General features: G+C 38.3%; 2 protein-coding genes across 2 annotated transcripts in view; both read right to left on the bottom strand.

Annotated features, from left to right (window-relative positions):
• The window catches only part of MPP4 (membrane palmitoylated protein 4), a 21,049-nt gene extending 2,226 nt beyond the window's left edge, over positions 1–18,823 (bottom strand). Inside the window, 21 exon segments of the mRNA XM_018071587.2 lie at positions 959–1,067; positions 1,875–1,968; positions 2,933–3,013; positions 3,821–3,991; positions 4,780–4,821; positions 6,245–6,259; positions 7,462–7,482; positions 8,207–8,245; positions 9,268–9,285; positions 10,045–10,109; positions 11,220–11,416; positions 11,866–11,937; positions 12,927–13,012; positions 14,166–14,247; positions 14,889–15,020; positions 15,582–15,662; positions 16,380–16,457; positions 17,380–17,501; positions 18,063–18,137; positions 18,140–18,206; positions 18,806–18,823. Of these exon segments, the coding sequence (XP_017927076.2) occupies positions 959–1,067; positions 1,875–1,968; positions 2,933–3,013; positions 3,821–3,991; positions 4,780–4,821; positions 6,245–6,259; positions 7,462–7,482; positions 8,207–8,245; positions 9,268–9,285; positions 10,045–10,109; positions 11,220–11,416; positions 11,866–11,937; positions 12,927–13,012; positions 14,166–14,247; positions 14,889–15,020; positions 15,582–15,662; positions 16,380–16,457; positions 17,380–17,501; positions 18,063–18,137; positions 18,140–18,206; positions 18,806–18,823 (1,665 nt within the window).
• A 6,044-nt stretch (positions 18,824–24,867) lies between these two features.
• Positions 24,868–58,189, bottom strand: ALS2 (alsin Rho guanine nucleotide exchange factor ALS2). Its single transcript, XM_018071607.2, has 33 exons — positions 58,100–58,189; positions 55,968–56,122; positions 53,795–54,714; positions 51,114–51,474; positions 50,091–50,259; positions 49,549–49,645; positions 49,067–49,144; positions 48,264–48,437; positions 46,982–47,153; positions 46,356–46,536; positions 44,560–44,625; positions 41,945–42,107; positions 41,032–41,163; positions 40,689–40,817; positions 40,310–40,380; positions 39,884–39,950; positions 39,408–39,610; positions 39,207–39,272; positions 37,402–37,500; positions 36,715–36,879; positions 34,289–34,400; positions 33,913–33,990; positions 33,664–33,797; positions 31,419–31,586; positions 31,042–31,159; positions 30,395–30,552; positions 29,605–29,727; positions 28,925–29,101; positions 28,470–28,515; positions 26,993–27,054; positions 26,227–26,376; positions 25,831–25,927; positions 24,868–25,026 (listed from the first exon to the last, which is right to left on the bottom strand). The coding sequence occupies exons 1-33, from the start codon at positions 58,117–58,119 to the stop codon at positions 24,997–24,999; spliced, it is 4,941 nt and encodes a 1,646-aa protein (XP_017927096.1). The 5' UTR covers positions 58,120–58,189; the 3' UTR covers positions 24,868–24,996.
• Positions 58,190–60,948: the final 2,759 nt, after the last annotated feature.

Consider the following 60,948-nt stretch of genomic DNA (forward strand, 5'->3'; position numbering starts at 1 on the left):
CTGTTCAAGTGGCAAGATTACACACTCCACCATCCAACACCTCTCTTCCTCCCCTTTGCTTAAAAATGTAACAGAAGAAACCCAAGGAGATTTTTAGATCTGAAGACTAAAGATGTGACCTGATCTGCCTCTTACAGCAGTTTGAGTTTTCGAGTAGTACCCCACAGGTCATGTAACTTAACATCTATTTTAAGCAGCACAAACCACTGCTAACCTAAGGCTCCAACACACTGACTCTGTGTAATTAGAGGGAAATATCCAAGGTTTACTGAGATATGGTGTCTCTCTTTCTGTTTGGTTAGAGAAGATGTTGCAACACCATAGCCCAAACAGCTCCTAAGTACTGAATAACACAAGTAATCCAGAGAAGGTTGGTGAGATTTTGCCAGACACAGCTCTAAGTACCTTAGATATGTGCAAGCCCAGGCTTTTATTACCCTTATCTTCATCAGCAAATTCAATGCAAAGATAGAAGGAAAAAAAATGTGAATAGCGTCTAAGTGAAGGAGCAGCTTACTCTTAGCTGTTACTTCTGAAGAGAAAAAGAGGCACACTATAATGCCCTGCTTCTGCTTGATTACTTTAATAGTTGCTGCTTTTACCAGAAGGTATTCAGAGATTGGTGACAGAAGGACAGAATTCTCAGAGGAGGAGGAAATCCCATGCAACAGTCTCCCCATGAAAGAATAATCCTTACTTTAAGCAAGCATGAAAACTCATTTCTGTACCATCCAAACTGGTCATGCAGCTGCTGACCTGAAAATAAATGAACTGTCTCGACATACTTGTCACTGTAGTACCACCACCACCACCACCCATGCAAAGAATAATCTTGGGTCAAAGCACCATGAGGTAAAGTGAAAAACGAGACAAAGCAACTGACAGCATTCCAATAGCTCAAGAATGTAGAGAAAATTATTTTTCCTTCCAGAAGATTCCCTTCCCCTCTACCACTCACCTGTGGTTCTAAATCTATTACACAGATCTTCCCTTCATCGAGGACTGCTCGCACTGCATCAATACTGGTACCGTACAGGTACCCTTTGTACTCCCCATATTCCAGCATTCTGCAACAGGGGGGAGAAAGAAGGACAATGAAAGAGCATTTGAGACTCAAAAAGGTTCCACTTAAAGGTGAAATCTTCAAATGTAATCCAGTGATCAGGACTGAATGATCATAAAACATAGTGAACACTGATGAATAACCTTCACCTTTGCTCTTCCCTGCTACACTGGACACAAAATCAAACCCATTACAATTCAACATCTCCAAAACATGCATTTTTACTCATCGTGTTGTTACAAATTTTGTGTTTAGAGGTTGTGATTTTAATGATGCTTTTCAACTATATACTACAAACGACTTCATAAATCCAAAGATCTCAAAGCACTTGGCACAGCTCAATGAGTGTAGCTTCTGGTGCTGAGCTGGTCTGTCTTAGAGAGATTATTGATGTATAGAAAGGAGCAGATAACTTTTTAATGTTTAGCCCTTACAGTTCAGCTGCTCATGTGTCATCACTGCAGAGATCCTGCAACAGAGTTGTAGGTCAGGAACAGGTTTGACTCACTGCTCAATTTTCAAAAGCAGCTTGGTTTCCAGGAGAGTTGTGAACTCATAACTTACACATCTAATGTGCTGAAGACTAGAGATCCCACTTTCTTTTAGCAGGATTCTGAGATTAAGTGTGGAGGAACCATTTGCAACTGCACAAACACAGTCTTTGAAGCAACTGTCTCAAGTAGTTTGACCCAAATTTACAGCAAACTTACATAGTAAGAGTGGAGCAGCCCAGACTTGGGACCTAAATACAAAACTGTGTTTTCTTGGATCATGTTAAGTAATAGAAATGTAATTCATCTCTCCTTCTCACCTGTGGCTATACACCATGTTTTCAAAAGTTTCCTTGGATACGTAGTGATATTCACGACCATTCATTTCATAACTTTTCTGAACACGAGTAGTGTCTGAAAGGAGATACACACCAAAAAAAAAAATCAGCTGCAACTAAATTATTCTAATTTTATAAATGAAAATGAGAACTTCATAAAGGACTATAAATCAGTATTTTCCTAAATAATAACACAAGTTATTTCCATTTGTTAATCCAGAGCAAAAGCCCTATCTACTCTAATGGCTTCCCAGTGGCAAGTCCTTGAAAGTTATCAAAGCAGCTGTATTTCTTGGAATGGAAGGAGAGTAGTTTAATCCAAATAGCTGACTCAAACCAACTGCTTTGGAACTGGTTGCACTTTTTTTTTATTTACTCCTCTGAGGTAAAATTAATTAAAGGTCATTCAGAAAAATCCCACAAGCTTTCCCACACTTGCACCTTCCCCGTATCTAGGATCTTAAGCACATAAGAAGTCCTGAATTTTCAGTTAGCTTCAGATTCATAATTTCCTGTTTTGTTATCTAATTCTCAAGAACCAACTAAGCACAGGTAGAAACAATTCCAGTTGTTACGTCAGAAATTAAGCTACATAAGTCTCATTTGAGACTAGAAGGCTAATAAGGAAAGCTGCAAAGCCTATTAAGCACCAGCTTCTGTTGCCTTCATTCTCATATCTGATCACTTAAACACTATGAACTTACAGTATCCCCCAGAAACTAATTTATTTTTTTTTTAAATCTAGGAAAAGTAAACATCAAGATTAAACAAAATCATGCAGATAACTTTTACCTACGCAAAACTTTCAAGGGTTTTAGGAGCTGGGACTTGAAAATACCTTTGTTTGATTTGCCAAAATGAGATAAATCATATTTTAAACTAATCCTTATGAAAGCAAACAAAACTGGCTTTCAGTGGAGAAGAAGAAACAGCCATAAAGCAATGAGTGTATGAATACACAAAGGCAAGAGGGAGGTACTTGGCATTTCCTAATCATGTTTGAAGGAGGTGGTGGGGGAAAGAGGACAAACATGACATACGAGGTATGGCACTTCGAAACTCTCGTGGGTTACTTGTGATGAGCCTTCGCCTTAGTTCATTCACACCAACTCCTGCGGGACCTGGAGAGTTGGAAAAGCAACTAATGTTACTAACAGGGTACAAATCACTTCCCAGCAATACAGCTGTACCCAGGAGGCAACTCAGCAACAGTATTTTAAAAGAAAAAAAATTATCAAATAATTTCAGACTTAGAAAGGACACTGGATTTGCCTTTACCCTGTTTGCTTTATGAGGACCCTGGTGCACTGTGGAACAGCAGCTTCCCTTCAGCCACTATCTAGTCTGCTAGAGAGACATCAAAGTCTACTTGGGAGCCTGCAGCCCACTTAATACAGTATTTCCTATACCAAGCATTATTAAAGGCATCTTTAACTTTCCATACGGTCCATGACTGAGATTGTTCTAGTCTGGAGTTAAATTTCAAACATTCTTCTTACTGTTGTCATATGTATGCACTTAACACTGGTTGTAGAAATGCTTCCACATAAAGATGTTTTCTAATAAGTTACAAATAGTTTCTCATCTTTTTCAGTCCCAACTGAATATAAAACTGAACCACTTCCCTATTAAACTGCATTATTAACCAGCGTTCATAACTGTACAGCTTCTTCTAAGGACTTTATTATTATTGTTTTTAAACATTCATTATCTCAACCGAAGAAGATGATACTTACATTAAACCTTAAAATCAATAATGGGGTCAAATTACAATGATTCTTGAGATGTTGCTCTCAGAGCTACCTGCACAGTCAGCAACTGCTGCAATCAGCTGCAGGAAACCTCAGTGGGTCAGACCATGACTGACTGCTTCCTCCCCTCTGGCACAAGGCTGTGAACTTGGCCTGAGAAGGTAACGAACCCCTTACCCACGAGTATAATGAGCCTGTTCCGGTCTGTTGGGTGCCGCTGGTACCTGACCACCTCTTCATAGGGAGCTGCAAGGGAGCTGCAGCAGCTGCTGGGGCAGCGAGTGTAACACGGCTGCTGGTTGATCCGGGATTTCCTGCGACACAGGCGCATACTCCTGCGGAAACCAGCTGTGAGGGCAAAGACATCAGGACTGGAAAACACACCCCAGATGCAGGCAACTAGTTCTGTAGCCTGGAGGGTCTTTTCCTAAGCCACAAACATAGTACTCCTTGTGAGCTTTTTGCAAGGTGAATGGTAGCAGATTTCATTGCTGCGCTTGATCTGACAGGTTGAGAGAACCTCTGAGCATTAAATGACAGCTAAAGAGTAGGCAAAAGTCACCTGAAAATTAGACCAGAATTAAAGACCACCAAAAGATCCCCCAAACAAGCTGAAGGAGAAGTTTCTGACTACATGTAGCATCCCTAGGGAACAGGCCAACTTTTTTGATAGTGTGTCTGGTTCGCTCTCATGAAGCAAATCGGGAACATTTGCTCCAGCCTCCAGAATGTGTATTTTAAAGGTCACTAAGGTTTAGTATCAGAGATAGTTTTGTGGCCCCACTTTACCATCCAACTCTGAAAACTTCACACAGAGGTCTGTTTTTCTAATGAGAGCCCTCATGATTATTCTCAACGGATGACAGACAACACTATGCAGAATTAATCATGAAGTCAAATTTAAATAGCAGTGGCCAAGTCTTGGTAGAAACCTAACAGGAAGACAGATTCAAATGGAAAGAATTAGCATTATTAGGAGGAAAGAGACTTCTTGAAGTTTGGAAAACAGAGTAAGCAAAATTCCATTTAGTAAGTCTTTAGGTGATATAAAGAACAAAGCATTTTATTTAACCTCAGACAAGCACTTAATCTAGATTAAGTCTCAGTTATCTTACTTATCTTTAGTCACTGCATACCAATAAAGACTCGTTGACCAAATTCACCAAATTCTTCCTCTTCTAGAATACAAAGAACAAATACTCATGAAATAAAAAGGAACAGTAAAATCTTATAAATTAGATGGCTAACAATTATTGCTGATTCCAAAGGAAAGAGAGTTTCAGTAAACATATGGAAATACTATGCCTAATATAATTTTTAAAAAGCACAATATTCCATAGTATGAAATATTAAAATATTTCACATGACCAGTGACCAATTCAAAGGGTCAATGTTTCTGTAAGAGAAAAAAAACCTTAGAAAGTCTTGGTACTTTATATTTGAAACTCACCATTTTATTTGTTTAATTCCTAAGATAACTAGATGCCAGACAATGTTTTGCAATTGCAATTAGTGAAAAAACCTCCACCTAATTTATGCTCTTCAGGTGAAACACAGCTTACAAGAATTCTTTAGTTAAAACAATAACCAGCAAGTCAGTACCTCAAAATCAGAAACAAAAAATTTATCGCTAACTTTCTGCCCAATAGCATGTTTGGAAAATGCAGCTTGCATCTCTGCTCCAACATGTCAGCCTATCCTGTTTCCTCTGAGTCTTTTTGTCCCCATCCTCACGCTGTTCCTCACGAAGGCTTTACTATTCAGGTGAGACTTCTAAAATTCTGCATGCATTTTTTTAAAAATTAAATCTATTAAATCTGCCTTATTCCGTAAGGCTCAAAAATACCAATTTCCCAATAGATCAATACTCTATAAGTTTAGAAACTATTTTAGAAAGGTGATTTGAAAACATATAACCAAGAAGAAAAAAATGGTGTCAGTGTTCAGCTTTCTCTTCAAAAAGGACTCCTAATTTCCTCCTAATCCTGCATGTAGATACCCAAACTGTGGATTCCCTTTATTGAGGCCTTACTAAAGCAAGACTGAGATACAGAAGACATAGGCATGTCTTTAAAAGCAGTAAGTATTTCAAGAAAGGAACATTTTCTTTTGCAAACTGTGAAATGCTTTTAGCACTAGATTCTTTGATTTACAGTTCTCATAAGCATGCAAGTATGGAAACAAAATTAGATGCATATTAGTTACTCTTTCACATCTATGCACTCTTCACTACTTGTACCTCTACAGTTTTACTCCTATATTTCTATATGGACTAAAAACTTGTTTATGACTGTAGAAAAAAATTACTTGGCACAAAACTGCTCATTCAGGGCAATGTTCAGAGCACTGTTCAGCTGACATATGCCCATATCATTTCTATCTTCAGGTCTCTTGAGCCATCATTCAAATATTTTTATGTATTTCTGCTTTATCTACACTCTGTTCTATGGTATTGGAGTGCAGTGTGGAATCCTACAGGGAACAAGCAATTCAGCTACTGGCTATTGCAAGAAGAGTGGGAGTTCCTGGTAAAGCAATAAATACAGATCAATTCTATCAGATTACTGTTTACAGGAGACAGGGAGAAAAAAGTTATGTTACCTTCTTTAAGCTCCTCTGCACATTCAGATAGAGACAGACATGAAACAATTAGTTTTGAGAAGACAGTCTATAGTATGATTTTTTAAAAAATCCAACCAGCATCGTCCAATGCATTTAGGGAATGTAGAAAACAGGTACTGCAGACTTTAAATCTAAAATATGCCTCTTTGAGCATGAATTCTTAATTCTCAAAGTATGAGAGACTCAACTGCAGCATCTATGTCAGTATTGTACTGCAAAATACATCAACAACTACTGGTTAAAATGTAGAATAGCAAATATTTGCACCTTTATTCCTCCGTGTGGATGTAGCAGAGAGCTGACTCAGCACTGAGCAGTGAATAGGATTTGCTACAGTAATCCCCAAGTGCAGCTATCAGAAACATCCTAGCCCGGAAACAAAAGACTGCCCTGGAGACCTGCTGGTTCTGCCCTAAAAGTTTTGGGCATTGCTTGAGAGGTGGAAGAGAACAAACCACCTGTGATAAGAGAAGGAGATGCAACTGGCAAGTAGGGACCTTGTGGAGAAGAGCAAGTGTAAGGTCAAATGACATTTTCTCCACAAGATTACCAAATCTTTCAAATGAGAAGTTTAGCAGCAGAGTTCTTCTAGTGAAAAAATGATTTACTGTAGAAGACGTAAGTTTTGCAGAACTCTGAACGTGCTGTAACTAAGTAGCTCTTTCTGAAATTAGAAAAAAAATTAAAAATCCCATATTGGCTTGATTTTATGTTTTAAACATAAATAATTAATTTTTTAAGCATTTCTCTTTCCTGTGTGTCATCCATGCACACAATCAGGAATCCAGAACAGCTTTCTTCTTTACCACGTCAGCTCTTAATGGCACTGGGGATTCAGGCCTCCATATTACCCTAAAGTAATCCAATTATGCACTGACATCAGTGCACACAGCTTGCACGGGTATAACCGAGTAGGATTTGATAAACAGACCTGGTGCTGATGCACGAGAAGAGACACTCACGCTTGTGGCATAACAGGACAAAAACCTTACTACTAGGGGAACCAGAAAACTAGAGGAAGGCTTAAGGAAACAGGATTTCACACAATGGCTTTTCAAGCCAGAACAGCTTCTGAAGCTAAAATGACATCTTGGTTTTTGTCACCTGCTTGTTTTTGAGACAGTTGTTTGTCTCTGGACACCCTTCTCTCAGCAGAACAATATCAAAGGATTTAGAGTTAGGTCAGAGGAACTCACCTGACTCAAATGTTTCTTCATCTTGTTTAGTAATCCAGATAGCAAAGGTATTAAAATAAATTAAAAATTTAATTCTTTTCCTTCTAAAGAATTTCAGAATCAGAGATCAGTTTTCCAGCTCCTATCTGTCTGTCTCACATATACTTTCCCCAGATCCATCTACTCTGAGGTGGCAAAATACAGCTTACCATACCTGAATTAACTGCCTCATCTCTTTCCACCCAGTCCTACAGGAACATATCCCTCCAGGAGAGCTTTCTCAATTACCTTGGGAGAAGGAAGAATAAGCTGTGCTGCTTTTAGTCTTCACACATAGTATTCACACATGAAAACCTATTCTTGTCCAGTGGCTAAAACCCTATTCTCCTGAGATCAGTTTCTTGACAATGAATTGTGTGGGTTCTCCAAGACTACAATAATCTGTGGCATTAAATATACAGTAGGCAAAAAGCTATGGTAACCTAACAGCCACAGTCCAAAACCTGCATCAGAGGCTGGATCTCATTCAAGCAGGTATTTTTGCCCTGCTCCTCTTTTCAGCACAATACTTGACTATAAGCACCATACACCAGAACTGCAAATAGCTCATTTTAATGCACTAATACTGGGTGAGGGTATGACAAGCATAATTTTCTATCATTAAGTTCACTAGGAGAATAAGGGGTTTTATCTGGGAAATAAAATAAGGCTTTTAACTAGCTACTTCCTTGAAGCAAATAAAATAATCTTAAGTGAATTCAGTTACCTGTTTCCACACACTTCTCGTCAATCTGCATGTCGTCCTCTACAGATCAACACAAGGAAAAAAAACTCATCTGAATGAGAAAAACACTGGGGAGGAAAAACAACCTTACAGATCTTAAAAGACTGAACTCAGACATCAGAAAGAAAATACGTGAAGCTCAGATCATCTTAGATTTAGACATCTTTAAGGACTTTAACTGTTAACTCCAATTTACTGATGTTCCTTGTCTTCAGTGAACATAAGGCTCTTCTTAAACGAGTGCTCTGAAGGACATGGGGCAGAGAGGCAAACATGTCTAATCTGAATTCTCCTCTTGAAATAATGAAAGGTTTAACATGACTGTCAGTCTGTTTGTCCAGTAGATATCTATTTATTAAGTATTACCATGAGGGAATAGATTTTTTTATCCTATAGCTTTTAGAAGTCTATCTTCCCAATATGCTACACTCAAGGAAAATATTGTGTTTGGTTGATTTTATTATTAGTTTTACAAGGAAGAAAAAGAAAAGATGGATTCAGCTCCCTCTCAATCCCCAGCCCACATCCATTCATGTCCCTGAAATGTGATCACACGAGCTTGGGCAAACTCCTGGGCTCAGGATGCTGCACTGTTTGTGTGTTCTGTCCCTGTGCCCCTCCAGACAGGCCCCGTGGGAGCTGTTTTGCAGTTACAGGGCAATTGTCAACCCCATTCTGCCCATAAGTATCCTTTAAAGAAATGGTCTCTCAGAGCTGCTCTGGAGAGACAGAGGGAGAGGAAAAGAGAAAGAGGAAATGTTGCCTTTCTTTTCCCAAAGCACCCATCCAAACTGTCAGTTCCCTAGCAGACAATGCAGAGCTAAAGTTTCCACTTTAAGACAACGTAGGCATCTACCTTTCCAGGTGAAAAAAGGCTGAATTTCCATTATGTTAAGCACATAACACAATAAGAACTTGGGTTTCTTTTGCATGTATTTATCAAAATGCCTCATTTCTGACAACGTTTTAAAAAGCCTTTAAAGCCATGTGCTATATTGGTTCCAGGTACAGAAATACAATGCTGTCCAGATAAGATCTCCTACCTTCTTCCACAGTGCTTACTGCTCACAGCATATCCATTGAAGCAGTTAAAATGCAATAATATCATGGTGAAAGAGAGCCTCAGTTCTAACAAACAAAGCAATCAGTGCAAGAAGAATCCTAGGGAATGAAACATCCCTCTGGGATTTATCACAGGAGAAAAATTTTATACTTCCATAAAGAACCATAGAAGAAAATGGGGAAAGAGAAAACAGGAAGAACATTTTTTTGTCTAGGAATAATTACATGTTTACAGAAAGTTATAGTTGGCAGATATTTCTGGATTGTTACTGTGAATAAACTTAGCATAGCTTATCTTAGACCTCAAGAAAAGTAGTTTCAGCTTTCTCTCAATAGCTCTGATGACAAAGAAACATTCTAAACATTGCATGGCACTTTTCAGTGCAGAACTGGAAAGCCAGGATGCTACAATTGTCACCTCAAGACTTATTTACACCCAATTATCCTAGAGAGAACTGGCTCTCCTGGGGAGCTCCTAAATCCTACAGACATCACATGAAGTTGAGTTCACAGTTTCTCTCACAGTCAGATCCCAAGTACACTGGAGACAACCACCTTCACTGCCAGTATTCCAGGTACAATTATCATCAGGTATTTGTTTTTCTGGAGATAGTTAACACACTTCTGGGGTTACAATATGGCTCCAGAAACAATGTCTTTGGATCAAACTGAATTGTATGAGCTTCTATTTCAGTATCCCTGAAACAAAGACAAGATCTTTCTTTCCTACTGTACCATTCAAGTAACTTTTCACTCACACATTGATGATTTGAGACAGAGATGGGGTTGGAAGGGCTGAGACCACCAGAATTCTCGCTGCTTCCTACATAAAAATAAATTTATCACAGTTAAAGAAACAAAACAGACCACAAGCACATTATGCTCTAGCCAGATTCACTGCTTACACATAAGATCAATCAGTATTGAACCGAGAGAGGACAACAAGACTGAAACATTACCAATGTTTTAGCTCACTGCAGAGTCCTGAAAGAAAGCAACATGCTATCAGAACTATTGAAAGGTGATTCCCAAATCAGCAGCCCAGAAGTATTTAGAGTTTATATGAAAGGACAGGAATATAAGCCATACTGTGGTACACACACCTGGAAGTAGAAGAATGTGCTACTGCTAGAGGCAGTAGTACTACTGCCTCTGTTACTACACAGAGCCTCCTGCTTGCAGCCTGAATCAAACCCAGTTTGATTTCAACTTTCTCTACACAGACCACAGGTAGGTTTATTATAGTACAAAGTGGAGCTTCTCATCTACAATTGCATAGCCTTATGTTATCCTGGGGGTGACACAGCCAGGACATGTGGTTACAGCATCAAATTGAGAAGTGTGCTACAGCAGTTTAGGAACTCTTACTCTGAAAGTGTGTAGAGTAAAACTAATGGACTATTTATGCACAAATTAACAGGCAAGAGATCCTTGTTCTTCCTTGAGCATTTTGGGTTTTTTTTCCTCTATCCTTTCTTTTAATCTGGTCTACTTGGTTGTGACTAAGGCTGAAGAGGTCACTCATGTCTCACAGGAAATCTTTAAAAAAATACTATACTTTTAATATTCCACTCTTCCCTCTGCCTTTTTTTTTTAATCATAGATGATGGTCCTTAATAGTGCCCCCATTTCCACAAATCTTTCAGCTGCTACACTCTGCTAGATGACTTAGCAACTAGCACAGAGACTAGACAAGTACTGCCAACTTCTTAGATGGGAATTTAAGATGATGCAGGTGCTTTCAAAAGCTTGTTCTCACATAGGTGCTCTTAAGGGAAGGAGAGCAAGAAGCTGGAGAACAGAAAGAGGAAAGATGTTTGTCAGATGTCTCTCTGAACCACACTGCTATAAAACATGGGAAAATTTTAAATTACAAAGTCTGAATAACTGGCTAATTTTTTAACTAGAAATCAGGAAAACTGAATTTTTTTACCTTTTCAGAAGATGATTTGAGGGTATGAGTCCAGCACAGGCACTGAGATCTGAAACTTTCCTGGCCTGCCACCAGAGAGCATCATTCTGATCCACAATCTGGAGTATTTCACCCTTCTTAAAAGGCAAACCTGCATCAGCACATGGTATGGCAGGATCTTGCAAGGGCCAGTAATCTGCCATTGCTCGCACATAAAGCTGGTAAACAAAATGTACAAGGGTAAGTGGAAGACAGGTTTAGAACAGATGCAACACGAGCTTTACAATCACAGAGTCAGATTTTGCTGCAACTTAAAGTCAATTAATGATGAAGCAAAGTTTTAAAAACCAGATCAAGCCCCAAACTCTATCTGTTAATTAAGGGAGGAAAAAACAATTCATCTCATACATTATGAAAAGAATTGACCCTCAACCTGTAGATCACTCTGAAAATGCCCTCATTACACAACTACATTTCCACTTACTGTCTTTACTGCTTCAGCAACAACATAGTGATGTCAGCTGAGAGGTGGCCATAAAGCAAGATAACACCCTAAGGATTGCAATAAACTTCTAGGCAACATCATTTCTTTGTATCACACAATTAGGCATTAGTGCAGTAACTGTTTGCAGTAACAATCTGGAAAAAGGAAAAGAATGTTTCTTACTGTTGTTTGGTTGCTGACAGGCCGATCAGAAACTGGAATTAATTTGAACATAATAGTCCCCTGAGACAGGGCCTAAGTGATTAGAAAAGGATTAAAATATGGTAGGTATTCAACATAAATAATTAAACACTGGCAGCACAAGTTGAACACAACATGGCTTTGAGGTTACTATAATGTCTGTATTACAAATAGAATTTAGGTAGAGTCAATGTGTCAATACTATATTTTTTCCAAAAGGAAACTCAAGAATAAAACCTCAAAGTTTTGCTAAATCTTTTTAATCAAATGTTTCATTATAGGTATATATAATCTCAGCATTAACTCAAACCAAATCTTTCTGGTGAAATCTTGTTTAAATTAGCAGCAGGGTCTGGTTAGACAAGTAATGTAAAGGGGGGAGGAAAAATATTTAATAATTAATCATTCCAACAGAGTTTGTATTTCTTATACCTAGAAATAGTACAACCAGGGTAATAATACATAGACTTGATATGATGACATATAGAAATACTTCACTGACTGGCACTTCATACTATGCAATGAAGAACCCTGAAAAATTGTGGGTAAAATGACAAATAACAGGGACATCTCAACAGATTTCTTCATGAGAATTTTGACACCAGTAATTACACTGCCCTTTTTTTGCAAAGTAAGGTATGAGCTTACAAGCTCATTTGCTCTGCTTTAGTGCATTTTGTAACATGGACTCTTATTAGAGCAGCACCTTTCCACTACTTTCTTGTGGAATATTAACTGAGTGGCACTTCCAGAAAAAATTATGAATCAGTAAAGTCTGAACAAATTAGTATTTTTCCCAGAAGCTGCAGGTGGAACAGTCACAATTAAGTTAATTTCTGTCCAGAACAGGAGTTAGATTTAATTCTGGTTTCATATATTCTGATTTCATTAACAGTTGTGAACTTCATCCACAGTAAGGAAACAATCTAAATTTTCTGTTAGAGATTTCAGACTTTCTCCTGTAAGAGAGTGTGCAAAAGAGAGAACATACAGATAATCTTAAGGTACAAAGTAGAAAAAAATATTTTAAAAATATTAAATACCAGAATATTAATAACTTGCTCAGGCTCAAGTCCCTCAACAGGAACTCCATTTACTTCCACCAGTTTGTCTCCAGCGTACAGCAACCCTACAGTGAGAGCAAACATGAAAACAGCAGCAGTTTAATCACAGGATGGATTATCTTGGGTAGGCAAGGCAGGGGCACACAGATATACCACAGCTTTGAAAGTCAGCATCAAAAGTTTCCATAGAGCAGGTATGCAGGAAGGCATTTTGGATTTAGGCTGCACTGCCCCTGGAGGGGACTGCAGGCTTCTGTGGGTCACAAAAAGCTTGTGTATGCTTCAGTTTTCTTATTTCCTCTCACCTCCCCCATACAACATCTTTACATTCTACTCATAATTTGCCTTAAAAGTAGCATAAACATTTTAATATAGTTCCATTTCCCAAAGTAACCTCTGAACCTATTCTAGCTTAACCCATTATATTACTAGACCATGAGACTTGGAACCAGACCCTCAAAAACTCCAGGTGCAGTGGGAGATCTTGGGACTCCTCTTTGTCCTTTACATTAAAATCTTCACAATATTGTTTTCTTTTCTGTTTTCCTTTAACTCAGTTAACACATTAGTCAAACTTGGAACTTAATCAGCTATTTTAAACAAGCTGGGTTTTCTTCTCTATACAAAGTCCAGAAAATACTAAAAAGGAACGATTTTATAACGATTACAGTTGAATTTTACTTCAGATGTCTTACATTTTAGTTACATTACATTTCCTAAGGGACATGGAACACATTCAATTCTAGGATGACAAAATAGTAACATTTCCAAGGAAACTCCTTGAAAGATTGCTTAGCAACTAATGCTGCCAAAGTGTTTAGTGGACTAGTGCCAAAAAGTATTACTACATATTCCTTAACGCCCATTATCTTATAGAATCACAAATGACTGATGTTTTCCATTTGTCCATTAGGGAACGAGCTGTTGGTATTCATACTACATTGCAGTTTGGGATACCCAGGTATTGGTGCCAAGAAAAATTATTGAAAACTGGATTTGTATCTCAAGTCAGTCTCAAACAAGCACATTCATCTGAAAATTAATGAAGCCGGAATCAAAGTCACTGCAGCGTATCACTATTTACAGAGCTGTCCCATGTACACACCTTCTTGCTCTATAATGGAACAGTAATTGTAGAAGCTAAGCTGTTATCTTACTTCAAATACCTTATTTTTCAAGTTCAGTTTTATATATCACTTTATTTCGAATTCCACGTACCACTTCGGTCTGCCAGGCCACCATGGATCACACGGGCAACCGTGATGTCCCCTGTTATCTCGTGGCGTTTGATGGTGGCACCCTGGAAAAAGGAACAAAGAAAAAGCACACTGATCACTGAAGGACCCCAGTAAGTTTCCTTCCATATCACAGGTTTGATCTTCACAGTGACAAAAAGGCACTGAAAGATACAGGTTTTTTACCACAACATGGACACAGTGATAATGTATTAGTACTAAGTCCTCAACTTCCATCACACTAAAATAACCACATTGATAGATAAGACTCTTACAGACAATCTCAATACTACAGCTATCTTTTCCTAAAACAGATCAACTAAGCTATACAATGTTTGCTGCTTATGAGCACAAATGATTTCTAAAGAACTTTCAGAGTCTCTCCTCCCTTCATTTCTATTTTGTCCACGGGAATAGCTCTAAATTCAGTTTGGTTTTATTTCATGTAATGAAAATGCATCTGCCAAATGTTCAAACCCCAAGCAGACAAGGCACTGGACATCTCCAGTTGTACCTGCACTTTGCAGGACTAGATGGGCTCCTAAGGCCCTTTCCAACCTCTACAATCCTTGTGATTCTGTAAAAATTGGACAAGAATGCTCACAGTCCCTGTGACATTCCTGGAAAGAAACCAATATGCATCTGATGCATTATCACTGCTTGTCTAAGTTAAAATAATTTGACAGATACCAGAAAGTTCCCTCACCAGAGGCTGGTTGTTCTTCACTAAGCAGACAATCCTCATAGCTTCTTCATTTTCAGGTATGTTGTCTGGCAGTGGTGGAAGGGTTGGTTCAAAATCTTTCTGGGCCACAGTATCATGAGCAGACAGCAAAGCCTGTTACAAACAAAACCTAGCAAATCAACCAACCCACAACAAAGATCATACAACAGCAGAGCTTTAAACAGTGACTGGTCAGAAAACAAAAATCAGTGAATAAGTTCCTATGTGAACACAGATCCCTTGCACACATCGATATTTTCTTGTTTCCACTTGAAAAATTAAACCATGAAATAAAGTTTTAAGAAAAGTTGCTCTCCATGCTTCTCCTGGAAAACTTAAAAAAGACAAAACATTTCTGTTTGGAGCTCTAGGGTAAAGAATGCAGGTTTTGCAATTTCAAGGAAAATCTGGTTATATTTGTTTGCATCAACTGCCCATAATTTAAAACTTTGCAAGAACATCTTTCAAACATAGTCCTTAAATAAAACACAGCCCACTGCAAGTACTTCAGATACACAGTCCACATTTGATTTCACAACCAGATTAGTTTGTGATTTATTAACTATGTCTCTTTTGGCTCCTTTGCCAGCTCTTGTGAACAGCTGCCCATGCATTTCCATTCCAAATGCAGACAGGTCTGTGAGCAAACTTTTCCTTTCCTTATGCAGGACTTGCCTTGAAGTGTGGAGCACGCAGGAGTCGTCTCAGCTCTTTGACCTCTCCAGACTGAGGGGCTTCGCGCAGTAACTCCACCACCTGATAAACGTAAGAGAGAAAGTCCAGGGGTGGATTCTGGAGGACAATTAGCTTAGAAAGCTCCACACTGAAATTAGAGGAGTATGATATGGAGACAGTGTTAAGCCCCCCACATTCTAGGACTCAGAGGATGTCCATATGGCTTGGTCTAGAACTGGACAATATGACCACAGCTGCGCAACATTCAGCCAGGCTTAATTTAGTTCAGGCACAGTGCCATGTGCTCTAAATTTGTTTTTGCTCCCATCCCTCAACCAATTCCATCACTAGTCTCAATTTCTCTACTTAGTAGGAGAGTCAACTCTCCCACTAATTAAAAGATTAAGAACCTACCAGCTATTATGATTAGAAAAATCTAAAAAGCTTTTCAAAGGCCTCATGTCAGACTGCTTGATTGTAGCCCTAATACTGAACCACACAGTTACATGGAAAGAAAAATACCTGGTCAGTGGTTAAAACAAATACTGTGTGTTCATTACACTGGCCAGGACTCGTGTAGTCCAGTGAGCACGGCTGTACCCATTCCTCATGCCCCCTCTCTTAACACAGTAAGGGTTGTCGAGTAATTTTAAAGATGTGCAAGGAGAGAATCTTTTAACTTTATATAGTGAGACATCACCTGAGACACAAAATAAATACCAGAACACTTACCTGCAGCTAAGTTGATTAATTTGGTATGAGTAAGTAAAGCAATAAGCTCTGTATACACAGTCTCACCTCACGATTCAATGCACGTGCCTGCAGCGTGACAGGAACTGGTCTTTTTCCAAGATAGTGCTGGAGGCATTCATAAATCTGTTGCAGGCCATGACAGACAAGACAATGCAATGACAACATTGATCTGTTCACGTGATTATACAGATACATACACAACACACAATGGACAACATTGTATTTCTAGAAATTTCTCAGTCCAACTAGAGCCAAAGAGCTTGCAATCTAAATCCTTAATGTCTAATGCATCTGAAATTGAGTCTAGAATTCACTGTCTTTCCATATTATCAGCTAGCCAGCCAGTTATACTGTAGTTTTGAATTTTCCAATAAGAAAAGCTGATTACACACATCAATAGCCTGATAGTGTCAATTCTCTGTTTCATAGTGTTTCCTTCCTCTAGTTGCAGGCATAATTAACAAAGTAAATTTAACTTAAAACAAATTGCTGTATTTAAAATGCCTTTATGGGCATTCTTATCCACTACAAGTTTTTCTTGATTAAAATTTAAAGATTTTTAAAAACCCTTGTTAGACGAAAAGTAGAATTGGTACAGAATTTGTTTCAGAGATACAGTTCTGCTCAGGATAGAAACATCAGTCAAAACTCTGTTCTCTCACAACATAAAATCTTCAACTGCATATCAGATCAGTGAGATGCAAAATAAAAGAAACATAACTTCACAAGCCAAAAAGTGGGATTCATAGCCATACAGAGATTTAAGAATAGAAAAGACAGCTGATCAACACTGTGTTCAGCCTATGTCTCTGTCCCTTGGCCTTAGTACAGACATGTAAAGTAGAAGAGTTTAAATGTCCAAGACATTTCTTTTAGAGCAGAAGGGGTTTGGCCACTTTGACTGCTGATGTTGGGACTGACTTTGGGACTATCAACACTTAGTGTAAATAAGCATTTATTGTCCTGATAGGGCAAAATAAAGTAGCTATTCCCTAAGGCTTGCTCTCTAGGTAACCTTTGCTTTCACAGCTCCATATTACTTTACCTTTAAAAGTGCTTGCAGCCAGCGAGATCTGAGCAGGTCATACAACATGCCAACACCATTGACATCTCTCTTACAGAGCAAACTGAGTTCTTGCAGCACTAGAGTCAGAACATGAGATACACCTGAGCCCAAGAAACAGAAAAGCGCAAGACACTTCAGTACAAAGAGAAGACCAACCAAAGCCAAACAGTGACCCAGGCCTTCAAAAAGCACCTTTCCTTAATTTATACTTCCAAAATGCACAAACATTTTCTGTCTGCTTTGCTTTTTCCCTGCAATCAACTCTGTTGCATAAGAATCATTTTACTGTGTTATTAACCAATAGGTCAATTAGGTCAATACTAACAAGTTACAACTGACCTGTGTGAAAAACACAGGGAATCTCACATGTATCAGTCTGGGTTCAAGCTTGTACCTCCTACTGAGACGAGGTAAAACAACAAAAAACTCTTGACTTTATAAGCCACAAACAAATGCCGGATATTCTATTCTGATGTTCTCTTAAGTTAACTGCATACCACCATTAAACACCAAGAATCATTCCAATTATTAAGTAGTAATGCTTCAGTCACATTCATCTATCTCTCTCACGACTTGATGGAAGAAGAGTTACAGAGACCAAGGAATAAAACTTTTTTCAAAGAGAAAGAAGACTGGTAAAGAGATGCAAAAGTTATGAGTACCATTATCTTTACTGCAGACTGTTGGCACCTCCATCTTCTCCTTTACTCAAGGAGATTCCACCCTCTTTGAATATGGCATTCACGCCACGTGGGTTTCACAAAGAGAGATGCTGAACTAGGGAAAAGAGCACACAACCCAGAATGCTGTCAGGTATTTCAGATTGACAAGAAAGCAGAATTTCAAACAAGGGGAGGCAATCATTGATATTTAAAGTGCACAACAGGTTGCAAGAATAAATTAAATACATGAGTCCCACCTGTAAGTCCAGCAGCGTTCACAATGCAGACAGACAAACCTCGGCTGCTCTATAGCATTTTCTTTCCTTTATGGAATTGTCATTTGCTTGCTTCATTAAGTCACCTAAGTAGCAAGCTTTTTGGTACATCTGCTGTTCTCTAGCTTTTTAAGTGCACTACCATGGAAAGTTTCAATTTTTCCAAATACTTAAATCTTGTTTTATATCAATATAGCTTAGAAAATAATCATATTGAAGAACATATTACATTTAATTCCTCTTGTTATTGACATTATATTAAAATTGAAAGAACATGGAGATTCTATTGAATTTTCATTGAGCAAAGATATGATTTTGAAAAAAAGGGATCCCTGCCTCTATCACTGTTGGAGTTTAAGGTCTTTGAAGGATTTGTTCCACAAAGATTTCATTATTTTTCTCTGTTTTCTCACAGTGAATTCAAACTCGAAAGTGCAAAACCAAATTTAAAAAAATCACACTCCTTACCCTTACTGGTATAAACATCTCTCTCAGGCAATTTACAATCAGTTGCTACTTTGAGAGATGAAATCAAAGATTTTATTTGCTGATCTAAAAAAAGTGTCACTGTTTTCTTTCATTATAAAACACAGCATGTAACTACCTTTTTTTTCTTTAAATTTCAAAAATTGGCATTTTTAAGTAATGCAGGAAGCCAACACTTAGTAATTAATCTGTATCCATGTTGCATGACCTTTTCACACATAAAATATAAGCCTCCTAAAATTTTCTTCCAAATTCCTTCCCTCCCTTAAAATTCTGTGACAAATTATCACTAACCTTTAATGTTCCCTTAGACTAAAAATGGAAGAAGTTCTGCAATCTGCTGTTCATAGGAAACAATGCAGTCCAGGATGGCTACGGAAAATTCTCTGAACTCTTCTTCTGAAACAAGTATGGAAATTCCCCAGAGAACAGCACACGGTGCATTTATACCTCAGAGCATCCAGAATCTTCATTACATCCTAGCTGACCTAACTTCAAATCACACTTGAGACAAATTTATTGTCATGATTACCAGTATTGTAAGATTACTCTTAAAAGAGTTAAATGTTTCAACTGGCCACTCAAGAGATGACTCAGACTACAAGTTAAAACAACTGTGACATGAGACACCTGAGCACTTCAGCCAATAGTGAACCACAGTGTGACACAGTGAAAGCTTTATCAAATTCTGTTAAATATACAGGAGTTTATCTCCTGGACTAGTACAGTAAAAAGGCAGCCATTTTCCTCTAGGTTGCTCTGTGGACAGAAAACAGCAAAGGTACAAGCAGGAAAAGTATTATCTTGATCTGCTTACAAAAGCAGAAGGCATTACTGTCACTTTTACTGCACGCAATACTTATTTTTAGAACATGCTTCCTCTCTCTCCTGTTTAATCATAAAACTGTTTTCAAAAGGCAGTGGAAATTAAGGGAGGAAAAAATCAGAAGTCAAACATTTTATTGCTGAGTCTGGGCAATTCATTTCAAGATACTGCTACAGGATAGTCAGTGATATATCTTATTGAAATTCTAATCCAAAGACTCCTCTTAAAATCACAATTACTTCTTTCAAAGACTCACAAAAATACTGTTTGATCCTCCCCAATACAACTGAGGTTTGAGCTGCAATGATTTAATATTTTTCAATGGTCTGAGTTCTTTTCCTTTAAGAGTTTGCCTTCCCCTTTGTTAAGCTTAGTTGATCTGCCTAATGATGGATTTAACAAAGCAGGCCATATAAATCTAGTCATGAAAACCTGTTTCTTAATTGGAGACACGGCAATCAGAGACAAACAACAACATTTCTGGGGATGCTAAAATACTTCAGATTCTGCTAAAATACCAACAGTATCGTTTCCCCTTTAAAAACTCAAGGAATTAATTTTTTTCCCCATAGAGCATTACAGCTTCTGGTAAACTTGAGTGTCTTTAGAAGTTTTAGACACAGTTTGTCTTGAAAGTTGACCTCAGATTTCCCAGAAAAACTGGGAAAGCTACAGAATGGTGACTGCTTGCCTTGTTGGGTGAAACCCTCAGGTACAGCTATCGGAGAGCTGCCAGGGATAATAATGAACTTAATGATTTTGAAGACTGCATATTGAAGACTGCAAATTAGCTTGAGGGCAAGGAACACTGAGAAACCATTTTTTCCAAATAAGCCACTATAAATCAGCAAACTGAGTAAGCAAAAAATGGTAATAAGAGATATTCAGCACCTCAAATGACATGCTCTATTCAGGACTTTCTTGTTCTGCATTAAATAAACGTAATTAGGCCAGTCTCATCACTGAAGTCTGTCAGCTTCCTTTTCCAGTCAGTGTAAAGAACCATCTTGCTTTTTGTATACTTTTTGAGACTTGAAAGTGTTTTAGCTACAACAGCAACCCTAAATACTAGTGGAATACATTGACACATTTTAAGCAAAGATAAAGACCTGTACTTTGAAACTGTATATTGTTATCTCAACCCAAGAACCACTTAACACAAGTCAGAGGTGGTAGAGTTTGAAAAAGAAGACTAAAAAAATGTTCTGATGTAAGGCATCCTGTGAGATTTCACAGAATCACACCTGTATATGTAAGGTTGCTAAAGGAACAATTCATGTTATTACTCTTTGTAATGAGATCCATTCAGTAGTGATTCCTGCTGCCTCCCTCTGAAGCAAAACCTCCCAGCTGCAGTGGTGGTGAGAGCCCCTTGTTTACACGGGGTAACACCACTAAAACATCGCTTCCTAAAGAGCACCCAGAGAACACTTGGGTGCAGTGCAGGAGGGGCAGCCAGCTCTACTTCCAGCTGTTCACTGCCAACAGCTTGGGCTTTCTGAAAAGAAACCAAAACCCCCCTAAAAAAAACCACCACCACATTGACACTAAATCAGCTTAGATGTACGTACCTAGGTAGTTCAAAGAAAGGATTTGTCTTACAGTCCCGTATCCGTCACATATCTTTCATCTACATTATCTCCCAGCATACCAGAACAGGTAGTTTCCTAACCTGTTTCTAAAAACAAGTACAATTAAGAAGTGAACCTACTTTTGGCAAAATATATCAGTAATGTATAGCACCTGGCATTCGAGTCAGAATACTTTGTGAAGATTAGGTGTGAAGAAAAAATTCTCTTTTAAGCTCTTACTCCCCTTTCATACATTCCTCTACTATTTAGCTAATGGGAATTGAACAGATATCACAAGTTTAATTAGCTTTGCTATAGCTATGAGAAGTTGCGTGGGGGAAATGCATCCTTGCAGTACAATGGTTTCAGTGCATATTTGCTTACCTGCAGACACCACAGAATACGCCATGTTCAGCTCATGCAGAATTTCCAGAAGGAAAGAGTATTTGCTGGATGTTCATAGAGCAAGTAACCTCACTGCCCCAGCTAATCTATGGACATCCTCTCCTTTCTAATCCGCAGAAACCTAACCTTAGAACTACTCATTACCAGGGAGAAGAGAACAAATCCCCTTAACCCTTTTCTTGCATAAAAACCCTACTTTACATTGCCTCTCACTTCAGCAGTTTCTTATTCTCAGCAACTTTTCCAGGCAGTAGGGCACTCATCTCTTGGGGTCTGTCTTCAGCTACCGTGCCTGTGACTGCTGTGAGAATCTCTAATACCGTAGCACTGATCTGTTGCTGGGATTTCTGCTGTAGCACAAGAAATATCCGGCTTTCAATTTAAGGACGAAAAAGGAAGAGAGAGAAAAGTAATTACCATGAAGCAATCCAGCTGGAAAGGTCCTACAGGTTAACTCATTTCTTTGTTAGCTACAGCAATACACAAATCAAAGCTGGTTTGTACTGATTTCCTAATGCATCACAGCCCACATGGGCTGTAAAGTGGAATCTGTGTCAGAAGCACATTTAATCCGAGGATTCTCTTCAGCTAATAACTGAGCTATACATCAGAAAGACCAAAAATAATCCAGCCCAGACTGTCTGCTTCCCTTAATCAGCAAGCTGAATTCATCTGTGATACCACTACTTTTTCTAGGAGGTTGTGTGTATATGTACCTACCTTGTATAGAGATATATCTATATCTATCTATATCTGTAAAGGCAAATGTATTCTTTAGTTTTTTTAGTTCTCAACTTTGCATCATTCACAGTAAATGAAGTTACACATTTAAAGTTGCTACATATTTGTGGTTATACCTTGTTCTTGAAAGGCAGAAAGATTATGGAAAAACTTCCCATCTCTAGTTACACTTTCAGTTTAAGGCACAGAATCCACCTACAAGTAAGGTCATATGAAACAAAGTTTTTCAGATGTTAAAGCTGAATATCAAAATCCTTTCTTCTGAAACATCCAAAGACAACAAACACTAATCAAAAACAGTTACAGGGGAAAAAAACCCAACCCAAATCTGTTTTTCATGATAACACTCCTACAAAAGGCAAGATAAATCCTGAATTTACATCTTTTGCAGATGAAAATTATTGCCATTGATTTACCCAGCTGTTCAGCTCCTTTTCAAAGGGCAGTTCTGTTCCTACAGGTCAGTTAACTTTTTTTTTTTTTACATTGAGTTCTAAAAGCTGATTGCATGGAAAGGCTGCATCGGGCACAAAAGATGAAGTGTTCAAATTCCTGCCTTATACTTCATTACACTCTACACCCCTAGTTATGTGTCTTCCCCCCCTTCTCAAGTTAACTTTCTAAAGCTTCCCTTTTCTTTAGATTATTGCTTAACTCTCCTCAAATTATTCAGTATAATTTAAAAAATAAGATTAAACTAACATTAAATTCTTTGCAAACATGAAGTCTACTCTCCCTATATTCCCTTATCACTATTGCAAGTCTGTTGCAAGTTTAACAACAGTTTTAAACATCAGCATTCCAGACTTACTTTCCCCTCCTCTAATAAAACTAAAAATAATTTCAAGAAGACCAATCATTTTTACTTTATTATGAAAATTGCTACATTATGGTCACTGCTCAAAACACTGTTTTGCCATATGGTTTCTTTCCATTTAGGTGCCAATACACCAGCCATGATTACTACTTCAAAGTATGGGTAGCATTATCTATGGTAGCCTGACATAACTTAAACCATTCTGTAATCTATTTTTTCCTCTCCTTTTTTTTTTTTTGAGTCAGTCCTGTAAAGAACAGCACCTAAAATACTCTACTTATCCACTAGTGGCATTGGAATAAAGTTAACCATAAAGCACAGAAGAACACACACATCCACAGAAATTCCCCAGGGAAATTACTTGTTCTCTACAGTCTCCAAGGTGACTGCTCCAGCAGTGCTCAGGAGCCACAGATCATGCTGAGGGACCACAGGGAGCTTTCCTAAAGTAGCAAGACCATGTAATTAGTGCCAACACAGACACCCCAGGGCCCCCCAGCCGAACAGGAAGCACTGGAGCCTTGAAGCTGTGCCTTAGGGGTGGCTGTGCCTCGGTGCAGGTGGGACCAGGGGTGATGGTGGCAGCTCCAAACCCGCTGTCACAGCCAGCTCAACACAGCCTGTGAGTGAACTGCTCGGGAGCTTTCCTACAGTGGAAAGGCCTTGAAACCAGTGCCAAGAGTTTGCCTCTGGAGCAGCTGCTCTGCATGCTGAAGCCCTGCTTCCCGGGAAGTGGCCAGACATTGCTTGCTGCTGAGGAGGGGAGCAATAGAAAAGCTTGGTGGGCATCTGGTGTCCAGCCAAGGCCAACCCACCACACCTGTTTAAGAGCACCCTTCTTACCTCCTGTCACATGGGCTTCCAGAGAAAGCATTTGTCCTCTGACCTCAGGGTAATCAAACTGAACACTGCAGAGCATTTCATTCAGTGCCAAAATCTGAAATGGTCAGTGCCTTTTATTTATTTCATAAACAGAAAGAAGGGTGATTGCCTGTATATTTACAATTCTAGTAAACAGGGAAGTCCATAACAGTGTGATTATTTCCACAACAGCACATGAATACTGCATTCAGCAATGCTGTTCAACACAGATGCCTCAAAACCTTTACAGCCAAACACAGTACAGGTTACCCATTATAAATACTAACATACTTCTATTTTATTAAATAAACAGACATAACAACTTAATTCAGGAAGACCAAATGCCTTCTGCGGTGCAATTCATTCTCTTTAAATGTCTCTGTTCACAAACCAGGAATAATAAAAACAAACCCCCTGCTTTGGAAGCCATGCAGTCCAGACTTTCACATGTGTTCTATGTAGGTGCCATGCCTTTTTGCAGCATGGTTCATTTAAAAGGAGTAAATAATCTTTCTGTTAGAATAGGAAAGTATTTCTTCTTGGCAGGTACTTGACAAACTAAGTCTCTAACTTCATCACCACTTCATAGTTAGGCTCTGGTTGCAGTTTTTGAATCTTAGAACTGAAAGTTCAGAAGAAACAACTGAATATTTTCTTCTGTAGCAGAACTGTAACCAAGTATTTTCTAAGGGCCATTTCAGAGAAGAAGTGGTTATTAGTGAAGTTCCACTGAGTAGATTATCCCACAGAGCCAGGTCGTACATGATGGTCTAGGTAAGCTTTTCATGTTGAATCTGGTAGTAACATGCCTGAATTAAAACAAAGTTCAGATTAGTGTACATACCAGTTCACAGCAACCTGATAAAGCAGCACACGTGCAAAGGTTGATGTTTTTTCTATCCAAGAAAACAGAAGACTAGGCTCTCTACAAGCAGTGATGCTACAGTGACACTCAACACCTGTGAATCTTCTCATATGTAAGCTAGCAAAAAGAACAGGAGACTAAGTTACAAATGACATCCAACTCCTAATCAAGCAAGATAGCATTAATTGAGGCTCAAAATACTTTCACAGTTCCCAGCTTTGTCAAGATGAAGTATATTTTTGCTCATAAGTCCTTCTTTGCCCTCTGATAGAAGGACTCAAAAGAAGAAAATATCTTCTTACAGGACAAGGATGCAGGGGTGAAGAATTTCAAAAGCACTCAGACTGAAAAGCACTTGTTTGAACAGTTTTGAGGTACCAAAACAATGTATTTCCATTATGAAGGTCTTAGTGTACAATAGGATATTCTCCCAAACAGATTCTCTTCCTTTTCCCATACTTAAAAAGATAAGGGTACTTAATAAAATGTGGAGTGATACTAAATTTTTAAATTTTTTTTTCCTCAAATTGAATTCCTGTAGAGTCTTGATGTAATGTTAGGCTTAAACTTTACTGGAAGGCTAATCTCCAAAGAAGAACTTCAATTTTTATAAAGGAAATAAGACTTGTTAAGTTGCAGGGGAATGACAAGTTCCAGGTGAGTTAGAACAGTCAATAGCAACCAACATTACATTTAAATAATGTACATTTGCACATTGCACCATTTTATTAGCAGTACTTGCAATTGTTGTTATCCAGAGCTCTACCTTAAGTTTCCTTGCTCATCCTAGCTAAAAATTTAAATTAAAAAGTCTGAGAAGTTACAACCTAATGTTCATACCATTGCCCTAAGATGATCTTCATTGCTAAAAGCTGATTATTTCCAAAGAAAGCCTTTAATAACTCTGAACAATTTTCATACCTTCAAGGTAGTGAACATGATGCCTTGCTCCCCATGCTGCAGATAGGGATCCATCAGGTCTTCAATTAAGTGCACCTCAGACCCCAAATTCCTTATCCTGTCATATGTGAGAGTAGGAAAGTGAACAGTTGAACAAAAGACACCATTATAATTTTTTTACTTCTTGTACATGATATTGTGCAAAAACCCATGCTCGTCCCTAACCTCAGTCACAGACATCTCACAGTAAACTGTTCAAGATTTTTTCAGGCCAAAGCAAACAGTCAAACTGGAAAACTTCCAGTTATAAGAAGCTAGCAACTAGTCCTATGACGAGCAGCAGGAGTGTTTAATACAGGTAAAAGTACTCATACTGCTTATGCTCAGCTTATGACTGATGCCAACCTTAGTGCCTACCTGGCTCGTAGCACCACGTAGAGAAAAACAGGAAATAAGTCATCCATGGACCACAGAAAATCTTCCTGAAGGGTCTCAAGTACACTCTGGGAGATCTCTTCAAAAGTCTGCTGGATCACCTTCAACTTGTCAGCTGGGGTAAATGTGGTACTATTTGGAGAGCAGAAGCAAAACAGGATAACAATAAGAAGTTAGAGATCTGTATCTGACTTTAGGAAGACAGTTTGCCAGCCAGCACAGCCCTACCCCACCCAAGAAGAGAAGTCAGACCATTCACACCACAACAGCCGTGGCTGCCAAGGCTGTTTAGTACCCCAGGCTATAATTACCACACCAAGGCACACTACTCCAAGTGAGACTGTCCTCACAGTTTTAAGATGTTTTAATAAAGTGGTAAAAGGGGAAAAATTCCTTTCTAAAGTCTTTTTAATTTCTGCTTAAATTCTTACAACAGGATAGCTAACAGGCACAGAAAAGCTTCCCATGCACAGGTCATTTCACCACAGCTGTTTAGAAATTCCCACGTGTATTTGATAGACATCCTGATGCCTTTGATTCTAAATGGTGCCCCATGGACACACCCTTCAGTCACATTTCTGAGGCAACACTTCCCTAGCATTTTTAGTGGGAACTGGAAAACTTCTCCATGACTTCTCTTATGAAGGTGAACAAAAAAAGGTGACAGGTAAATGATCACAGTCAAATAAACTAGACACCACTATAGCAGGAACAGTAAAACACTAAAAGACAAATTTCAGAGAATTACCTGATTTGCTGTAAACATTCAACTGCAGAGGCAAAGCAGGCATCTTTTGTATTTGATGATACCTGTGTAATCATAAGATTTATCAGGCAGGTTTGGAAACCCCCCTATTCAGTAGCACGAGAAAAGCAGACTATCATGTAACACTGGCATAAAGGACTTTTTTGTCAGTTTTCCAGTGCAAGGAAAGGGGAATGTGCCTGGATGCTACAGTCATCCCTACCTATGTTTTGTATGAGTTTCATTAAAACTAGAGAAAAGCCTGTACTGAATTCCTTGGTATGTTACAAGAATCAGGTTTTGAATACCTTCCAGGTCAAGTAAGACTGAGAATCACTGATCTTAATGGTTAACAACCAAGAGGGAACTCTAAGACTAGAATGACTGAAACCTGGAAAAGATCATAGCAGTCAATAACCAAAGACTCAGGTTTGGAGTAAACAGAAAAGAACAAATATAAATGTTAGCTCTTAATATGCAACTGGCTTAAGTCTTTCTGAATGGAGCAGGTAGGCAATGGATGCAAAAAGGTTTCGAGAAATCCACAGAAGTGCAGAAACTGGACAGGGTGAAATAGAGAAGAACATGATGTGTTGGTTGAAAACATCCTGCTTAACTGAAGGAATGACCCAGCAAATAAGGAACACGGCTGCAGAGGGCATGTACTGCATCATTCAGAGAAGACACACGCCACACAGTACTTCACAGTGGAGGGGTTCTACTCTATAACCCAAAAAAAGCCAGTCAGAAGTGGGGGGGGTTCAGATAAGAATTTTGCCTAGTACCTGAAAATACAGAAGATCTGAAGTAGCTCAAGAAACATGTTATTGCTGGATTTTGTAACTTTTAAAGTTTGAGTGGAGGTCTGCATCGTATTTTCTCTAGTGAATCTTCATGATTTGGGAAAAAGGGGACTTTTCTTGATGGGAACCCATATTCTCAGGGGTGGGGTCCAGCAGCAGCTTTGGTTATTATTCCAAACTTGTAATAATCTCTACCAAGGAATATCAGCTTGTCCATGTGCAGCAGCTATTCTGATGAAAGCCATGCTACAGACTTTGCACAAGCCAATGTTATAAAGAGGGAAAAGGTGTATTGAAGGCAGGAGTAACTATACAACTTTCTTAATCAAGCAGCTTGAAAATTTTCTTGCTACACTTTTATTCTCACACTTTCATAATTGGAGATCAAGCCAATGTCTTCCTGAATTAGAATTCACTACCAAATCAGGCAGTAAGTGACAAAGCCAGACTGATGGCTATTGTAAGAAATCACAGAATGGTTGGGGTTGGAAGGGTCCCCTGGACATCATCTAGTCCAATACCCCTGCTAAATCACCAGTGTAGCATTTAAGGAGCAGACACACATTAAGGAAACAAGATAAGACAGCACCTCTTAAGCAAAAAGCCTGGTCAAAAATTCTTTGACTGCTTCTCGAAAAAAGCAAAACATACTGAAAGTCAAGGCCCAATGAACATACCTTTCTACTCTCTCCAAGGATGGATACAGTTCCTGGCCAAAACTTCCTGCAAGAAACCCAACACAGTCTACTGAGAGAGCACAGTCTTACAGCATTTTTCAGCTTATGAAAATGAAGTCATCATGTTCTTCTCTGAGACACAACAGCCCTCCCTACAGGATTAACTACATCTAGCACAAGTAGCCAGAAAACAGTCTAATCTAAAATGTCTCTGGTTCTGTAGCAATAGCAATGCCAGTTTTTTACCCCCTTCTCATCCCTCCCACCTCCCCTTTTTTGGAAGAGGGAAGCTTTGATTCACTTTCTCAGCTACACTAATTAGCTTGAAGACAGGTTTAGATGCATTTTAATCAAAGAAAATACTTTAGACAATAGGGGGTCTGTTTCAGTTGCTTTATCTAATTACATGCCATAATCCTTTTCTAGTTTCTGTTTCATTTTTGAAGCATACTCACGCTTGCACCCCAAGAAAACTGAGAAGAGCCAAATCAGTTTGCTTGTTTAAACGTAAAACACATTCCCAGTAAACATCTTCCTCACGCTCGTTGTCTAAGGCATACAACATGAACAGGGGAGGGTAGAGTCGTGGCAGTAGCACAGGGAGCAGCAAGCCAAAACTGGTTACCACATAGCTATAACAAAACAGAAAGAAAAAAAAAAGAGAGAGGTAGTTTGTAGAGGAAGACATTGTAAAAACCTAATTATACATAAAAATGGAATGATAATCATTGGAAGAAATCTTTCATGTATTATGAGTCTATTCTATGGGGAATAAGAGTAGGAAAATAAATACAAATCCATTAAATAGTATCTCTGCTAAGAAGAGATTACAAATTACCCCCAGTGCTCTTATCCTAAATAAAACTTGCTTACCCCTAACAGATAAAAACAAATTTAGGTTTAAGTAAAGAACCAGTGCATGGAACAAGGATGAAAGGTTTATAACAAACATCACATGGAAGTTTGCTTATCAGAATCTGTCATCAGAACCAAAGGGAAAATAAACACTGCTTATATCCATCACGTGTTTATCTTTCTCCCCTCACTCAAGAAAAAAATTGGAACAGAAATAAAATAAAGCCTTTATTAGCTTTTGTTCGTTTGTTTTGTTCATTTTTGTTTCTGCTTTATGTACCCTGGCTCAGGAGATTCTGATCTGGAATCGGATTTCCCACTGCAAAATGATCGCCTTCCTTTTGTCGGCAGTTCCACAAATGGAATGGTGCTGCCCTCTTCTGGCAGATCAGGAAACAAGAACCTAAAAGGCAAGACATTTAACAATTTTTGAGTTCATTTCAAGAAGATTCCACATATCACAGCATTAGAAAGCAAGACTGGAGAGAAGAAAGTCAGCAGAAATAATATAGGGTGGGCTAAGACAGCATAGCTAACAGACAGTACCATCTCCCTGGAAGAAACTCTTCCAATGCCAAGGTTACCTTTCCTACATTGACATCACAAGGCTTCTAATACTAATTTAGAGTATTTCTGCTTTCAGATTGGCAGGACCCAATTAAAGCTGTAATTGTTCTCAAGAATCTAAGCAAGTCCTTCACAGGAAGATCATTCACCCATGTTGAATGATCCATGTTGATAAGAACTTAATGGAATACAGTGGGAGTCTCCATCCTCACTAGTCTTCTATACCCTCTGAACACTGTCTTTGCACAGCATCGATATCCAGACACTGAACTGCAAATCCATAACCAAGATGAACTTCTTACAGGCACATTTTGAAGGACAAGGTAGGATCTTCACTGGTGTGAAGATTTTAAATTTTTTTTTTAAGATTCCTTAAAAAGGTTCAGGAAAAAGAAGCAAACTCCAAACCCAAGTAACAATGCTGGCACACTTGGAGTGTATGTACACTAGACATCTTTAGTTAATTCAGCAGTAGTCTGACTTGAAAATTAGAGGCTCGTTACCTAACGAGCTGGAAGATGCGTTTGAGGTAGGACTTGATCTCTCTCACAGCCTCCTGCAGCAAACGGCGATTGGCTCCTACTCCAACATAGGTCATTCTGTACACAGCTACCAGTGTTTCCACCAGCTTGCCCAGTGGATGGAGAGGAGTATCACAAGCCTGAGATAAAGGATATTAAACTGGTCAGTCAGATAGGTCAATGGCAGACAAGTTTAAGAAAAAAAATTACAAAATATCTCAAAAATTAGCTATATTTAACCAATTGCCATTTGCATTATAAAATGTGGCAGCTGAACACAGCTCATAGGAGTCAAGACAGTACAAGAACTTGTGCTATTGGACTAGTCATCTGTCCAATACACTTAAAACTAACATGCAGTACTTAGCAAGTATTTCAAGATGCTTTGCTGGGATCCAATGTGTAAGAATGAAAACAGTAACTGAACAGAAACTGACTTTAGGAGAGCATCCATAAGTTATTCAATGATTTTAGTCTTAGTTGTGGACTCCAAAAAATTATGGGCAAACATGAAGAAACATATGGATTACAGGAGTGCAAATATGGAAGGAATTAAAGAAAGCTACTATAAAGTAAGCTTGATGTCATGTCTTACCATGTCTTACTATGGGAGCATTTGAGTCACATACCTTTATCAAATATTTTTTTATATTTTCATATTTTTCCAGGGTGAAGGCACCAATGTGTTGTGGAATGAACTCCAAACTTTCCAGTGTCTGAGTATGCGAGCGGCTCAATAATTCTGGGCTGCAGTTTAAAAAGACAAAGACATTGCACAGACTGAGACATACAGCAGCAAAAAACCCTAACATTAATAACTGAACTAGTATGTCCCTGAAAGGGTTTGTAGTGCAGAGTAGTACGAGTTATGATTTTGCTTAGGATTTGCTGTTGTTGTTTAAACTAAAGCTTTACAGTCAGAGTGTCTAGTCTAGACTAGAGTGTGATTCCAGCTTCTTTCTCCATCCCTCTTTTGTCTTGCTGACTACATTCTCCTGGGACCAACCTGTCTTTGTGCTGCCGTCTGTTAGTGGTGAGAGCCACTGCAATGTTGTCCCAAGCCTTCCACCTGTCCCCCTGGCCAGGGCTCTCACAACCAAGCTGGTTCCAGCATTCTTCAAATACTGCCTTCCATTTCTCATCAGGAGACACTGCCAGGATCCCAAGTTTTCGCCTAATAAAATGACCAGTTTGTCTGTTAAAATCAAATAGCAATGAAAACACATTCAGCTATTACAACCACCCATGGCTAATGTCAGTCTAATATCTCACACTATTTTACCAAAAGTTGCTATACTTCACACTCTACTGTGAATCAAGTTTATCATTAAGAATAAACCTAGAGCCTACTGTTTAATTAACACCTTTAAAAATAATAAGCCCTTACAAACCTTATATATCCTTTATTTTTTTTCCTTGCTAACTGACATATATTCATCCATGTAATATATTATAATGCTACAAAATTAAAATGTTTTAAATACCTACATGTGAGAAAATTATGAACCTGTGGTTCATGGATGTGGGAGGGGGGCTTGGACTCGGAAACTGGATTTTGAGGGTCTCAAACTACGACATAACCTTATTAGTTTTATTATTTCTTGTGGCCTTCCAGGAAACAGTTAGCTTAGACCCAAGAAAGGAGTGGTGCTTATCTTCACCACTGGTATTCATTCAGAAACTTCGGGACACATTCACGTAGCAAGGAGACGGTACAAATATGTCCCAAATATCTCACTATCCTGGAATGTGCAAGTAGCAGAGTTACCCAAAGAAATACCAAGGATGGATACACAGTTTCTAACCCTAAAGCAGCATCTATACACCATGTTACATGACTCCTTAGGGACATGCTGGTAGGGAGTAAAACCAGCTCAGGCACCTTTTCACTGACAGACAATGCTCAAGGATCTCTATATAGCTATAAGAAAACCAAGAGCTGTTCTCCCCATATATACAAAGATATCTCAGACATATGATGAAATTTAGGACTTCGAAAAGCTTTTGTAAACAAACAAATGCTGTCAGGGTTAACAGTTCTATCTTGATTTAAATCAAGTGTCAGAAATTGTCAGACCTTTCATTAAGATTTCCTCTACCACATTTGAGGTGAGAACTAGCAACACTGGATTTCCCCATGCTTCCAGTTTCACAAAGCAGAAAAAGTAGGCTCAAAGCCTTTTCACAATTATACCAGAAGATTTTCAACTTCAAGAGAGTCTGAAAAGGGTAGATGAAACCCTTATTTCACAAGCAATCCTCACAAATATGTACATACATTTATTCATAGACTCCCTACTGGGGTAAAAAGCAGACAGCTGCTAAAGTTGCAAGTGTTCAGTTCAGCAGGGAGGCCTGCTTAACTCACATGCTGTTGTAGGTGTCAGCACTGTCAAAAGAAATTACCAGTGAAAGCTTCAGGAAGCACCCTGAGAAGTAATCTACGTGAAAACATTAGAGCTGTGTTTCCCATTTTAATCTGAAATTTGAGAGTGTGCTTCAAAGATACTGAATCCCATACAGCAATTAATAAACCAGTATATAGTGCTACCAAATACTGACATCTCACCAACAACTCTTTAAATTAGATTTCTTCTACCCAAAGATACATCACTTATAACTTAAACACGTATTTTTTTCCCCAGAAATAATTAAGCAAATTGACCTAATGCATCTGCTACACAGAGGGTTCTATGGATACTTTTCAAAGTGATCTTTGCCAAGGCTCTTCTGCAACTGAGCAATTTTCTACTATTTTCTTATGCACTGTTTGGAAGAGGTGTAGTATTTAGCCACCTCTGTCCAAATATATCCCCACTAGCATTATTAAATGACATACTAAATAAATTAATTTGCCAAGAGAATAACTGGCAGAAGGCAAAGAGGTCTGTGATTAACTTAACCACTCCAGTACCTCAAGAGTCAGCAGAAGCTGCAAACTCAGGTTCTAACAGTTAGTTCCAATACAAACAAAAAAAAAATCTGAACTGCTACAGGACAGTAGCAGCATGTCAGCTGTCCTGTAATTTCATGCCATTACTTGCATATTCAAGTAGTAATTAAAGCAAGAATAGCTATTAAAAAGACCTTTATCTTGTTTTATTTCATGAGCAGGAGGAAAGAGGAAAATTGTTTTCAAAACTTGTTTCTTTGGAAGAAATATTTTTAACTAGCCTTTGAAAGGAGACAATAGTTCTGTTCCTAAGTATTACTGAACCAACATGAGAAATTATTTCTTGTTCAACACTCACAGTGCTTTAGGTTTGTCCTTCTCATTCTCATACAAAGTAGGTTTGAAGTAGGTTCCTGTGATTTTTATCCCAGATCCCCACTCTCCACTGAAGAGACCTTCAATATAATCTCCATTTGGCAAAGTCAGTGTTCCCTTGAGAGAAGATGATAAAAATTTAACTAAAATCCACTGGGAAAGAAATTACAAGGAAAGCAATTACTTTTTTTTTAGACAGTAACAGTTTACAAGTGACAACTCAAATAACAACCTTTCCACTCAGAGTCCAGTTATCTGAAAATTCCCCCTCATAGACTGTATCGTCCTCAGAAAGCAGAATTCCAGTCCCCTACAAAAAGAATCATAAAGAACACAAAGGAGTAATTATAACAGAAGGCCAGACTGCAGATCTAAAGATACACTGAAAAACCTCTTACTAATTCTTAGCAAATAATAATCTTTTAAGCAGTTTCTGATGTAGTCCTATGTAAAATAGGGATGGTTTTAAAGACAGTTTTAAAAGCCTGGACAACAGAAGGTTAGAAGAACAGAAGGTTTACACAACCTAACACACTCTCATCTGTCCCATAAAGCTGCCACACTTGGGGGACAAGTCACTACAGCCCAGGGTCTGGTGTCCAACTCACCATCATTTTGTTGGTGCTGAAGGCTCCTTCATAATACAGTCCAAACTGAGTAACCACAACACCATTGCCTTGGCAAACATCATCTTGCCACATTCCCATGTACTTTTCTCCTCTGAAGAAAAATGAAGTACAAAGAATACAGTCTAAGAGTACATTTATATTCTCTCTTTGGCTTTACTGCCATAGTTGACCATTACAGAAACCATTAGGAGAGAGTCATACAGCACTTGCTTTGGGTCTGTCAATCTAGTTTTACCAGCTCCATGGAAATACAGATGCTTTTTGATAGAAATAATTACAGTGAACTTCCTTTCCAAGTTCACATTTCAAACTGGCCATATCCATGCAAGCTGTTCCTGATGATCTGAAACAATACTGTAGCCCTGTTAAGCCCAATTCATACCCCAAGGAACCTGAGCAGGAGCTCCAACACATATAAAACAGGGAAAATTTTTAGCTGCTTTGATCAGCTTTATCTAAGATTTCAGTTGCATGGGAAAGGTGATCTTAAGCTTCATCATGCATCTATCTGATGTATTATACAGTTATTGAGAAAAGATGCATGAAGTTCATTTTAGACTTTCATTTTGCCAAAGTTTTTTATTTCTTTTACCTGAAGTCAGATGACTCTCATTGAGAGGAAAATAAAGAAAAGAAACCAAGTTGTTCTACTTGGGGAATAAGAGGGAGACCTAGAAAGTCATACATGACATTTTTGAAATATTAGAGTGCAAAAATTGTAAGGAAACAGATCATGTCGTAGCAAGTTTCTGTATAACAGCCTAACATAGGTCATGATATCAAAAAAATTGATTAGACAATTAAAGATTGCTCACAAATAAACACCAGCCTCTTCCAGACTTTTTTGTGCATGTAAGTCCACAGAAGTCAGGTTAGAGTCTTTGAAAATCAGTGCAAGTTCCAAATATTTTGAAAAAAATCTATTTTTGCAGTTGTTCTGAAAGAGAACATGATGTTTTCACCAAGCAACAAAAAATTAACTTGTCAAGGCCTTCTTTGTTTGCTTTTAGAAGGAAACTACTGACTGACTTAATACAACCCTGCTTATTACCAAGCATTTTCATTCTAGTACACAGGAAAAACTGTGTTTATAGTAAAGAGAGTAAGCCCAGCGATTAAACTAAATTCAGAGGTCTCTCACAGCTGGAACCATAAGGAGCAGGATGCTGTTCCAATTCCTCACACCAACTACAGGGGCCTCAGTTGGGTGAAGGCTCCTTGAAGAGAGAGATGCTGCACACTCAGTTACCAGGATGGAAACTGGAAGCCCCACTTGCTCAAATAATTGGTTTGCAACAATAACAACAGGTAATAAAGTGTCTGCAGCTATTTCTTAGTTGTCTGGGTTGAAGAATAACTGCAGAAAATTAATCCTTAGGCCACAAACATATGCACACATCCTTCCTTGAGACCAGAAAGAAAACTACATGGGGGCAGCTCACTCATATTTGAGTAATTCTGGAGTAGAAAGCAAATGCCACACTCCTTCATCATGAACTGCCACTGCATTTACAGATTCTGGAGGTGAGAGGATCTGCAAGAAAAGCTGGACTCTCTTTAGTTTGTCCTAGGTAAATAAATGACTAAAGAAAGTATGTAGAGGCATCGTGACACTACAGTATAAGAACAACCACCACCACTGAGCAAGACTAGATGCAAAACTGCTATCAGGAAATACCTAGACATATTACAATAGCTCTGTTTCACAAAAACAACCCCCTTTCACTCTACAGATTTTGTCTACTCTGCTTTTGAATGGGGATTTCAGTTCAGTTGAACCAAAAACAGTTCCTTGGGCTCTCATCAAAAGCTCTTTTCAAAAAAAAAAAAAAAAAAGAACTGGTGACTGAAAAGCAGACCATATATATATCTGTGCTCAGTGTTCATTTAATGTACATGTGTAGTGCAATTCTCTTTCTGAGATGGTAATTTTAGTGCTCTGCCCTGAGAGAAAGCATCTTCCCTCCATTGCACTGACAGAGTAAGTAAATGGAAAACCTGAGCATGAGCTGAAATTTACTGAGTCCTGTATGTCCACCACTGAAAACCCAGTCTCAGAGGCCTGAGATGAAAGAATACTCCTCACCTGACATTCATAAAACTTTCAGCACACACACAACATGATACCTCAATAAGACATCCCACTCAGAGCTTGTTTTCAGGCAGGAGTATGACAGAAAAGGAAGACAGAAAAAAACCCAAAGCAAACCCCAACACATTTATTCCAGAAACAACACCAAAAAAACAGTCTCTAGACTCAGTTTTTCAGATCATCAACCCACAAAGCCTAGCAATAAAGAAGAAAGAGACTTGCACTATTACTGGTACTGACAAATCAAGTCCTTTCCTACTCTTTTCGCAATTGCATGTCATACTGGAGTTTTAAGGATTTCTGGAAGCATTACCTTGTGATATCATCAAATACTCCATAACCACTCTTCTTGTCCATTATCCACTGGCCAATGAACATACTAGGAGAGGAAGAGGTCAGCTTCCCACTGCGTAGCAGCCCATGCCCATGACGCATGTTATCCTGAAAACACCCTTCATACACCTCACCCGTAGCATAGCTGTAACAACAACAGCAAAAGAATCTAAGGTTCTGCTGGGGGGCTGGTTTGGGGGCTTTGGATTGGTTTTTTTATTGGGTACTTCCCCCCTCCTCCACCTTTCCCCAAAACAGATCAATCCTCTCATTTTCCTTCTAGGAATTGCATTACAACCATACCAAGCAGGAACTAGAGTTAAAATACGTTTGGAATAAAAGCAATCCTTTAATACAAGTCTTTTGATGCTTTGTTGTTTTAAATCCCCCTCTCTCCACAACGAGCAGGGCCATTAGCTGATATATTTCTCTCTCAGAAGAAAGAATTCTGTATTATTGGCAGGTGGCAGCAACATTAGAACAGACATTAATAACAGACCACTGCACCAGTCTGCAGCGTGAGCAATCTACCAAAAGCAAAGCAGAAAATAAGCCAAGCTAACCACATCCACAAGTCTGAAATGTCACAAAGCTGCACAGAGGCTTGGTAAGCAGCATTAGCTCTGCTCTCCCTTCTGCAATGACAGCAACAAGTGCCACATGTTACCTGTAGACTCCATGCCCACACATTTTGCCTTCCTTCCAGTACCCCACGTAATGGTCATCCTTATTCAGTGCTTTGTTTGGCACTCTGTATTCACCATACCTGCCAGTGCACAGAAATGGAACACAAGCAGCTGTAATGCCAATAAAACCTCATGAAAAACAGAGCAGATACATATCACAGACCCATTCTAAAATCACAATGCTCTACTTCATTCTTAGTGCATCTCCAACTACAGCAGTTACAGATTATTTTTCTAAGAGAAAGTGAGTGTTCCAGCATCACTAGGTCAATTTAGTCCACACTGCTTTTCTCCTGTTTGATTATGGCATGTTGTAAATATACCCCTCTCCACCACACTGCAGCATTTTTCTCAGTCTTCTCTGGTTCTAAGCCTGCTTCTACCTTTATTGTTTTCTTTGGGTCTTGATAATTCAAGCACACCTTTATTCCAGGGAGAGATGAGAACATATATTGCTACAGAAAATATTTTTTAAAAGGATGCTAGCTTCCAATTATGCTGAGTGGTGAGTGGCAAGGAATTATTCAGAATTTCAATATGTCCTCAAAAAAATGAGACACATTTATTCCTTTTAATCTCCTGAGGAGATTAAATGAAGTTAGGAAGGTTCTCCTGAGAGTATGTCTACCCCAATAACACATTATTGTTAAGTGTTGAGACTATAACGTGCACGTTGAAATACAAGTATATGCATTTGATAATTTCAGCAATTACAGCTAAATACTGATACATGCATTTCTGGTCAGGATTTGTTTGCAATATTTCCATCTCCAACAACCCTAAAATCAGCATGATTACTTACACTTAGTTACAAATGACCAAAGCTCTAAATTGGTTTTATAGTTTGACATTATATCAGTAGCAAAGAGGAATTTTAAAAAGCTATCTGCAGTCATCTCATTTTCTCCTCCAACTCAATACTTCAAAAATTCATCTGGAAGCCAACAGGACTCCTGACATTTTTATCCTGCCCAGTACAGACATGTCTGCTCACAAGATGCATATAAAAATGCCTTTGGAAGTAAGTTAACCTCTCAGCCTCAACAATGCTCTAAGCAGATTTTCAGCAATGAAATCCACAGATCAATTCAAAGCTGCGTAATAAACTAAGTTACTTTCAAGTGGTCTTATTTGTTTAACCACATAACTTGATAATGTCTAGAACTTCCGTTCATCCTATTTTCAGTCTCCTCTGTACTAGTTATCTTCATCATCAGGATCACATACTCTCATTAGTTTTATTTTCATTACCCAAACCCTGAAATCGAGATTTGGCTCTTTGCTGAATTACTAAGCCCTTACTCCACCAGAAATACAGCAAAGAAAACATGAGAGAAGATGCAACACTACGTTGTATGAAAGGCATTGAATTTTCTGAAAGGATAAAATAAACAATACCAGAATTGTGCAAGAGCATTGCAACACAAGACGTTAATAGTTACCTGCGCAGAAGAAAGCTGACTGCAGACTTTTCAACTGGCTTCCTCTGCCTACAAGAGGACACCCACCCCCCCATTCTTTCTCAGCTGCTTTACCCTCTCCTTCCTCCACCCTACAGCTGATTACCCCAATTAGTTTCAGTTTTTATGAAAGAGCAAGTTTTTAATCATTGGCAACTGCAGTCTTTTGTGAAGACAACTAGCATACCTCTGGAAAAATGAGAGATTATCTGTATATCAACATTAATGTACATAACCCTGAGTCAGTAAGATTCACTGCAAAACCTTTAATTACAACAAAAAATATTTTTTGCCCTCTGGCTCCACAAGTAGTGAGAGGATCTTACCCATCCTCCAGCCCAGTCCGGAAAGTCCCAGAGTACATTCTCCCATCTGCCCACTTTATGATCCCTCTGGAAAAAAATACAAAGCCAGGCAAGCGTATAAGATAATCAGGTCACTTCCCAAGTAACTTCTGTGAGTGAGCCTACTTATTGATATAGCAACCTGCTCATTTTGTTTTCAACTGTTAACACTCATGCTTTTACCTGCCATGGGGTTTTCCTGAAAGCCACCTTCCATCATAAACAGCATCCTTAAATCGAGGGTCCTTATAGAAGGTGTATTTGGCACTGCGAGAAATAGGAGGTTCTTGTCTTGGCACATTCCCACCAGCTCCATATAGAATTATGTCAGAAGTCCCTCTAAGGGCCTGATCCACTGCTTGGCTTATTGCCCTCAGCCACTTGGTCTGAAACAGAAAGTGGTTCATCACAGAATTTAGCTAATGCCTGTCTTTGCAGTGAATCTCACCCTTACAGCAAACACCATCATCTCCTTGCCCAGTTCAATGCAGTGCTGAGCACGGGAGCACTGCTACAGCCAGGCACCGTGCACACCAAGCTGCAGGAGACTTCATTCTTGGGGAATACTTAGGCAATCCTTCTCCCAGTTTGGTTTCACAGTAGGGGAGAAAACCTCATTCATATCACTGAAGCTGTGTCAAATTTGTAGATATGCCCACCTTCTCCTGTGGTGTTGAAGAAACAAGAACAAACTGTTCTTCTGGTGTTGTAATCTTCAATCCGTTCCTACATGGGGGGAAAGTATTTTAATCTGTGAAATTCCATCCTGAAAAAGCAAGGTTTTTTAGAGCATCAGTACTGTATCTTCTCTCCCCTTCCCCAGCTAGCACTCCCTTTAAGTCAGCAGTAAAAAGAAGCAGTAGGAAAGAATACTCTCTTCCCTCTCAACTCCCTTCTTCTTTCTGATGTTTATACAAATTTTTTCTAAGACATAGAAATACAACGTTTTCTGAAACAAGAAAAAAGGGTAGAGATGACTGCAATCACAGTATTCCAGTCCTAGTTCATAATAATTGGTTATAAAATGCTCATCTTCTCTCCCAAGAATATATGACTACTTCAGCATCACAAATGAGAATACTCACACATTACCAGCTTCTTCTGAAAGAGCTTCTACCCACAGTGTGGACAAGGGAAAAATATGGTGGGTTGAGAACTGCAGGAAAAGAGAAGGGACATTTCATTAGGTATTGATGCATTAGCCCTGCCCCACACTTGTTCTGAATGTTTTTTTTCCTTTCCTTGAGGAGTAGGAAAAGCTAAGCATTACTGGCTCTTTCTATCCCCTGGGTCCAAGAAATAGCAAGCAGAAACCATGCCAGCCACAGCAATGGCAATCAAATGTTAAAAAAGTACATAATTTCAGATTTATTTTTACAGTGCAAAAACTTCACTATATGAAAAATGTATCATGTTGTTTGAAGCAGAGAAAAGGTTTTGTTCCTTGGATACAAGCTATCTTACCTGAGCATGTACCAAAGCATCATTAAAGAGGATAAACCAGTTTACAGAGAATCTTCCAGCGTGCTGCAGAGACAAACCCCGGTTGCTGCTTTCACAGATTAAACGACGCTCTGGCTTCCGCAAGGAATCCTACAGGAAGAGTGAAAAACAAAATTACAGAATCTTACTTCTCACTGACTGTGACTTAAGGTCAGTGCTGTTTGTCTTTCAGAGTAAAGGCCCAACTCTTCATTTCTAAAGAGTACTACAGCAACACCAATTAGAAAACTGAGAAGTGCAACTGGGATGGCAGCATCAGTAATAGAAATTCAAGATGCTAATGGACTGACAACTGTCATTATACCGTCATTTTCCCAGGAAAGGTCTTCCAGAAGCCAAGTGTGTATTCTGCTTCTTTTATTTTTCTACTAAGTTGGACAGCAAGGCTCTCGTAACACGAACTACAATCCTGTAGCTTCTGGTATTCTGGAGATGCCTGTAGGGCACAAGGTAAGACAGACCTGAGAGTGTTTCTGAACAGCTGTACCAACAATACTGACCAAGCTGCAACACAACAGCTCATTTTATTAAATCAGCACTAAATACATCACAGTTGGTCTGGTTAATAAACAGAGGAGACTGAATTATTTTGTGGCACATGTTCTGTTGGTGTGCTATAAGTTTTTAAAAATCACAAGAAGTTCCATGAATGTTACAAATAGAATGGTTAATACACAATTACATGATCTACCTTCTTGCAGCTTAACAAGTTGTAGCATTAATAGTTCTAATAATTGCAGGAGAATATTTTAAATTACTACATTGGGCTAAACGTACAAGTAGTTACCACTCCTGTTTAGTCATCTTTTATTTCAAAACAAAGCAATTACATACTAAATGGGTGGTAATAGTCTACCTAATATTTATGTAGTATTTGTAGTAGAGTATTACAGCCATGTAATACAGCAATGCTGCCAGATGAAACTGAAAAGCACCGGGCAAACATCAAAACAATATATTTGCAATTAAATATTCAGGCACACAAACAAGCTCTGGCAGGGTAACAAGTTTCTACCCCTCATGTGATCTGTGCAGGTGTGGTGCAAGATTGTGCAAACAAATGTACAAGATCTTCCCTGCAGCAACTACAAGTCTGAGGTAGCTCCTCTGAGGACTAAGCTATTTCTAATTACCTGGCATTTGCTTCACACAGTTACTTCCAAGCCATGAGTTTCACTTGTGTATTTATTGAACTGTAGATAACAAAACAATCTTACCACTTCAAAACATGTGGCAAGCTTTAGCAAAGTTCTGGCATAATTATGAAGTCGTCCAAATGGCATGAAAAACAGAGCATTCAAAACTTCCAGCAGCTGGAGGCTTTCCTCATTTTTTTCAGAAAGTTTCTGTAATAGCTCGTGGTTTTTACTCAAGAAGTCTCTAAATGATGGGATCATTGGGAAACGGAGGAGAGAAGAAAGAAGACAGCGAGACATTAGTGATGCTTTATGTAAATATGAATGAGCTCAGAATGCCCCTTTTTGGATTATCATAAACCAATCAAAATTATAGAGGCAAATCCATGCTGCTTACTAATCTATTCACAATGCAGTCTGAGGAAGTACAGCAGTAAAGACATGAAGTTAATAACTGCAATAAGAGACTTGTTTCTTAATTTCATATGCTCAGTCATTAAACTGGTTGAAGAAAGTTGACTACGTTGCCCAACTTGGGCTGTACCCAATTGCCTTTCTCCCCTTTAACACTTGCTTAGTAAAGAGCAAACAGGGGCATGGCTTCCCCATTACTGTTAGAGCAGAAAGTTTCTAACACTTGATTCGCACAAGAAGGCCTGAAAGAATCTTAACTTTGCTCTAGTGCACTTCTCTAAATATATTGAAGTAACTTCTTCCCCACCCCTGCTGTCAAGGCAACTGACCAATTCTTCCCCTAACTACAAAAATTACATCCTACCTCAAAGAAAGGCAGGAAATCTGTTCAATCCTCAGTCTGATTTCCAAGAGGGAGAACTAATCTAGTTCAGAGAAGAAGAGGGAAATGATTCTGAAGACAATGCATTAGCACACAAACCCAGGGTTTCTTCATTAAAAGGAAAACAAACCTACTTTTCCCTCTCCTTCACCATATCTGTGTGCACACAGGCGCTGGCACATATGACAGGTGTATTAAAACACATCCAGCTGTGAAGCATTTAAACCACAAGCTGCAAGAATCAGGTGAGGCTGAGAGCAGGCCCCCAGAGACAGTAAAACAGATCAGATGTGCACAGCAAGGCTCCTAAGAACGCTATGTGATTCACAAGATGCCATTTCACACATCAAAATAATGTACCTTGTTAGGTCTGCTAATGATATTTAAGAACTCCACTGTTGAACAAGCCTTAGGAATAAAGTCTTCTTGAGAGAAGACCGTATTTCCTAATTTTAATTTCACCTCGAGTCTGGCTTGCCTTTTTTAAAGTGCTTTGAGATCTCCCATGGAGGTTTCTCCATAGAAAAGCATCAAATAATAACAGATTCATAAAACTGAGTACAGCTTGTCTACTCTTTCAGAGGACATGCTGAAAAACCTGTCAGCTCTGGAGACTTCCCATTGAAGCTGGCACTTTTAAAGTTGGGACTACATATTGCAGAACATCCACGAAAGACAGGCTGACACCATTACCATTGACTTAAGACAGTCAACCCTCAGGAAGGGAGTGGGGGGAAATTTATCATTATCAAAGACATCCTTGACTTGCCTTTGCAAGGAACAGGACAAAACTTGTAAGACATCTCCCTGAAGTGTTATTCTCCTAATGAGACTCTGGTTGCAGCAGGAGAAGCTGTGACACCTGAGAGTGACGACTGATGTGATGAATTCAGTATGAGTGGTTTCAATATGAACTATAAACAAGCTTATACTTAAATTAAGATTTCCTTTAAGTCAACCTAAAAATCTTGACCGATGTAAGAAGACTCTCAGTGCCTCTCTGCAGTGGGATTTTGTATTTAGACTTTGGCACTGGTGCAGAAGGTTCTTTGTATGAGGTACCTGTGTTTCTAAGAACTTGCAATACCATCATTTACTCTGCATTCAAAGTGTCTCATAAACACTAACAATTACTCCCAGATTACAGAATTTAGGAAGGAAAGGTAGCAGTTCCACAGACTAGTTAAAAACTACCCTCAGTGCAACACTTTATTCACAGCACTAAAGATCCAGTGTCATTACTTTGTTTCCTAGATAAAAATGCTATTTAAATGAGAAAAAAGCTTTACTTTTGATATAGATATGATATAGAAACCTCAAGTATACTATCTCAGGCCTTAAAGTACAATTCCTTCCTCACATTTACAAGCATTAATGCATGAAATAGAGTACAGAAGTCTTGAGAGGCAGAGAAGACACACATGCAGAAATGTTATTTTTCCATAATTTTAAAGCACTTCTGTAAACATAAAGAATTCAAATGAAAGTGAATTCACATTACCTATTCTAGCTAATTCCTGTTCTCTATTTTTTTGACAGGAACATTGAAATAAACACTAGCAAACACTAAGTAATTATGAACATTTAACCTCAAAACTAAGCTTTCAAAAAATCATTATCTGAACTCCATTTACATTTCTTTGAGGGAATTTGCAATCACTTATGTTTTTTTCCTCCTTTCCCCATCTTCAAGATAAAGTAATTGAACGCAGTCAGCAGCATTTTAACCTAAATTTTTATCACAGTGGAGGCAACTTTCTCTTCATCTGATGGGAAAGGAATTAGTGTACTCGAGCATACTGAGTTCTTCATGCTCATTACTACACACATACACACTCCATTGTTTACAGTTCTTTGCTAGTTGACCAAAAAGTCCAGAAAGTGGTAAAGGTTTGCTTACATTGCTGGCTTTGCAAGGAGCATAAATCCTCCCATTACGAGGAAGTTTGTTACTGAAGTACAATACCTAATATAGGAAAGAAAAAGCTTTTCAGTTACAAAAATCAAAACATCCCTGAAAGTAGCAGCTGTTGTAATTTCCAACAGTTTATAATGAGATCTGTAATACCTTTTATGTATACATGTATATCTTTATGTAACTACGTAAGTTATCTAGTACTTGAGAAACACTCAGTGTTACCAAACACTTGGCATTCACCTTCAACATGGAACACAGAACACGCATCACTGTTCCACACTTCTGCTGCCATTAGCACCATGCAGAGGGCTTACTTTAATTTTATTTTTGTTTCTCCCAGATTTGGACATGTATAGGATAGACCATCTGTTTCAACAATTTAATACTGCTAGCTTCTAATTACAGCCAAGATGGAAATTTCAAGATGGGAAGTTTCTCTTTTTCTGGTACTCAACATTCCACTTATGACTTCTTCCCTGCACCATTTTTAAAAAACACCTTTCTCCAAGGAAAGAGGTCTCTGCTTAGCCCGTTTAACAGATAATGCTTATGTAGCCTAACTGATCTGTGAAAGATGCTCATGGCACTATGGTGAGGTTCTGATGGCATGCACAGAAAAACGTGCAAGCAACAGGAAGCAAAGGGGGAGAGCAGAAGACAAGCAGTAATAATGAGAACAGAAATGAGGTATTTCAGTCTTTGACACTGAGGAAGAAGGAATTAAACCCTTCTGTTCTGAGTAATGGAAACCAATTTTGGAAATTCAGGTTACAACACAAATTCAAATCAAAGACTAAGTAAGAAAAGGAGAAAATACATTTACAGTTATGAACAACCCCTGTGATAAACAGAGAAGAAAGTTTCTTTTAGGGTCATACAGCATAAGTTCATCAAAAACCCAGTAAAGTGTTATTTGTTGTGCTTGTGTTCAGAAAAAAGTGCAACTAGTTGCCTATTCAAAATGCTACTGTGTAACAACTGAAGTTGATGATCTTGAAACTTTGTTTCCTTAGATATTTTCAGAATGTCTGGTAACCAAGACTACATTCAGATAGGACATATTTAAACTGTCAAGTAATATTTCTCACAAAAGCCCATAGTTATTATGTATGATAAAACTCCTGCTACATTTAGATGAAATTATCCAGGAACTACAGAGGTTACCGAGGGGAAAGACAGGAAACAGTGTGACTGCATAAACCTCCTCTCCCAAAAGCATTAAGAAAATGAAAACAATAACCAGGATAATTCAGACTTAGTTCTGAGCACTAAAGCAGCTCCAGCTTTTGGGTGAAAGGTGCGGTGCTATTTAGCAAGTATGAGGACAGAAGAATTGTTCTTCTGGAAGACAATTTTTAGTTTAGTTTTTAGTTAATGACTATTGAAAAAGCCTTTAGTAACCACAGTAAACCCCCAAAGGTAGCTTTACTTAGCAGCCTAGCCACGGTAGCTCTAGCACATGATATTACAATATCCTTAGGAAGTACTCAACATTTAGGCTTACAGGCAGCAACCAAAGAGTTTGTATGCAGAGTTGTACACGAGGGCAACTGATGCTGTCCTGTGTGCTCCACTGGGGAAGACTTTGAAATACACATCTCACTACAAATCAATTCCTCTGTGGAACTCTCTACACATTTTAAATTGCAACAATACAATCTGCACAACAGTTACTTATGTAGCTTTCCTTATGACCTACTTTCCCTTAACTCAAGGCTTGTTGTGGTCAGTAGATTAAGACTGCAGAGACTCAAGATGAGAGGGAATTGGATACTTGCTCAGTGTAACTATCCAAAAAGAGACTGGAATGCTTCAGGATGGCCAAGCTCCTGGCTTCTTTCACGCCATGAAGAAAGCTACTTAAAGAAGCTCCATGTTGACCAATGAGATAGCACAGCTTGCTGAACCTGCTTGCCATTTCCTGCAACAACTGGATTGTATTTGCACTGCCCAAGTTATCTGTAACAGACCAGAAAGCAATTTAGCTTACCTTACGAAAGAGCAGCACCCATTCACAGAGAGAGTTACCACGGGGTGCTGTTTAGATGCTTTATCAGCACTTTCACCTCATGGCTACATTATCCAGAATCAGAAATGCAATGATTTTAGACTAAATATAGATCAAATAATTAAGTTATTTCAGGTGAAATTTCAGGAAAGGGCAAAAACTAACAACAGAATGCTCATGTCAAAACGCAGCTGTATTTCACCCGTTCATCCAAACAGGGGAGAAGAGCAAGACCTCAGCGTTATATTAAAAATATATAATTTATAAATATATCATTTTTATTAAAATATAAATATATAAAAATATGTCATTACTTTTAAATTTTGCATAAAATAAATTTCTTGTGGAACATAGGATAAACAATATCAAAGAAAATATTAAAAAAGAAGGTCTTACCTAAACCTAAAAGAGGTCTAAGAACCTGAGATTTGATCTCACTCAGTTTGAAATAAAACCTTCTCTCAGTAGAAGCCAACTCGTGCAAACTGGCAATATATCCCATTACATTCTTGTCTACTAAGACCAAACAGTTGTCACCACCAGCTATCACATTGCTTATGTACCCGATCTGAAAGGCGAAAAGGAGAAAAGAAAAAACAGCCACTTTAATATTTTTCTTTTCACACTCCAATTTAAAAATAGAGTAATATTAAAATAAAGCAAAATTAAGTATATTTTTAGGAGCACTAAGTGATAGTAAGTATTAATTACCTTCAGTGACAAACAACCCATTCAAAACTGGCTTAATACAAGAATGACAAAAGTTGAAGAAACATTTATAGTCATTGCTGTTCATTTTCCTGACTCTGACAGAGCCTAAAAGACAATAAATAGACGATCTTTTAAGGTGACTCATGCAACCTTTCCATGTTTAAGAGGTAGTGACCTTAAGTTCAGTCACTTTCAGAACCGCAGTATGCTTATATCGACAATGTTGATATTAAATAGCATCATTGTGTCAACTGTTTCTCCCATTAAATACTAAGAGAGAATAAGAAGGCTTTATTAGTATTATGACTGTGCTCTGAACTGTAGTCCTTTCTGGACCTGGAATATGTCAATTTATTGATAAGAGTCCAGTTTATTGATACTGCAATATTACTAGCAGTAGGTATTTGCTTTCCACAGTAGTTCAATGCAAAATTCTTCTATAGGTCAGCACTAATGCTGACTGTGGCTCCTCACTAATTTTGGTTCACATGCAATATCACAGAGTAATTCAGAGTTTGAGCTCTACTTCTATTTCCTCGGTTGCCATATAGAAGATTCCTTGGAAACACTGAGCCAAAGTTGTTCAACAAGTAACTCACAGGCCAATTCTGACACGCCAGAGCCTACTAGTCACCCTAAAAGAGAAGAGAATGGCTAACAGCAGTCTTACAGAAGGAATACAAGTGTGTGTGTCTGTGTGCACATGCATGGACATGGAAGGAAATGGATTAAACACACTGGAAACACCTCCTTGTCCCTCAAACAGAAGGGAATACCAAGAAACAGGGAGAGAAGAGAACATACTAATTAGGCCTCCTCTCTGCCCTGCATACACTATGCTCCTGATTTGATTGCTATGAACCAGGTATGTGACTTGACAGCCTTCAAGCTAGTTGAACCACCAGCATTGTGCTACTTCCAAAGAGCATCGGTAGGAATGTACTAACTTCAAGGAAATAACACTCACCTTACTACAGGCTAGTAATAAAACTGGACTCTTAGTACAGCTATTTTCATTCAAATTATTTTCTATTGTCTCCTGGCCACTGTAATATAATCCAGGTTGGAAGTCTTTCTCATCTGCTAAGAAGAGGGAATAATCTAGTCCCGCTGCTGTACTCCAAACACCATCACCACACACCTGAAATTCAGGAGGAAGGAAGACATTAGGAATCATCACCCAAGGCTGGAAAGAGAGAAGAGTACTTAACTCTTCTGGTCACACATGTATATAATACACCTGCCAAGAAAAGTATTGCAATAACTGGTCATTTTTCAACTTCAGTGTCTCTTAACAAATAAACTCCTTGCACGCATTCTGAAAATTATCTTTTTTTCAGTTTCCTTTCTAATGGGTGATTTTTTTGCCTTTCAATTATAAATCAGTTTTATTTTTAAATGAGTGAGCTTGAACTAGGTTGGGACACTATTCTCCCCTCTACATTTAACGGTGAAATCTATATAAACAGTTCCAAAGTATTTAAAAGTTACAGCACTGTACCAAATATAAGGTAAAAGTGAAATTTGATAAGAAGATACAACCAGTCACGTTTCTCAGTTTTAGAACTTCACTGTGGTCAAAAACCAGTGGAAGTCTGTGTAAAGGATTTCTTGGGTAGATTTTCACAAGTATAAGCCAAAGAAATCAAGGGCTCTATTACTATATAGCCCACAGATCCATAAACAGATCGTTCTTAGAAATTACATTACACTCACTGGTATAAGAAGTGACCCTAAACCAAAAAAAGAAAAACACAGGAACAAAAGTACCTTTGCAAGACGAGGGACTGTTGTTGGGGAGTTCAAGTGACCAAGCTGGCCAGAGACATTACTGCCCCATGAATACACCTGTAAGAAGCATTGCTAAACATGAGAATGTAAATTTATATACATGGACACATACTGAGTGTCGTAGTACAACACATCAAGTGTGCAAACACACACAAGTCAAGGATAGAAGACTCATGTACCAAGAAGTAATTCCCTAATTTCCACTGTCTTCCTATATTTGTGAATTGTCTTCTCACATCAGAAATGGAATGTACCAGACCAAGTCACACCAATCTTTAAACATAACGTTGATAGTACAGGCAGCACTTGGGCAGAAACAGAATTAAGATTCCACATTACTTTGATGCTGCCTCCCATAAACAGGAACAGAAGTTTAGAAGCAAAAGAAACAAAAACCTAGAAAAGACCAAACATGACAATGATGCCATAGAAAAACAATAAATGGTAACAATAACTTGTACCTGGGATTTGGCAGTGAGTGCTAAGGAATGATGGCCACCAGCAGAGAGGTGAATCACTTCTTTACCATCAAGGCTTTTCACACACAGTGGCTGAAGCCTGTCAATCCCCAGAACCCATAAGGCGGGGGAAGAGGAGTAGAAGGAGAAAAAAATGTTAACAGAGGTACTCTTAATACAGAAAACACATTCCAAGTTATTTTTGTCCCAAAGCAATTTAGAAAAAACAAACACACATGGAGTCTTTTGGCAACAAACCAGTTTAATCAAAATGGTCAGGAAGGGCAAAAGTTGATAAACCTCACCTCAACATGGACAAAGTCAAAATATCACCAAAATTCCTAGTGATTACATGGGGAAAAGTCATAACTGATTGATGCTCACTAACAAGGCAGCCTAAAAAATGTTACTTGGAGAAACTTAGGTCACAACACTTCAAAGAACAAGCACACAATGCAAAGTAGATGCTTAAATTTGAGAATTTAAAACAGTTCAATACTCAAAATTTTGAATAAAAAAAAACTCATTTATCAAAGAAATCTCACCTTGGCAGAACATCACCATGCCCCAGCTGTCCTTCCTTCCCCTTTCCCCAGCTCCACACCTCTGTCCTCAGAGAGGGCAAAAGAGCATCAGCCTCACCACTGTAGGTTGGAGTGAGAGCCACAGTCCTCATTTTTGCCCGTCCCACCTTCCGTAAGAGCCTTGGAGAAACTGAACAAAGCCAATAATCAGAGAAATTGCTATGCACTTTTGGTAAATAGATCGCTCAGACTGTGTTACACAGTTACTTGAGATAACTGGTCAAAACTTCTTGAAGCAGTCTTAATTTAAGATTGAGAAAAAAGACTGACATGTAAGACAATAGGTTACAGATACACTGAAGTAACATAGGTGCTAAAATAGGCAGATCCCAAAGAGTTTTTAGCAGCTGCTAAAGGATAATAGGCATATGAGAACTATGCAGCTATAATGAATTAAATGACCCAAAACAAACTGTACATTAAAAAAAGTGTTTTGAAAGAAAATATATCCTTGCAGCAAATAAAAGATTTCAATACTTCCTAAAAACTCCCCTCAGATCCAAGACCAATACAGAACTAAACCATCAGAGCAACTAACAACACTAAAACCTGTGAGAGAAGAAGGTCATTAACTTTAAAGTTCAACAGTGGAACTGCAATATTTATAGGTCCCTGGCTCAAACCCAGCTCAGTGCAGTAGGGATTACAGGCCACACAGATTATCTCCTACCCAATTGACATGAAAGATACTTTAGCATCACCTGGCAGCACGATGCCCAAACTACCCCAATGTGCATTTTACCCCATCTTACCATTAAAGAGCATCTGTAAACCCACTATGCTTTTGGTTTTCTCAGCATGCAGTATTTGCTAGTCTTTACTCCCTCCACTGCTTTCAAGTCCTAAGATAGAGCCTAGAATTCATAAAGACCTTTGATAGGTCATTAAATTTGTGTTCAGTAAGTGTTTGGGGGTTTTTCCCACTTACAAATCTCCACATTAATATAATATTTCCAGTGTTATTTCCCCAATGTGCTTTTTTACCTTGTGACAACAAGCCAGGCAGGGAAAGCCTGCGACTCCCTCCTTCAGATTCCTCTTCTCTAATATCTACTAAACTGGAACTCTTCTTCCCCTGCATGGATTCCAGTCTGACCTGCTCTTCTCGACTGTCTTTCAGAGCCTCAGGCCCTGGGGACCTGCTGCCCGACTGAGATCCCGGTTCACTCGAGGATGTGCCATAGAAGTTCATGACTTTCTTCAGAGACAGAGCTCCAGCCTCGTACGTGGCAGCTACTCTCACACCCACTGCTGAGGCACAAGAGGCCACCAGGCTGTTCAGGGTGGATGTGCTGGGACCTGGAGGGCCAGGGATACAAGCACTGAGTTGGTCTTCTTGAGAAGGCTAAAACCAAAGGAAAATTGAAAACTATCACACCGGACAGCACTTGGCAGAAGGATGATGATTACACATTCACTATTCAAACAGTGGGCTATACTGAACAAGACATGTTTACTATAAAGGTTTATTGTAAATTATACATGGGTTTTAACTGTATAGAATGTAAATAGGTGTGCATCTATTGCTCTGAATCTTTTTTTTTCAGAACCAAGCACCATTTCTACATGGACTGGGCTTTGTCTCTTGCACTTGTCTTGCAGCTCATCCGTAAGAGACTGTAGGTCTGAGGGTTTTTAATACCAAAACAATAAAGGATCTTTGCCAACAAATATAAAAAGGGATATAATTTTAGGCTTATTACCAACTTCTTTGCCACCAATTAAAGTGCATCAGTGAGCATGCTGTATTTACAGAGAGACAAGTTTTCTCTTCAGTATGTTAAAAGGAAAATAGTGACTCATGGATCCATTTCACAAAGTCTCTCTTAAAACCAGTCTGGGCTGTGTCCCCTTATGTCACTGTTGTATCCATATAAAGCTTAGTTAATCATCAAGTCACACTAGGGACAAACTGACTGAAGGCAATTCTTAGGACCAGCACACCATTACCTACAATAGCAGCCAGCTGACCCATCAAATAAAAAATAATGCACAAGATGATATTTGCCAAATGGCTTGAATATTAAAGCAAAGACAGCAAACTCCCATTTTCCCACCTAATACATAGTGGAAAATAGTATTATTACAAATATTATAGCTCATTTTATTCTACCAAAATAAAAACAATCTTCTGATCTCTTTATTTTTGTGAAAGCCTAAGCTAAAGGACTGGGATTGCTCCTACTCACTTCATTCTAATTATAAAAGGCATACCTAGCAATATAGGAAAGAAAACTGATTTGTGTAGGAAAGCAAAGAGAAATGAAGGATTTTACTAATGCTGAAACATTACATTAGACCCCATCTCTGTTCTTCACATGTACGCTCAGTTGTGTAAGATGCAGTGAACCGATTGCAGGCTTGTTGATTCCTGGAACTGTGCAAGGAAAACAGTACTCTGGAAATATTCCAGGAATGAGGAGTTGAGAAAGAGAGTGTGAAACTACACGTTTCAATCATCATCCAATGCTGGGAGTTCTTGCAAGATTCTGAGGAGCCCAAAACTGCTAGAATGTCTTTGTATTAGCAAAAAGCAAAAGAAAGAATAACTGTGTTCACACAATCTTCATTTCTCAGAAATAAACTTTCCTCAGAGTAATAAAACAAAACTTGCTGAATCACCAAGTTACTGGACAGGTTTTAAAACTACTTTTTTTTGTTGCAATCAGAGGTGATAACAGAAATCAATTATTTACTAGGTACTGTGAATTTTATCTCTCAGAACCACTGTGACAAATTTCTTACTGTAACTATTAAAAAAAAAGAAGAAATAGATGTCTACACAACACCTGAAATGACAAAAGAAATTCTCACAATTTCACTGTAAATTTTGCATATTAGGCCACAGAGTGGCAGGTTTCCTCACAGGACAGCAGTTAGGTAGGGAGTGCCAGACTGCACTGCAAGATTTTGGATTAGTTTTCTGTCTAGTGGATTTAGGGTTTTATCTTCTTCCCTTTACTCCTAATTACATGTCTTTATGTCTTTTTTTTCCCCCAAAAAAACAGAAAACATGGTATTTTGTCAGTAAGCTGCAAACAGCTCTTGAGCCTTCATGTTGAGCATTTTCTGATGCTTACCAAGATAGGGGTACTTGACTGTTCTGCTATAGCATCAAAACAGTGTTGTTGAACCATTTTCCACACCACAAAAACTCACGTTTCCCATCCCTGATTATAAGTTTATGCCACCCCTACATCATTAACATTAAAAACCTTTTGGTCAACATGTTTAGAAATCTTTACTTGCAATCTAGAATTTTTACCTGATGGAGAAATTAGACAGATTTGTGAGGGATTAGTTCCATGCACAGAAAATAAAGCTTGACCTTAAAGGTAAATCAGACAAGTGCCCAACATAAATGGAAGCCCATGCATCATGGAACAAACAGAGCATGGAAACTGGCTTACTTGGTTCTGGTACTGCAGACAATGAACAGGAGAGACTACAGCACTGTCAAGGCTGCTCCCACACAACTGAACATGGATGGATGACAAAAAAAAAAAATCTTCCACTTAAAAGTTGAGAGCCATCACAGTGAAAAACACTTGGAAACTACAAAAACACCATAGCTTCATTACATTTTTTCATTTGTGAAAAGAGTAACATTGTCACATCTGCAAGAGGAGTTATAGCAAATTATGAGCTAGTTATTAGGTACCAACCTGTTCAGGTTCTGTACAGAGGTTTTTATCCAGGCTCTCATTTAATGAGTGATCTGACAAACCAATTAAGTACTCTTTCACCTCTTTTTTGTCTGGGAACAGAATATTTCCAGGACTAGAAATTCCACTACCTTCCTGTCCATCGTTGCTGGAAAGCACACTTGGCCCATCAGATTCTAAACCAACAAGCCTCTGTTCTTCCACAGGTGGTCTCTGACTGTCGTCACTTGGGCCACCTGTTACACTCTTTCCTTCGAGGGTCTCCGATGAGGGACACAAGCCATGGTTTTCTGGTGGGTTATCAGACAGTGCTACACCCAGTGGGCAGCAGTGACTATCTGAAATGATTACATGGTCTTCCTTGTCCGTCATGGTAATAAGAGGCTGACTGCAATGATTGCATCTTTCTGGGATAGGCTTCATTTCCTGCACAGGGAGACATTGCACTAGGGCCAGGCTGTGGTGGGCTCCACAAGCAATCTGGAGCACAACACGTCCTGCCAGGTGCTCCACCTTCTGTGGCTTTGTCACTGGGAAAGTTGTTGTTATGAGCCCGAGCTGGCAGCCACTCCCCCAAGCCCATATCTCTCTGCTTAGAGATAGTGCCAGTGTGTGCTCCTCTCCACATGCCAGCTGCAAAATCCTTACTGATATCAGAGGACTTGTTTCAGAATCACAAATACTGACAAGCTGTGGCTCTGGCACACACGGCTGATTAGCAACTGCACACTGGCCAGCAGAATTGTTGCCCCACATGTACACCACACCACTTTCTGTCACGGCTCCGTTATGGAAGCTGCCAGCTGCCACCGTGATAACACGATGTCCAAGCAAAGTATTTTCTAAGATAGGACTATTAACACATGACTCTTCCAGTCCTGATCTCCAGGGCAGCTTTCCAAAACTGTAGACCTCTCCACCTGGAAGGGGGAGGAAAAAAAATCCTAGCATGAGTGTAAAAGCAATTTTTAAATCAACACAAAAATCAACACAAATTTTTAAAACACAAAGTGTCTTTATCTGAAGACACTTCAGATAAACAGATATCAATTCCCAGCTTACTGTAGGCTCAGCAGAACCATGGCTATTGATATATGAAGACTGTTGGTTGCTCTCTGTTGCTGCTGTTAAGTTCTATACCTCACGTTAATGTCACCCTGTGCACGCATGCACTGTGGAAATAAGTAATGCTTTTCCACTAAAAATTCTACTGTAGTCAAGTTAAGTGTATTTATTGGTCCTTTCTATTCTAAGAACATGCAATGTATTAAGGACATACAAATGCACAACGCAGTACAGAGCTCATCTTCCCAAACAGAGACCTGCTATCACCAGACTGTACTGTTTGCACCCTGCACTAAAACAGGATTGCCCTATCAGGGAGAGAAGGTGTGTTAATTTTTAAAATTACAGTTGTTTTCACAGTGATAGAAAAATGGTAAATCACATCCACAAACAACATCCCTCATGGGGTAAGAACACACATGCAAAAAGCCCCTTTAAATTATGAAAGAAACACATTCTTTAAAAAAAACACTGGATGTCCATAACAACTCCAGTAGAGGAGAGGTATTTATAGCAGGTTCACCAATAACCTGGAAACTTTCCTTCAAGAAGGTCAAAGAAAAATCAAAGAAGCAACTTCCAGCTGCATCTTTACTGTATGTCCACTGAATAGTACAAGGATGGACCAAGGTACACAAACACTTAAGGAACTGGCTTTTAGAAATACCTCAATTCACAGACTCAAACTGCTCACAAACCAAGACTCTCTAATGCATGTACTAACTACAGACTCTGCCAGAAGCAGAGAAGACAAAGCTATCACGCATCAAGAGAAACCTCTTGTTGTACTTTTTTGAATGAAAGACTTCAAAAGAAATGTCATTTTGAGTTAACATGGTTCAGATTACATTAATTAACATCTTTTAAATCCAGAGCCATTGTTAAGAAAAAAAAAATAACAATATGAAAGAAGAATCTATGCATATAAAACTGTGTTGAAATAGAAATAATTTATAACTAAGAATGAAATAAAGGCAAAGTTAAAAATCCAGCAATTTAAAAGTTGTGTATGAGACACGGACAAAATGAAAAGAACATGTGAAAGAAAACTTGACAATAACTGAAGCTTGTTATTGCATCAGATATTTACAATTAAGATGTTTATTACCTTCTGTTAGAAGTAATCCATGATGTATTCCAAGGGCTGCCTGTAATACAGTCTTGCCACTGAGTCCTAGAAGCCTTTCTGGAGTTACAGAGCAGGAACCAGCCTTCCAAACATAGACCAGGCCTCTCTCTTTGGCTCCTTCTGCCTCTTCTGAGCTACAAAGATTGGAGGAAATTGGAACACAATAAGCATGAAGTTTTCTGTAGTTTAGTAATGCATAGTTTGCTTCTCACATATGTAGGAAAGGCTTCGTAGTTCAGGCATTTGTTTCACTTTCAGGAAGACAATATATTTAAATTAATATTAATAATTATCAAATTGTAAATTAAATGCTATTTAAATGTAAAAAATTCGTATCTTCTGTTTGAAACCATTCGTTTTCTTTTTCATTTATACTTTACCATGTACCAATTGCTCCCATTCAAAACATTACACCTGTAAAAGCTCATCCTTTATATACTTTCATTTCTACCCTTAGAGACAAAAATGAGGTTTTGATTGTTTGGGGTTTTTTCCCTTTTTAATTCTTAATGAGTTTCTCAGATTCAAATGACCCAGTCATTCAAATCAATTGAAGCACAAAAAAAAAAATCCTGAAACACAGTGCAAGTATCTGGGCTTGCAGGAGTGACTGGAATTATCCAAAGCTGGTTTAACACTTCAACACACTCTGGTTTGAATGTTCAGTCAGCAACTCCTCCAGCTCGGCACAAAGAAATTCCTCAAAACATTGACAACAAACCCACAGTTTTAACAATTTGTGGAATGTCTTGATTTAAACACAAGAAGTCATTTTAAGCATCAATATAGACTCACAGCATTTCCAGTTAATTTAAGAGTCATCTTTAAATTTATTTAAAACTTTATAAAGAATAGATTGTTATATACCCTGTAGGGAAAAGTAGGTTTAGCTCCTTATTTGCCAAAAGTCAAGTCATTTACTCCCTGCATAAATAAGTTCTTGCAGCTTGGTATGAACTTGTGAAGTTTATATACATATAAGACAGGTAAGAAAAGCTTTGATGGAATGGCAATCTCTGTCTAGAAAAAAAAGGCAAAAGAAATAAAATGTACTCCAAACCTGAATCAAACCCAGAAAAAGTTGGTCTGATAGGCTGCCCTGGGGACAACTTATACAAGCAGCTCTATTCATGCAGATTTACATTTTTTTAAACTACAAATTTTGCTAGCTTTGGTGCATAGGATGAACAATATCTTTACCCAATGTGCATCTGAAACATTCGAGATGAAAATAACTAAGAGATTAAATTATCTCTCTTAGCTCCTGAGCCCATCCCCAACATTTTTACTTTTTTCTACAAAACAGAAAGAAAAAAAAAGAAGGAAAAAAAATCAAAAAAAGTGACAGTCAAGAACTCTTCTAAAATTCAGGTCAATTATTTAATCCAAAAAACAAACACAGAATTAAAATGCAGAGTCCATCTTGCATTTTAAATACAAAGGACTTGTTTTTAGAGTAGAAGTAAATTAAAGAGGAACCAATCAAGTAATATATAGGCCAGGGGAAAAAAAGCTAAAAAATCCAATATTAATATTAGGACATTTAACCTAAAATCAAAATACAGATTTTACTCAGATGGGCAAAGCACACCAAGGAACATAACAGAGTAATATAGAGAGTTTTCATCAATACACTGTGCATTAAAGGCAGTCCTGCTGTTTGGGCTTTTATCCATTTAATAAGTCTTCAGAAAACAGCGTAAGTCAGATTTGGACATTCACATAACAGGATTTATTACAAAAACAGCTGACCTCTGCCAGGTATCTTAGTGGAACAAACAAGGAACAAAAGAACAGTCTGCTGCAGGGCTACTGACCCAGGATCAAAATTCCCAGGTGCAGGTAACAGATATGAGTTACTGTTCACCTGAAAACGTTACTTTCAAGGTTTTAGCCTATGGCTACGCCTTCACAAGTTCCAACAATCAACTAAGTTGCTGTTGTAATAAGTTTAGTGTTCCAGACAGAACTGAAACTGTAGCTAAATTAATCTTCTTCCCTTTAGTGTAAATTACATACAGAGTATGCCGATATCACTTAATTTTCGGGGATGATCCCGAGCTGGCATTTTTCAGGAAGCCTCTGAGTTTCACGGAGCTGCTCCTTCTCACCTTCTTTCCTGTGAGTCCATCTGTCAGTGGCAGCACTCCATCACCACCAAATCCTTCCTCTTTCAAAAGGAACAATATAATTTTCACAAACTGGAAAACATAAAACCCAGCTATTTAGTGCAAATAATGGTAACCAACAACAACAACAACGGCACAAAGCTTCAAGTCTTGTGTTAAATAAATAAGCACTTACACAACACTAGGATGGTTGAAGTATTTATATTTAGTTCACTCACACTGAGTTGGCAGACAAAAGCTAAGCAGCCAGACTTGTCCTACCTACTCATCTCACAACAGGTCTACAGTAAGGACAGAATGAACAAAACCTAGTTTAATGGTAGAAATTTACATCAAACTCTATATAATTCTCACTATACTGCTCAAGAAACATCAAATTGACCCATTTGCAGTCTAAATAAAACAGAAATCTATGCTTGGCTAAATTTAAGGTAAACAGATTTGCATGAGCAGAAAATGATTAGGAGTTGAATTCACGATTGCATTCCTGAACCAAAGCACACATCACCATTTAAAGGTGCAGTTTTGTCAAAGTCTAGGCAGCAGTGCAGAAAGCCAAGAAAGACTTTAAAACATTTCTTCATGCAAACTGGCAGCAGAGTACCTATGAAGGTATGATATGACTACAGAAGACAGAGAGAAAAAAGTGACTGCTCTAGTTATGATTTTATTCTTTCAGATTTTGAATTTTGCAAGTTCACCCTCACAACCATTCCACCTCCATGAAGATGCCTTTGTATTACTTTTCTTGGAATAAAACAAAGCTACAGTTAATCTTTGTTTCTTACAAGCTGTTTGGCTTTTTTAATATTGAAAGAATTGTAATTTCCCTGGATCTACTGCCTTACCTGATGAAGTATTAAAAATTTTAGTAACATTAATGCATGTGTGTAATCATATTTAATAAGTTTCATAAAAGTTTTAGACCTTTTGTTTTTTTATAGTCGCTGTCTGATACCCACTGTGACAAAATCAGAAAATAATTTTGTTAATATGACAGTCTTTTAAGATTATATATCTTCCATAAAGACACAGAATGAGTAGCCTGAAGCTCTTGCATACGGTAAATAGAAATAGAATATGGCCAGTCTGGATTACAAGAGACAATATATGCAAACCTGTAACTCTCATGCACACTTGGAAACAGTAATCATTAAGTCAATAAATAATTAAAATAACTAAAACCCCTCCAATACTCCCACTAGAATGCTCTGAATAATGAATTACCAAGCAGACTTTTACAGACAGAAAGAACAACATAGCACACCAAACACTCACAGTTTTTCAAACAGAGGTCACTAAAAATAGTGATTTGGGCTTTGGGGTTAGCACAGAACACACCACAAGAAGATAAAGAACCATGAAAATATGAAATCAAATTAATGTCATAGAACAGTATTGAGATAAGTCATATGCATCTTGCTTTAAAAAAAAGAAAAAAAAAAAAGAAAAAACAGAACATACTTTCTAGGAACAGAAACACTTGTCACCAGAAAGATACTGCTTTCAAGATGTGCCTGTCTCTCCTGCCTCAACTACAAAAGAAAAAAAAACACCTACAATTGTAAAAGTTAACTTTTAAAATATTAACAGAGGAAGCCTCACAAATATAAGGAAACTGTCATGCAATGTTTCAGTAACAGAGGTGTTGATGAAACATCAAAGGAAAATGGAAGCGCTTTTTTGGAACCTGAACTTTGTGATGTGTTCTTGCTCAGAGTAAGTACATTTGTGGTTTTCTTCAGCCTACTCAAAACCACCCAACCCACAGTTCATTCTCTTGAAAATGCTGGCATTCTCCTCTGTGAAGAACTCTTAGCTTCACATAAAAATATCCAATGGATCTGTGAATCCGAGGTGGAAGCTTTGATAGAGTCATCAAAGTACCAACAATTATGTGATTTACACTGCACATAGTTATTTAAGATCTAGGAACTGAGGCTTAAAATTCTTGACTTCTATAATTTATGGACTTTTTTTAAGGGCTCAAAGAATTGTTTTCTTTTTCTTGAGCTTCAACTGCAAAAAAAATTTACTGTAATTGTCACAAAATCTTCTGACAGTAACAAAATAAAGTTAAAGCCAGGCATCTGGATCAGCTGTTTTGCAACATCTCCCTTCAAAGTTAAATTGAAAAACAATTTATCTAATTATTAAGTAAGAAACCTGCAACAGTGGTGAACCAGAAATTAAGAGAGTGATATGATGACGGTGATAGATTTTCTTTTATTTACAAAAGCTCACACTCAAGGTTGCATTACTAAGTATTTGTGCATATAAGGGAAAATGATAGTCCAACTGGGTTTTTTTCTTTAAGGCATTTTAAAATCACTTGCAAGTTCAGTGCAAGTTTTCATTCAATCCTAGGACAGCACAACATTATTTCCATTTTACAGCTAATGCAAAATACAGGTCACCACAGCTACAAACTAAGTGAAGTAACTGTAAATAGCAAGTTTATTAGTCCCAGTAGAAACACGTAATTTTCCTTGCTGATTTTCACATTCATATAATAGCACATTATAACATTACAGATGCATTGTTTCTTTTCCACTACAATCACCTGAATTGTTATTAGAAATAGAAGTGCAGAAGAGAAGAGTCAGCCACAACACAGCACCCTGGTGGTGTGGAAGGTCAGTGTGGAACCAGCACCTTCACTGCTCTGCCCATAATTTTACTTTCTAAATTTTTGCTTCAAGAGTGCAAGAGGAAAACAGCAAGGAGTGCCAAAGAGTGCCAATTATGAAATGTATTTGTGCTACAGACAGATGGTCACTGGCATGACACTGATGTCATACTTTCCCCTCACGGAGTAGAAGGCTAATGCA

Source organism: Manacus vitellinus, unplaced genomic scaffold, assembly GCF_001715985.3.
Source record: "Manacus vitellinus isolate BGI_N305 unplaced genomic scaffold, ASM171598v3 scaffold_20_pilon, whole genome shotgun sequence".
NCBI classification, from domain to species: Eukaryota; Metazoa; Chordata; class Aves; order Passeriformes; family Pipridae; genus Manacus; species Manacus vitellinus.

What these genes read in the sequence shown, in the direction of transcription:
- ALS2 (XM_018071607.2), bottom strand. Translation starts at nt 58,119, where the DNA reads ATGGACTCACAGGAAAGAAG. An exon ending in ATGCTTTGGTACATGCTCAG is followed by an intron (nt 40,381 to 40,688) that starts GTAAGATAGCTT and finishes CTTTTCCTGCAG; the next exon opens with TTCTCAACCCACCATATTTT. An exon ending in TACGTGGTGCTACGAGCCAG is followed by an intron (nt 25,928 to 26,226) that starts GTAGGCACTAAG and finishes CACATATGACAG; the next exon opens with GATAAGGAATTTGGGGTCTG.